Source organism: Helianthus annuus, chromosome 6 (genome assembly GCF_002127325.2).
Source record: "Helianthus annuus cultivar XRQ/B chromosome 6, HanXRQr2.0-SUNRISE, whole genome shotgun sequence".
In the NCBI taxonomy this organism is placed as follows: domain Eukaryota; kingdom Viridiplantae; phylum Streptophyta; class Magnoliopsida; order Asterales; family Asteraceae; genus Helianthus; species Helianthus annuus.
In genome coordinates, this window is record NC_035438.2 from 117,913,639 (window position 1) to 117,985,727 (window position 72,089).

At 38.8% G+C, this 72,089-nt stretch overlaps 2 protein-coding genes and 1 long non-coding RNA gene across 3 annotated transcripts; 1 reads left to right on the top strand and 2 right to left on the bottom strand.

The window, feature by feature from the left end:
* Positions 1 to 20,455: 20,455 nt before the first annotated feature.
* On the bottom strand, positions 20,456 to 22,902 carry LOC110865720 (protein CHUP1, chloroplastic). Its single transcript, XM_022115049.2, has 2 exons — positions 21,916 to 22,902; positions 20,456 to 21,062 (listed from the first exon to the last, which is right to left on the bottom strand). The coding sequence occupies exons 1-2, from the start codon at positions 22,651 to 22,653 to the stop codon at positions 20,598 to 20,600; spliced, it is 1,203 nt and encodes a 400-aa protein (XP_021970741.1). The 5' UTR covers positions 22,654 to 22,902; the 3' UTR covers positions 20,456 to 20,597.
* Positions 22,903 to 24,776: 1,874 nt separating this feature from the next.
* On the top strand, positions 24,777 to 25,666 carry LOC118479833. Its single transcript, XR_004861008.1, has 3 exons — positions 24,777 to 25,214; positions 25,292 to 25,332; positions 25,421 to 25,666. It is a non-coding gene; the product is annotated as an uncharacterized LOC118479833 (long non-coding RNA).
* Positions 25,667 to 25,707: 41 nt separating this feature from the next.
* Positions 25,708 to 27,657, bottom strand: LOC110944910. Its single transcript, XM_022186553.1, has 3 exons — positions 27,186 to 27,657; positions 26,324 to 26,961; positions 25,708 to 25,770 (listed from the first exon to the last, which is right to left on the bottom strand). The coding sequence occupies exons 1-3, from the start codon at positions 27,655 to 27,657 to the stop codon at positions 25,708 to 25,710; spliced, it is 1,173 nt and encodes a 390-aa protein (XP_022042245.1).
* Between the last annotated feature and the right edge of the window lie 44,432 nt (positions 27,658 to 72,089).

A 72,089-nucleotide genomic window follows, 5' to 3' on the forward strand; every position in this document is an offset into this window, starting at 1 on the left:
GGCCGCTCGTGACCGTCAAAAGGCCTACGCCGATAAGGGCAGGAAACCACTTGAGCTCCAGGTTGGGGAGCGGGTATTACTCAAAGTTTCACCCTGGAAGGGTATGGTTCGTTTTGGTAAACGAGGCAAACTCAACCCACGATACGTTGGACCTTTCGAAATCATTGAGAAAATAGGCAAGGTGGCCTACAGACTGAACTTACCAGCAGAACTCGGTGCGGTTCACAACGTTTTCCATGTGTCGAATCTGAAGAAGTGTCTGTCAGATGAGACCCACGTAGTTCCTCTGAAGGAACTCACGATCGACGAACAGTTGAAATTCGTCGAGGAACCAGCCGAAATCACGGACCGGGATGTTAAGGTCCTCAAGAGCACTAGAATACCTCTCGTTCGAGTTCGTTGGAACTCACGTCGCGGCCCAGAGTTCACCTGGGAGCGCGAAGATCGGATGAAACAAAAGTATCCCCAACTGTTCGCAAACAGTACGACCACTACTGAGGCTGAAGCTACGGAATTTCGGGACGAAATTCCAGATCAACGGGGGGAGGATGTGACACCCCAGGAAAACCGGGAAAACCATACAACATAACTAGCTTCCTCAGTGAGTGCCATCAAATTTCGGGACGAAATTTCTTTCAACTTGGGGATGATGTGACAACTCGAAATCTAGAACCTTCGATGTATCTTGATGTAATGTGTTTGAACATATATGACTAATTGAATCGTTGAATTATATGATTTATGTGTGTACATTCTATGTGACTATGTGCTATGTGTATACGTATGCGTGTATGTATGCGACCCGAGACAACAAAGACCCGACTCGAGACCATGTGGTCTCGAGTGAACAGTAATCGGTTGGGCCATTTGGGCCGTAAACTCCTTTAACCGACTTGTAAGCCCTTTAGGGTGAATCATGAAGGACTAGTATATATACTACACTCATGGCCACACTCACCACTTCTTTTGACAACACCCATACTCCTCTACACACACACTCTCCTACTTTCCCTCACAAACACTCTCTCATTCTCGGATTTGGATTCTTGGAATCGGCTCACACACACAATCGGTTGGAAGCTCACACACATCCTCGAAACCCATCAACCGGTTAGTGTTCCTTGATATTTATTGATTAATGTTAGTGCTTTTGATATTATTAGATGATAGTATGAATGACATGATTTAACTAAGTATAGTTGTAAGTGTGTTGATGCTCTTGTGATTCGGATGTGTATGATGAAGCTTTTATTTGAGTTGTTTGTTACTATACTTGTCTAAGAGATGAAAACCAAGATTTATAAGTTATGTGTACACATGAATAATATTTCGGTTCAATGATGATATGTATGATGAAAGTATCGATTACATGCTTGTCCTATGAATTGTTGCATATGTTGTTGCTTGGAAAATGGGTTTGATGTTAGCTTAGAAACTATAGTTTTGTCCGAATATGCATAAGGTTGAATGAAGGTTATTTATGCTTTGAATGTTTGAAGAACATGAAGAACAGTATGAATATCATATGAATGTGTGTTGAATATTTGAATTCTGCAATGTTTGATCCGATTTGGTTAGTTTTTAGACAAAGAAACATGTTTAAGTGGATAGTACACAAATAGGGTGCATGCAATTGGAATTCTATTGGATAGTACAACTGTGCAGAATCAGCGACTGTTGGGGAGTCGAAACCCCTGGTTGCGACTCGCAACCACAACATTACAAGCCGAGACCGCCAGTTGCGACATAGGTTACGAGTCCTGTTGCGACTCGAAACCATAACATGATCAACCGAAACCATAGTTGCGACATAGGTTGCGACTCGCAACCACCTAGGATCAACATAAACAGCATGACCCGCAACCATGCTTGCGAGTTCGGTTGCGACTCGAGACCTCTAGTCCCGACTCGAGACTGCAGGCTGGACTTACATGATTTGGGCCTAAGTTAGTTGGCCGAATATGTGGACTTCCATGAACTGTAATTGTGTATACGTGTACTGTCTGGGCTGGCCTGCTACTACAAGCCCAACTGTTCGGGCTTTATACTTAGACTTTGGGTTGTATTTGATTGTTAACTGTGAAACTTGTTGTGAACTATCGATGAACTGCCATACTAGAACGTGTATGCCATGACTACTACTTGTACGTGCACTGCTTGGTTTGAATCTGATTATAAGTGGTATCTATGTTAGGACGTAATTGACTACTTGCGACTTGATTGACCTTTCTGTGTTACTACCGAGCAAACCAAGGTGAGTTCACACCCTCTACAAAGCATGGGATTCCCTGGGTTGGGAACGGGGTTAAGGAACGTGGATTCCTCGTCCTTGGGTAGGACAGCAACGGTTCAGGAATGTGATTCCTCGTCCGGACGGACGGATAACTCGTACTAGACCAAAACTCTATCACGAAGTCCCTCCTTTTTATATCGACTTAATCGCCGGGCCAATGGCGAGCGGGTCATTAGTTAGATAGCGCTATTTAGGTCTGACAAACCTCACACCGTGCCGCAGAGGACGGGCGTGAACTAATGGATCTGGGGCACGTCAATGATGATAGACATTGATGGTTTTCAGGGCACATAAACATGACTACAGTCAGCAGTCGATATGGTAACGAGTCTAGTGTACGCATGGGGTAGCCCCCACGGCCGAAATGCCTGATAACTATCATGGGGTAGCCCCCACGGCTGGAATGCCAGAGTAACTGGGAATGATTAAGTCACGTTTTCAAACTATGGGGTAACCCCCACGGCAGGATACCAGATAAAGGAAACTGTTTTCGAAACAACTAAAACGAACACCCAACTGTGAACTCACTCAACTAGTTGTTGACTCGTTACTACATGCTTTGCAGGACCATAGGTACTCAGCTGGAGCTTGCATGGAGGAGGGTCGTTGTGGGACACGGATTGCCGCGTGCCCTGTTCTATTTGAAAACATTGGAACTTGTGTTATAACTTTAAACTTATGCTTCCGCTTACAACTTAAACTTTGTTTTGTTGAACACCAATCGTATTGGTTAAACTTTTATAACTGTTTATATGCTTGTTCGGTACGATTGGTGGCTGGATCCTGGTCAGTCACGCCCCCAAGCGGTAGTATTCCGCGGGTGGATTTTGGGGGTGTGACAAGTTCTGACAATGAATCTGACTCGTCAAAGTCAGAGGAGTCATTTGTTGTGAAAAATGATAGGAATTCCGTCCCGGAAATGAACGATGAAAACTTTCCGCCATTGTCAAAAGATAATTTGAAATCAAAAGTTGGAAAGTTTGAGATTTCAGATCAATTCTTCTCTGGTAAAGAAGAATTCAATGTTGAAAAGGCACTTAATGGAAAAGTAAAACATATTTTTGGGAAGGTAAAAAGTGCAAAAGAATTTTATAAATCTAAAAGATGGTGGGTTGAATATGACTCCCAATCACCCAAGGCTGGTCAGGCTTGGGTGACATCATTTTCTACTAATCCTGACTTGCCGAACTCCCAGGTTGGTAATTGTGGAGTAGGAATCGGCATCTTTCTTGAGAAATTCACGAAAAGTGATTTCGACCTACTAGTGGTAGTAATCTCAAAATTGTCATATTTCAATTTTCAAGTGGTATGGTTGATGAGTAAACCTACAAGTGGTTGAAAAATGAGTTTTCACCTATAGGTGGTTAATCAAGGTCATTAAGTTGAACTTGATTTAACTTACATGCAATGTGGTTAAAAATGAACAAAATGATGAATTTAATCCCCTAACCTACAAGTGGTTGTAAATTTCAACAAACTAATTTTCCGGAAAAACCATTTTGATTAAAACAAACTTAAGTGTTTTGAAATCATAATGGGAAAATAGTTTGTTGACAGAGAGGGTTCTGATTGTTTATGTCAAGTGGATGGAGAATTGAAGCAATTCACAACAGTTGTCATTTTATTTGTACAGTTTATTTTCAAATTTTCCTTGAAAATCAAAAATTGTAACATATTTTTTATTTTAGGGGGAGTAAAAATTTTAGTAATTTCGAAAATTTAAAAAATCCAAAAACATGATAAATCCAGAAAAAGCCAAAAACATTGAGAAAACAAAATTGAGTTTTTTCGAGAAAAAGAGGAAATGATAGTACATCAGTGGACTATCACAGCACGCTAAAGATTTGGAAAGTCAAATGTGATAAACGATCTCACTGATGATATGTCAGTAGGTTTTTACTCATTCAGTAGATTGTTCTCGAGATATAAACCTAAATACGAATAGCTTACTTATCTCGTGGGGAACATCTCTCGGATATATGGGTAACCCCCGAAATCTTGTTTGAAAGACTTTCTATTTCTGACATACTAGGTCTTTGTGCGTGGTGATATCTGGGGTATTATACCAGGACTTCTGATTTTGCGGGAGCAATAGCCTAGTCCTCGTATAATACTTTGCAATGCTTTAATATTAAAGCCCTCCCTCAGCATAAAAAATGATGAAACATTGAAAAATGCTAATCATGTGCTGTTGAAGAAAAGATCCCCAAACGGGACACACCTAAAGTGTCACACCCCGGTCGCGTGTAACGTGCAACCGCGGCGGAAACGCCGGGGAGTGTTGTGGACAGAATTAATTGTTTCATAACCATGGAAATCAAAGTTACATTTTATTTATTAAACAGAAGTGTTACATTGTCTTAAACAGGAAACAGAGAGTTCATAACAAAATTAAACTAGTCTATCTTCATTTTTAGTCTCTAAGGCACAGGTCTGCCCTAGTGTCATGATCGTCATCCTATGGAATAGCTCCTGAAAACACATGTGAAAGTAGGTACGTCAGCATAAAAATGCCTGTGAGATACATAGGTTTTGTGAAAATGGGATTCATGACTTGAGTTTTAAAGAAATGTTTAATAACAGTCAGTCATGAACCTTGTAATTTGTCTTGCTTTGTAAACCATTTGAAAAACGATAACATCAGATGATATGTATAGATAAGTGCAAGGTTAAACGAGTAACCAAGTAAAATGAGTTGAATAAGATAAGTTGTTTGTAAAAATGATGTCTTGTGAAGAGTATGTTATTTGTGTAAAATGTAATGTGTCTAAACTGAAATGTCTTGGATAACGCTACGATATGTAATATTATACAAGCATTTATATATAGGAAGTATCAGCGGCGTATCCACCATGTTTGTATTATATTACATACGCCACGTTACTCCAACCATTTACCCAAACCAACCACCATGTAAATTGTTCATGTATAAATCAATTGTCAAGTGTTATTGTGTAAACCATATCGAAATGTCTATGTTCAATGTAACCCACCAAGTATGTATATCAATGTCAAAATGTTTATGTTTAATGTAGATCATGTAATGTGTACCCAAAATATATCTTGTATGGTAAGTGAGATGTATCAACTAAACCATATGTAAAATGCACAAAACAAGGTGTTGAAGTAAAACATGGTTTAAATCAACGTTATGTTTTGTGGAACAATGCATGCTCCACTGATATAAACATTTATGCGGTATTGTGAAATATGCATACATCCAAGCCTTGAGACTGTGGCGATAAACCTTAAACAAATTAATGGTTTATCTAAGTTATGTATATCGAATTCGGTCATTCCTTCCAATCCAAACAAACCCAGGATTTCAGGAACGGGAGTTGTCAATTCCTATGGTACCACTACCTACTAACGAACGGCGTAGCTAATGTTAATGAATGTATTGTTCCATGTTAAACAAACCAAATGTCATACCAAAATGAAGGCATGTGATGTAAGCAATTGTACTAAGTATGCACACAATGGGCATAAATAGCATGAAATGTAATGTGAAACAATGTACTAAGTACGCACACAATGGGCATACATAGCATGAAATGTAATGTAAAGCAATGTACTAAGTACGCACACAATGGGCATACATAGCATGAAATGTAATGTAAAGCAATGTACTAAGTACGCACACAATGGGCATACATAGCATGAAATGTAATGAAATCATGTACTATAATGTACTAACGAACATAGCCGGTATATGATGTGAAAACATGGAAAGCATGAAAGTAACAAGTAGGCACATGTGTTTCACCCCAAAACAGTTTGGAAAACAGTAAAAGAGGGGTTCAATGTACTCACCTGAGATTGCTTTGAATTCCTTGTGTAATAATCACACAATGCTAGAGATCATGGGATATCAAACGGCACCTAATAGGTAGCTATATTAATATACCGGACCAAAATCGGAAGGATCGGATAGTATGCGGGTTCGTAAACCAAACGAGTATGCAGACTCGTGAAATATGGTTTAACAAAGCCTACATACTAAAACGAAACCTAACCTAAGTGCTTACGATCTATTACGACCCGTTTAGGTAGCTTATGCTACCTTAACGCGTCGTTCGCGTAGAACGCGTTTGGAACGCCTAACATCGTGACCACAAGGTATAACCTCGGAAGGTTACAGCTATGGTCACCTAATGTGTTTGGTCGGATCCTAATGATCGACCAAATGGGTCGGGTTCGAAAGTATAAGCGAAGGTTTAGATCGCTTACCTTACGACCCTATATAAGCACTATACTAAAAGTGACGAGCTAAGCATGTTAGAACATGCTTAACTAAGTTTAGAAAACAGGTTTGGCATCAAAACAAATGGCTTTGATGCTCACGAGTAGTTTGGTTACAAAATACGCAAGAATGCGCATTTTGGCCGAAACTACGACTCATCACTGAGCCTTGATAACGTGGTAATCAGTAGGTATAGTCACTACGGACTATAACCATCGTGATCACGCTCACGTTATGAAGTTCCAACGAACTTATGTTGACCATAAGCTGGCCAACGCAGAAAGTCAAACAAAGTTTGACTTTAGCACTAAAAAGCGATTAAAAGAACGAAAGAGCACTTACGAAGGGTCCCCGAATGCTAATCTAGATCAAAATGGCTCAGGTATGAAACAAAGGTTCCAACTTAGAGCTTAGATCAGATTTTTGTGGGTTTTAACAAGAATGGGGGTGGGGTATTTATAGTATTTCCCGAACCGTTAGGAGCGTTTCTTAAAAAAACGTGATCGAATCTCGTGCGTACACTTGTCGAAAAGTTGTGGTTACTGAAAATGACCCTTAGTGAGCTGAAAGGGCAAGTGAAATCATGTGGTTGTGGTTTAATCAGCTGAGATTTGCTGACTAATTGATCTTATCTGATCTGTATGTCTGATGCGGCCCGCGTCAAGGTGCAGACCAAACTAATGCGGGCCACATGGCCCTGTCTGATCTGCACCACTTGCAGAATTTACAGTTCAGGTCCCTGTTGCATGTTTAAGCCATTTCCGACACTTCTAAGGCCCGTAAAGCCAACTTTAAGGCCCTAAAATGATGCCTAAACATTGTGGACATGAAACATGCTCAAAAATGTTCCGGATGTCGGTTCGTTTGGCCGTACGATTGCGATGTTCGCTTAATTACGACGGAATGCGCATAAGCGCGAAAGACGATCCAAATGACGCGACGAATGGATTTTTCTCATGCCAAACACTAAGGCATAATATTAGGATGTTTACATAAATTTTTGGATGTCCGGATGTATTCAGAACGTAAGTTATGCGCGAAAGTGCAAACTTGTGCACTTTTTGACACTTTTAGCCCCTGAATGATCCAAAAGTTTGTTTTAGCATACCAAACCCCTCAAAGCCCATTTCTAAGCTATGTAAAGGATATTTATGGTATGTTTAACTTATGGACATGTTCCGGAATGTTCGTTACAGTTCGAATTGGCATACTTTCGCAGTTTGTCAAGTTTAGTCCCTGTAAGCGAATTAACTTGTTTTTGCCATACCAAAGCCTTCAAAACTTATTTCTAAGTTATGTAAAGGTTATTTAAGGTATTTTGAGTATATGTTGATATTCCGGAGTATTTTTCGCATTAAACTGAGTACGTTTACGCACCAGTTTGCGTATAATTCTCCAGAAAGCGATGTAGAGTTTGAAATTGGACAAAAGTCAAAACATGAAAAATGTAAAACACAACCAAACAAACATTGGGATCAAATAACATTGTTTTATTGATAATAGAACTGTTCATAATGATTATAAGCACAAATGTTACAGTCTCCCCTACTTGTGGAAATTTCGTCCCGAAATTTATTTAGAGGAAACTCGTGGAAACAGATGTGGATATTTCACCTTCATTTGATCTTCACGTTCCCAAGTAAACTCGGGTCCACGTTTAGATTCCCAACGAACCTTGACCAAAGGAATGCGCTTGCGTTTAAGCCACTTGACTTCACGTTCCATGATTTCTACCGGTTTCTCCACAAATTTCAGTGTTTTATCAACACGAAGTTCATCAAGCGGTATGTGGAGGTTTTCATCAGCTAAACACCTCTTGAGATTGGACACGTGAAAGGTTGGATGAACATTTCCAAGTTCAGGAGGTAACTCAAGTCTGTAGGCTACCTTACCGATTCTTTCGACGATCTTAAATGGTCCAACGTATCTAGGTGCAAGTTTTCCTTTCTTTCCGAATCTGATCACACCTTTCCAAGGTGAGACCTTAAGTAATACTCGATCACCGACTTGAAAATCCAAGGGCTTGCGTTTTAGGTCCGCGTAACTCTTTTGACGGCTTCTAGCTGTCTAAAGGTTATCACGAACTTTCTTTACCTTATCTGTTGTCTCTAAAATGACGGCAGGTCCAGTAAGTTGAGCCTCGCCAATCTCATTCCAGCAGACTGGTGAACGACATTTTCGACCATAGAGAGCCTCGAAAGGAGCCATGTTGATGCTGGAGTGATAACTGTTGTTGTAGGAGAATTCAATCAACGGAAGATGTGAATCCCAACTACCACCAAAATCGATCACACAAGCTCTAAGCATATCCTCCAGTGTCTGGATTGTTCTTTCAGATTAGCCATCCGTTTGTGGATGATAATCTGTGCTCAGATTAAGTTGGGACCCCATGGCAGATTGCATGGTTCTCCAAAAATGAGAGGTGAAACGAGCATCTCTGTCAGAAATGATGTTTAAAGGAACACCATGTCGAGCTACAATCTCATCTACGTAGATTTGAGCAAGTTTGTCAGCCGAAAAATCCTCACGGATTGGCAAGAAATGCGCTGACTTGGTAAGACGATCTACGACTACCCAGATGGCATCGTGACCTTTCTTTGTGTGCGGGAGTTTAGTAATGAGATCCATAGTAATGTTTTCCCATTTCCAAACTGGGATCTCTGGTTGCTCCAATAATCCGGAAGGACGCTAATGTTCATCCTTAACCTTAAGACAAGTAAGGCATTTGGATACGTATAAGGCAATGTCTTTCTTCATACCAGGCCACCAATACTGAATACGAAGATCCTTATACATCTTATCTGAGCCAGGATGAATAGAATAACGAGACTTATGGACTTCATCCATAAGCAAGGTACGAAGATTATCTTGGCTTGGGACCCACAAGCGGTTCATGAAATAATATGATCCATTGTCCTTCAGTTCTAGAGCAGGAGTTATGTGATAAGGAAATTCCTTATCCATCAAACCTTGTGAAACACAAAATTGTTGAGCCTGAGAAATACGGGCTTGGATATCGGATTGAGCTTGAATAACAGATTGGATACAAACACAATGAAGCTTAGTACGTTCCTTGTGACTCAAAGCATCGGCCACGACATTCGCCTTACCAGGATGGTAGCGAATTTCGCAGTCATAGTCGTTTAGGAGTTCAACCCAACGTCGTTGCCTCATGTTGAGTTCCTTCTGATTGAAGATATGTTGAAGACTTTTGTGGTCTGTGAAAACCACACATTTTGTACCGTACAAATAGTGTCTCCAGATTTTAAGAGCGAAGACAACTGCACCCAACTCCAGATCATGAGTGGTGTAGTTCTTCTCATGTATCTTCAACTGCCTCGATGCGTATGCTATGACTTTGTTTCTTTGCATCAGGACACAGCCAAGACCTAATTTAGATGCGTCACAATAAACGAAGAAATCATCATTGCCCTTGGGTAAAATTAGAACAGGTGCGTCGCAAAGTTTTTGTTTCAAAGTCAGAAACGCTTCCTCTTGTTTGACTCCCCAATCAAATGGCTTGTTCTTCTGAGTTAGAGCAGTTAGAGGAACTGCAATCTTTGAGAAATTCTCTATGAAGCGGCGGTAATAACCAGCCAGACCAAGAAAAGAACGAACTTCAGTAGGAGTAGTAGGCGTATCCCAATCCTTGATCGCACTGATCTTGGAGGGATCTACATGAATACCTTGTTCGTAGACAATATGTCCCAAGAATTGAACCTCTTTAAGCCAGAATTCACACTTGGAGAATTTGGCGAAAAGTTGCTCTTTCTTTAGGATTTCCAACGCAAGACGAAGATGTTCATGATCAGTTCGCGTCTTGGAATAAATTAAGATGTCATCAATGAAAACGATGATGAACTTATCTAAATAAGGCTTGCAGACCCTATTCATCAAGTCCATGAAAACAGCAGGAGCATTAGTCAAACCAAATGGCATGACTGTGAACTCATAATGTCCATAGCGAGTGCGGAACGCTGTCTTGGGAATGTCTTCTTCATGCACACGAAGCTGATGATATCCAGATCATAGATCAATCTTTGAAAAATAAGAAGCGCCTTGCAATTGATCAAATAGATCATCAATGTGAGGTAGGGGATATCGATTCTTGATGGTGAGCTTGTTAAGCTCACGATAATCGATACACATCCTAAAAGATCCATCCTTCTTCTTGACAAAAAGAACGGGAGCACCCCAAGGTGAAAAGCTAGGACGGATAAAACCTTTGTCAGAGAGCTCCTGAAGCTGCTTAAATAACTCTTGCATCTCAGACGGTGCAAGACGGTATGGAGCTCTGGCAATGGGATTTGCACCAGGTACGAGATCAATACGGAACTCGACTTGGCGTGCTGCGGGTAGACCAGGTAACTCTTCAGGGAAAACTTCAGAATAATCTAGAATGACAGGAATATCTGAAATAGACTTACCCTTGCCTTTATCTGCTGTAACATGTGCTAAGAAAGCCACATTGTTCTTCCGTAGATACTTCCGTGCTTTAAAACAAGACATGAGTTTGAGACCACCGGCAGGCTTCTCACCACGAACCTGTAGGATCTCGCCTGTCGACAACGGCACACGAACAATCTTCTCAGAACAAACTATCTCTGCGCGATGCATAGATAACCAATCCATACTCACAATAACGTTGAAGCTTCCAGGTTGCATTGGCGTGAGGTCAATAGGAAAAATATGGTCGTTAAGGTTCAACTGGCAGTTGCGGAGAACAGAATCAAGAACAATGGGTTCACCATTAGCAACCTCTACTGTCAAAGGTTTACCTAGTTTCATTCTAGACACGCGAAGCATTGGCTCAAAAGACAATGACACAAAACTCTTGTCGGCACCCGAATAAAAAAGAACAGATGCAGGCTGATTATTAATAAAGAACATACCGTTCACCACTTCATTGTATGCTTGTGCCTCTTGAGCATTCATGTTGAAGACTCGCCCTCGAGCCTGAGCCTGATTCTGATTCTGGTTCTGGTTTGCTAGCCTTGGGCACCGGTTTCTGTAGTGGGTCAGATCCCCACAGTTATAACAAGCACGTGGTAGGTAGTTTGGTCGTGCAACCTGACCCTGTTGCTGAGCAGGAGGCTGAGCAACTTGTTGAGCCGGGTTCTGAACTGCGCGATTTTGAGCAAACCAACAAACATCGGCAAGATGACCTGACTTCCCACAGTTAGTACAGAAACGGCACTGATGTTGCGGCTGATGGTGACTGTTGCATCTATTGCACAAAGGTACACTTCCTGAATAGGGCTTCTTTGCTGGAGGCTGGTTGGGAGCTGCCTGGTTAGCTTGAGCAGTGACCGCAAAATTTTGGGAAGCCTTACGCTTCCTTGACCCCCTTGAGGAACCAGAATCCTTTCCCTTCTTGTTTTGACCTTTCTTGCTATCTTCCTTGTCAGACGACTGTTCTTGCCCTTGTCACCCTTCCTGTGTAATTTATTCTTTCGAATCTGCGACTCAGTCAATGTCGCTGATAACTCGATTGCCTGACGGAGTGTGGTAGGGTTGCTACCAGTAATAATGTCTTGTACCGAGTCAGGCAGGCCGTCGATGTACCTTTCGATGGCCTTGTCGAGTGGGGCAACCATAGTCGGGCAAAGCAGACTCAACTCCTCAAATCTATCAGTATATGCCCTGTGCTCGCCACTATCTTGCTTCAAATCATCAAACTCTTTCTCCAATGCTCGTTGCTTATGACGAGGACAAAATTCCCTCATCATAAGAGCTCTCAGTTCAGCCCATGTCTGTGCTAGAGCAACTTCTGCACCACAGTCTCTCATTATCCCGTTCCACCATGTAAGAGCCCTCTTCTGAAACACGCTCGAAGAAAACTCGACCTTGCGATTATCCGGACACTGAACATGGCGAAAAGTATTCTCAATGCTCTTGAACCATTGAAGAAGCCCAGTTGCTCCCTCAGAACCACTAAACTTGAGTGGTTTAGCCGAGTTAAAATTCTTGAAATTGCATGTACCATTGTTGTTGTTGTTGGCCTGGTTCCATTGAGCAAAGAGATTTGGGAATTGAGCAGCCATCTGCTGCGCAATAATTTCTGCCAGCTCGGCAGTTGCTATCTGGTGTTCGCGTCGATGAGGCTTTCTAAAAGAGGAAAACATGAAAGGAAACGAGTGAGATGATTGGATGAAGAGAATGAGATGAAACAGAATCAACAAAAGCAAAGATGGTGGCTACGCATCGCAAAGCAAACAAGCGACATGAAATGTCTAGTCAAAGTAAGTGAGTCAAAAATAATGTATCGCGAAGACATGTTCGCCTATAAGTGAACACTCACCCCAAGAGTTCCCAGGTAAGAGTGACTGGTCCGATTATGTGGATTTGTACGAACACTCTAGCCTTAGACAGAAAACTCAGGGTACAGGCATTCACTCTTCCAGTTCGCACGTGTTCACACTATTAAAGCCCAAAACTTTGACGCGACTTTTTGAAAATCCAAAGGGGTTCAAAACCTTATAACAGAGGGTTCAAAACCTAGTAATCAATCATCCTAGAATAGATGATTAATTTTCGAAGCGGATTCGGAATCGAAATTCCCGTTGTGGTTATCACCTAAGGATAGGTGAAGTGCATGTTTTAAAATCTAAACACAAGATAACTTATGTTAGGGTCCTAGAAAGTTATAGTCTAGGTCAAAGCATTACTAATAACCTAATTCCCTATAACCATTGGCTCTGATACCAACTCTTCTGTCACACCCCGGCCGCGTATAACGTGCAACCGCGGCGGAAACGCCAGGGAGTGTTGTGGACAGAATTAATTGTTTCATAACCATGGAAATCAAAGTTACATTTTATTTATTAAACAGAAGTGTTACATTGTCTTAAACAGGAAACAGAGAGTTCATAACAAAATTAAACTAGTCTATCTTCATTTTTAGTCTCTAAGGCACAGGTCCGCCCTAGTGTCATGATCGTCATCCTATGGAATAGCTCCTGAAAACACATGTGAAATTAGGTACGTCAGCATAAAAATGCCTGTGAGATACATAGGTTTTGTGAAAATGGGATTCATGACTTGAGTTTTAAAGAAATGTTTAATAACAGTCAGTCATGAACCTTGTAATTTGTCTTGCTTTGTAAACCATTTGAAAAACGATAACATCAGATGATATGTATAGATAAGTGCAAGGTTAAACGAGTAACCAAGTAAAATGAGTTGAATAAGATAAGTTGTTTGTAAAAATGATGTGTTGTGAAGAGTATGTTATTTGTGTAAAATGTAATGTGTCTAAACTGAAATGTCTTGGATAACGCTACGATATGTAATATTATACAAGCATTTATATATAGGAAGTACCGGTGGCATATCCACCATGTTTGTATTATATTACATACGCCACGTTACTCCAACCATTTACCCAAACCAACCACCATGTAAATTGCTCATGTATAAATCAATTGTCAAGTGTTATTGTGTAAACCATATCGAAATGCCTATGTTCAATGTAACCCACCAAGTATGTATATCAATGTCAAAATGTTTATGTTTAATGTAGATCATGTAATGTGTACCCAAAATATATCTTGTATGGTAAGTGAGATGTATCAACTAAACCATATGTAAAATGCATAAAACAAGGTGTTGAAGTAAAACATGGTTTAAATCAACGTTATGTTTTGTGGAACAATGCATGCTCTACTGATATAAACATTTATGCGGTATTGTGAAATATGCATACATCCAAGCCTTGAGACTGTGGTGATAAACCCTTAAACAAATTAATGGTTTATCTAAGTTATGTATATCGAATTCGGTCATTCCTTCCAATCCAAACAAACCCAGGATTTCAGGAACGGGAGTTGTCAATTCCTATGGTACCACTACCTACTAACGAACGGCGTAGCTAATGTTAATGAATGTATTGTTACATGTTAAACAAACCAAATGTCATACCAAAATGAAGGCATGTGATGTAAGCAATTGTACTAAGTATGCACACAATGGGCATAAATAGCATGAAATGTAATGTGAAACAATGTACTAAGTACGCACACAATGGGCATACATAGCATGAAATGTAATGTAAAGCAATGTACTAAGTACGCACACAATGGGCATACATAGCAAGAAATGTAATGTAAAGCAATGTACTAAGTACGCACACAATGGGCATACATAGCATGAAATGTAATGAAATCATGTACTATAATGTACTAACGAACATAGCCGGTATATGATGTGAAAACATGGAAAGCATGAAAGTAACAAGTAGGCACATGTGTTTCACCCCAAAACAGTTTGGAAAACAGTAAAAGAGGGGTTCAATGTACTCACCTGAGATTGCTTTGAATTCCTTGTGTAATAATCACACAATGCTAGAGATCACGGGATATCAAACGGCACCTAATAGGTAGCTATATTAATATACCGGACCAAAATCGGAAGGATCGGATAGTATGCGGGTTCGTAAACCAAACGAGTATGCAGACTCGTGAAATATGGTTTAACAAAGCCTACATACTAAAATGAAACCTAACCTAAGTGCTTACGATCCATTACGACCCGTTTAGGTAGCTTATGCTACCTTAACGCGTCATTCGCGTAGAACGCGTTTGGAACGCCTAACATCGTGACCACAAGGTATAACCTCGGAAGGTTACAGCTATGGTCACCTAATATGTTTGGTCGGATCCTAATGATCGACCAAATGGGTCGGGTTCGAAAGTATAAGCGATGGTTTAGATCGCTTACCTTACGACCCTATATAAGCACTATACTAAAAGTGACGAGCTAAGCATGTTAGAACATGCTTAACTAAGTTTAGAAAACAGGTTTGGCATCAAAACAAACAGCTTTGATGCTCACGAGTAGTTTGGTTACAAAATACGCAAGAATGCGCATTTTGGCCGAAACTACGACTCGTCACTGAGCCTTGATAACGTGGTAATCAGTAGGTATAGTCACTACGGACTATAACCATCGTGATCACGGTCACGTTATGAAGTTCCAACGAACTTCGTGTTGACCATAAGCTGGCCAACGCAGAAAGTCAAACAAAGTTTGACTTTAGCACTAAAAAGCGATTAAAAGAACGAAAGAGCACTTACGAAGGGTCCCCGAATGCTAATCTAGATCAAAATGGCTCAGGTGTGAAACAAAGTTCCAACTTAGAGCTTAGATCAGATTTTTGTGGGTTTTAACAAGAATGGGGGTGGGGTATTTATAGTATTTCCCGAACCGTTAGGATCGTTTCTTAAAAAAACGTGATCGAATCTCGTGCGTACACTTGTCGAAAAGTTGTGGTTACTGAAAATGACCCTTAGTGAGCTGAAAGGGCAAGTGAAATCATGTGGTTGTGGTTTAATCAGCTGAGATTTGCTGACTAATTGATCTTATCTGATCTGTATGTCTGATGCGGCCCGCGTCAAGGTGCAGGCCAAACTAATGCGGGCCGCATGGCCCTGTCTGATCAGCACCACTTGCAGAATTTACAGTTCAGGTCCCTGTTGCATGTTTAAGCCATTTCCGACACTTCTAAGGCCCGTAAAGCCAACTTTAAGGCCCTAAAATGATGCCTAAATATTGTGGACATGAAACATGCTCAAAAATGTTCCGGATGTAGGTTCGTTTGGCCGTACGATTGCGATGTTCGCTTAATTACGACGGAATGCGCATAAGCGCGAAAGACGATCCAAATGACGCGATGAATGGATTTTTCTCATGCCAAACACTAAGGCATAATATTAGGATGTTTACATAAATTTTTGGATGTCCGGATGTATTCAGAACGTAAGTTATGCGCGAAAGTGCAAACTTGTGCACTTTTTGACACTTTTAGCCCCTGAATGATCCAAAAGTTTGTTTTAGCATACCAAACCCCTCAAAGCCCATTTCTAAGCTATGTAAAGGATATTTACGGTATGTCTAACTTATGGACATGTTCCGGAATGTTCGTTACAGTTCGAATTGGCATACTTTCGTAGTTTGTCAAGTTTAGTCCCTGTAAGCGAATTAACTTGTTTTTGCCATACCAAAGCCTTCAAAACTTATTTCTAAGTTATGTAAAGGTTATTTAAGGTATGTTGAGTATATGTTGATGTTTCGGAGTATTTGTCGCATTAAACTGAGTACGTTTACACACCAGTTTGCGTATAATTCTCCAGAAAGCGATGCAGAGTTTGAAATTGGACAAAAGTCAAAACATGAAAAATGTAAAACACAACCAAACATTGGGATCAAATAACATTGTTTTATTGATAATAGAACTGTTCATAATGATTACAAGCACAAATGTTACATAAAGTCGAGCCATCATCTCTTTGTCTGAACGGAAGTTCTAACCTGAGCTCTCATGGTCTCGCATTTCCCGTTTACAGATATCATTGGTGTACATTCACCTGTAAGACTGAATATAGAAGTCTGGATACGGGAGTATATTCTGAGGTGGGACACGCAAATAAGTTTAAGTGATTAAAACACTAATCTCATATCTTGAAACAATTGAACTTTGTGTAAAAATTTAAGTTGATTAGTATACTGACAATCTACGTGAATCGTTTAGAACTTAAAATGTTTAAAGCTTAACGGTGTTAGTGATTTGTCTCAAAAACTGATATGATCCTCTTACACAAACTCACAAAAATATTGTTTGTAAATATTTCTTTGCTGTTTTTTTATAAAAAACCCAAAAAGATTTTCGGAGTGTTTTAGCATAAAATTTTGAAAAATACAAAAAGATTTTCGACAACTGATGTTGAAAAGCTGACTTTCAAAATTCCAAGTGCTAAACATGATGAACCACAGGGTTGGGAGAGTTTGATTTGAAATAAGAAAAATGATATTCTTTCAAGTGATCATCAAAGATATAAATGATTAAATCATTTTGATCGATACCTGCAAGTGATATATAAATTTGTCAAATTGTTAAATTTGTGAAATTTATTTTGAGGTAGAGTCTGTGCAGGTTAGCCAGGCTTCGACTCATGAAGATGTGTAGATTTGAGTCAGGTTTCTGATCCTGCTGCTACAGAGAGCCAGGAGACGACCCGAACCTGTGGAAATGCTATGTCAGATTGCGATCCCGGAACAATTTAAGGGGGAGTCTGCTAGCAAAGGGGAGTCTGAAGATAGTAGAGCCAATTTCGAATCCTGCTGTCCGAGCCAATTGCTGTTGTTGAAGAGTGAGAGAAAGAGAAGATTGAAGATTGTTAGACCAACATTCAAGGGGGAGTTTGAATGATAAAGAGCCAGGTTGAGATCCTGGAGAAGAGATAAGATTGAAGGATGCTTACACTGTCAGATACTTTGGGAAGAGCATGAAGACTGATCAAGACTGAAGATGTGACATCCCGAAGACTCGACACTGAAGACTTCATCAACATCCAAGGGGGAGTCTGTTGGTGCATATGTCTGTCGACTTCGTCTTGTATCGAGTCTTGTAATAGTTTAGATAGATCAGGGCTTGAAGTACGAGAAATTGGGTATTGAGAGGCATTGGACCATTCCGCACGAAATGGCAAAGGCCATTTCGCACGAAATGATCATTGTCCATTCCATGTGAAATGGTCACTCTATAAATACCTGTGCTTGTCATTTCGTCGGAACAACTTTCTGATTCTGGTGCCGAGGTGCTGCCGAAGTGTCTACTGCGTGTAAAACGTTGTTATATCAATATACAAGACAATTAAAGTGATTCTGTGTGTAAATCAAGCTGATTCAAAGTCGATACGTTTGTTTCCGCCTCTCGTATTGATTAGAACTCTTCTGAACGGCTCGTTTTGGTCGTGCAAACGATCCTACACATATGAAAATTGAAAATCAAGAATTCAAGATTCTTTGAACGGACTTTTCAAAAAGAAAAATTCCTTGAACGGAATCAAAGATGGGAATTATATAAAGCTTCAAATTTTTAAACTAGTAATTCAAGAACATGTTAAAAAGATTGAAACCTCAAACAGTATATATGAAATTCAAGGAACAAAGATGAAGAAAACAAACCTCAAAATTAGATTCTTTTTGCAGAAGAAAACAGAGGTGGAGGGGGCGGCAGAGGTGGAGGGGGCGGCGGAGATGGAGGGGGCAGCGGAGGTGGAGGTGGAGGTCGAGGGGTGGCGGAGGTGGAGGGGCGGAGGAGGTGGGTGTCGCTGGAGGATTGCAATGGGTGCTAGGGTTTTGAGGTTTGAAAGAGAGAAGAGTTTTGAAGAGTTTTGAAGAGCCTGGTCCAGATCTGCATGAGGAAGACATCAAGAAGAGGTTTTTTAGTGAAATGTCTTCCAAAAAACAAACACGCTGCAGACCCAAAGGTCTGCGCGTGGTCTGCGCGGCGCAGACATAAGACGTCAGGAAGTACTTCTTGCAAAAAACAAACACCCCCCAAGTGAGTTGAACAGATTGATTCAAAGGCCAAGAAAATAGAATTCAATAAGGAATAAGAGAAGATATTTGGAGCAATTTTCTGATGATTTCTTTTAACTCAACGATTACAATTTAAAGGGAAAAAATAAGAAAAGTTCAAACTACTCCTAACAAACTGGAAGTAAACGTTAATGGAAATATGGCCATCCCCATTATCTCCTTTATTTAAGCAATAACAAATCAGGACTAAATCAAAAGATACGTTGCAACGATTCCCACTTATGCAAGCACGTGAGTTTTTCCCACTGGACCATCCTTTGGGCTTCTATCTTGTTCGGCCTACATGGAATGCATGGGCTCTGACCCGTCATGCATGGGCTTCAACCCGTAACACTCCCTCAATTAATTTCACATTCAGATCTCAATTTCTCAATTCCTCCAATTTGAAAAACTGCTCTTGCCGGAAAAACGCTCACCATTTCGGACCTTAAACGTCCAAGTTGAGAAACCCCCAATCTAATGTTGGAAAAACGGCTCTTGTCGTTGGCTTCAAGAAATCCCACCACGGCTCCTCGTGGTGTGATAGGTGGCAGTGCTAGAGAGAAAGATTAGAGAGAGAGAGTGTGTGTGTATTTGTTTTAGAAAGAGAAAGTGTATTTTAGAGAGAGATAGAGTGTTTGTTTAGGTATATATAATTCATTTTGTATTAGTTATTAATATTAGTAAAATAAAATGGTGTTTCAAATAAATAAGTTAAAAGACAAAATTACCTTTGATTTAACATTTAAAATTAACTAGGTTAGGCTTAAAGGACAACCCGTGCAAGATTTTAAAACAATTAGTACAAAACCCGTTAATTTTAAAGATAAAGAACACCATCTAAACTTGAGTATATAGATAAAGGACAAAACTTGTAATTCACCCTTAAAAAAGAATTTAAATTTGTTTATTTAATTATTTTTGGAAAGGCTATCTTCTCTACCAAACCAGGCTATCTTCTCTACCAAGTACCAAACCAGCAGAGGCAATAAGGCAAAATTACCCCCAATACCCCGTGAACTATTAAGAAATGACTAACACACCCTTCTACTTGAATAATATGATATTATTTGCAAGTAAATCATACGTTCAGCAAACTGATGCGTGCAGCCAAAGGCAATTTAAAAGTGTTTATTTTTTCAATACAGATGTAATGTCTTTGATTTCACTTATGCACTTTGATTAAAATAAAAATATATTCTTATAAAATTGATTAAAGTGCAATTTGCAACCTTGGTCCAGACACCCTATCTTCCATCACATCTTAACACCGATGTTTATTTGAATCCATATGTTGTAATACAACATGTTAATCCAGCCAATCATCGGCGGTATACTAGGCATTTACTTACTTTCTAAGAGTCAAACTAACGGTGTGATGGAATGTCACCACAGGGTGACAAGTTGCACTTTACTCAATTGATTAACATAACATACGCCTGTTATTGAAAATGTATATGATACATAATAAACTAGTTCAAAGGAAGTGCTTTTCCAAGACACTCTCCAACCCGCAACTAATATTTAGAGTATTGTTAAATGTAACAGACATTTTAAACTTAGCGCTCCTAAAACCTTTTTTCTTTAAAGTTATAAGGTCAGCCCCAGAGAGACACGTGTAGTTATTAGAACATGTAGTACATCATGATACTTTACGTATAAAGTTTGTATTGGTTATTGCTATAGATTTTGACTTGTCATTTAGACACTTGAAAATGATTTCCTTCCGGCTACATGTCGCTCTTCAGCCTCGTCAACAACTGAATGGCTTCCAAAACATTTAGCCTCGTGATGTTTCTCATTTCCCTCGACCCATTTCTTGAACTTCCTAGCCAACCATCTTCGCTTCGTATGGTGTTGACCGGGTCCAAAAAATGGCTCATCATGGCGCACCAGCTTCTCATTTTCCGGTTCATGTCCTATGCACTCATCAGGTGCTACATTTTGGCTTAATTCTAATCCTTCCTCATGATTATTAATGATTTCTTCATCTTGTTCTGTTTCTTGCTCGAGCTCCTTCCTCCTTGCAAGCTCATGTCGTAGACAAGCGTGGCACCAACGTAAATATATTAGTTCTTTTAGCTCACTTGCCCGATCCTTTTTTAGGTTTTCTAGTTCGTTTACTACTCGGTTGTAGTTCTCCATGAGCATCCTTTCCTCTTCAGCCTCCAAAAAAACAAGACAAATTGTAAGCAGAGGTTGCAATTTCAACATACTTGATTGATTCAGGTTATCTTTTATCTTTTTGCATCACATATAAAATAATAACTAAATAGAAAACGGTTTTAATGGGTCACCAAACTGTTAATTGTATGTAACCTAAATATTCAGTATATTGAAAAAAAAATATATTGTTATAGTTATCATATCATCATACTCAGTAAATCTCATCAATAACAAAGCTAAGGTAGGCTCTCAGGAGGGTAAGATGTAGACAGCCTTACCTCTACTCCTACCCCGTAAGAATAGAGAGGCTGCTTCCAGTGAGACCTCCGGCTTGATAGCAGTTTTGCATCAAGCCTTAGACGTAAGGCACATAACACTCAGCAATTGAGACAACTGCGGATTAGTGCACGTTCCCCTTGTCTTTCGGCTATCAACGCCACCACATGATGCATGACTAACTATCCCCCTCTTTTAACGCTATTTTCACGAAATTAGTAAACTAACGTTAAAATTAGTGCACTTTCACTTTTCCCCCCCAAGCGCCCACACATATATACATTAATCATGCATAACTAGAATTATTTATTACAAATATTTTCACAAATAGGGTAAAGCCTGTTTTAGCTAAATCTAACCCAACCCATTTTGCATAGTACTGAAAATTATCTGTGACTAGCGTGTAAACGAAAACGAGCTCGGTTTGTTTAATTTAAGAAAGTTCAAGCTCGGCTGGGCTCGAGCTCGTTTATTACATGAGCTCCAATTTGTGCTCGAGCTAATATTAGCTCGGTTTCAGCTTGTTTAAACCTCTATTGTGACCTATCCCGCCTATATTTCCAACTCTACTAGTTACCTTTGATGCAACTGTGTTTTCCGCGGTCTCTAGCTTGTTCAAAACCTCGTCCTTCTCGGTCTGCAACCGATTGACCTCCCCTCTCATCACCTCAACTTCGCGTTCCAACCCCTCGATCACAACATCTTTTCTTTTCAACTCGGCGTTGGAACTCAACATCTCTTCTTCTTGTGCTTCAATCTTTAACTTCTGTTTCACAATCAACTTCAAACTTTCTTTACTTTTCTTCAAAAGCTTCCTCTCCCTTCTCCGAAGAACATTGTTCTCCGATCGCGAAGATTCAAGATCTTCCAACGCTTTTAAATACGCGATCACCATCTCATCAAACTTCTTGCTCTCTTCCTCCATCGATGCCATCTCCCTTTCCAAGAACTCGGCTCGTTCTTTCTCCATACGCAATCCGTTCTGCACCTCCATAAGCGCGTATTCTTGATCTTTTAACTCAACGAATCGAAAAAACCGAACCTCTATCTCCCTTTCGAGCTCTTGAAGCTCTTCAATCTTACATTTAAGAGCCAAAATGTGCTCCTTAAGATTATTCACATCTCCATCATCCTCTTCATCATCACCACACACTCTATCCGTATTGAACGTGGTTTCTTGAATTTGATCATGCAAAGATGTAATCTTTCTTTCTTTAATTCTTGCAAATAAAGAACAAGCAACAGAAAATGCTAGAGGGATTCCAGCCATGATCAAGATTGACTTGATCAACTCTTTTGACCCTTTGCTCTCCATTGTTTTTCCTCCTCAGACCCTACCAATAGCAGCCTGCTATGACTAGGATTTTACTAGGCACGTTTGTCTGTCTGTTTGTTATTTTTTTTTTGTTTTTTTTTTTGGGATTGATGTTGGTTTTGAATGTGTTGTTGATGAGTGATTGAAGATGAAGGAACAAAATGATAAAAACGTGTGCTTGATTTGCAGGTTTGTGATGCATATTCTTTGCTTTTGTGTTATGCTTTAAGCTATGCTATTGACATGTATTATTTGGTGGTTGCTTTTGGGTCACACTTAGTGGCTACAAATGAAGCTTTATTGCCCTTCTTTATGATCAAAATTTGTTTTCGAATCTGGTTCCTTTTGTATTCAATGTATAAAGTGAAATTCGGCTATTTGACTCCGTGTGCTATTTAATTAATATTTTAATACATAACTTTTTTTTTGCTATTTAATCTTTTTGATACATAACTTTTTTCTTGTTTATCTTCGCATTCTCGAAAGGTTAAAAAAATAAATATTTGTTTTGAAAAAAAAAAGTTGTAATATTTGGCTTGGCTAATTACATTATTATGTGTAACCATGGGCGAAGGATAGTGGGGGCGGGAGGGGGTGGCCGACCCTCCGAACTTTTCGTTCAGTACTGGAGAGTATGTAGTTTTTGTATAGAAATTTTTGGATATATACATTTTCGACCCCCGTTTTATAGAAATTTCTGGGTATATACGTTTTCGACCCCAGGTCGGAAATCTCAAGCTTCGCCACTACATGTAACACCTTTTTATTGGTTTTGATCCATTACGGATTTCGTTCTTGCACTATTTATCAAACCGTAATGCATTTAATCTTTGTTAATTGTCATTAACTTACGTAAAAAGAAAATTGTTAAGCTGATGTAAATTTGTGGAAATCTATGAAAAAAAATCTTCCAATTTCTTGCAGGCAAGGAGAAAATCGGGTTGAGTGGTTTACTCCTCTCTCTCCCTCCGTCTCTATCTCTATCTCTGGGATTCTATGAAAAAAATAACCGATAGGTCATTGGGAAGGGGAAGCTCTTGGGTTCAAGTCCCACAGACGTAGGGATGGCAAAAAAGCCCAAGCCCGACAAGTATACCGAAACCCGAAACATACGGGTCAGGTATACCCGAAGCCCGACGGGTAGGGGCCGAGTATGGGATTAAAAATATAAAAATATTCGGGTACGGGTAAGGGTATGGGATTTAGCGATACCCGACCCGTTTACCCGAATAATACCCGAAAAGCATATTATTTTAAGAGGCAATTACATATACCCCCCCCCCCCCCCTACAAACTTCATTAATCTTCTTCCTTAAAACTAGAAATGTCAAATTTACCCATTTTAGATTATTTTATTAATAATAGTTTATATAATGACTAATTTACCCTTCTTTTTACCAACACTTATAGATTTACACATTATAAATTTACCCATTTCAAAATTTCAAAATCTGGTAAAATATCTCATGAATCAATAATTCACTTTTTGATCAAAAGAAAGAAAACACGACAACTAACATTATCTGATGATTCAAGCATTCCGTAAGATCGTAAGAAAGTTCTTTAGACACAAGGGCTCCAAAATCACCTCATTAATGCATATAATCAAGCAATTTAACAAAGAAGATTGAGCAATATTATAATATAATTAAGTAATTTATAATAGTGTGATATTTTTAACAAATTAATGGGTATACCCGTAACCTGCGGGTATACCCGATACCCGATAGGTAAATACCCGACAGATACTTGACGGGTAACGGGCTGGGTACGGGCCAAAGAATTACAACCGGTACGGGCTTGGAATTACTAATACCCGGCCCAAACCCGGCCCATTACCATTCCTACATAGAAAAAAGCGATTAAAGAAATTAGCAGTTAAAAAAAAGCTCATATGTTTTGTAATCTAATCCATAACGAAATGGTATATGTGGTCAAAGTGAGAGGGTGGTTTCATTTGTGGGAAGAAAGGTTTATTTATTTAGCAAGAGAGATATAATAAATGTAATGAAAATACGAAATAATATCTAATTAATTAAATTACTTTATGCCATTACAACCTTATAAATTACATTACATTAAATTAAAACCCTATAAATTAGCAACAACTTTAAGCTTTGGTTGATTGTACCATGTACTTGGGGTGGTTTTCAAAAAAAAAAAAATCCCATTCTCATTCTCCTTCATACATGTGTCCATTCCCCAAGATACAACCCTTATTCCTCTAGAGTTTCACGGGAGAAGGATTAGGTAGTTGAGATGCGGACGATCACCAGTGTGGGAGGTGTCAGACTGAATGGAGAGCGACGGTGAAGGTGGTTACGAGGTTTGGTGGCGGCGGTGTTGCGGGGTTGCAGAACCGGAAGTTGTGATGGTGGTTTTTGTTGGACAACAGCCGCAACCCAAGTGGTGGTGTCGACGGCGGTGATTTTTGTTAAAGATTGATGGTGGTTAGAAACCCTAGCTACTCCATCCGGTGATGGAGGCTATGGTTCCGGTGAGATTCTGACCAACTAACTCTGTTGTACAGTATTGTCCGATCAGCAAAGGAACAAGATTTGGTAATAGTTAATACTTTGAATTTTTATACTTTGTTAATTTTGGTTGTTGATGTTTAGTTAATGTTCATGGTTTTTAGGGTGTTAGAACAGGGTCGTCTTCATCATTGAATTGAAGAGGGTAAAACCATTGATTTTAAGTCAAACATTGACTTAGTTAAATAGATTTTTATTATCGATTAATTTAGTTTTGATGGTATTATTCACAGGTGTTATGTATGTTATGGGGAGACGTATGAGCATCAGGCATGATTATACTTTCTTTATAAGTTGATTTTTGTCTTCATTAATGCTTACACATGAATATCTAAACCTTTCTTTGTTCTAGCAGATTTGCAAACTAAATTTTTTAATTGCCTATGTTCATAATTATCGATGATTGATATTGTCAGAAAAGAAAGAATACTGTGCTTGAGGTTAGTGTTGATTTTTTTTTATTTGAGTTGAATTTCAAATGTGACGTCTTTATTATTTTAGTTTGTGTGATGGTGTTTATCTATTTGTTTAGTTTTTCATGTGGATTATCTACACATGCAATGATTAAAATGACTGTTATGTTCTGAAACATTTATTTAAGGTAAAAAAGTACGAATACATTTTTAATAAGCTAATGTTTTGTTCAGTTGCAGTTGCGATATGAATGCCTTAGACTACAAGGTATGGTGATGGACCATCCTTGGAGGATGATCCGCCACGTAGGCGCCACGTCACATTCCTCTCTAAGATGGTCCATCCTCCAAAACTAGAGGGCATGGTAGGATGGTCCTAGTCATAGTCCTCCACCACTTTTTATGTTTTTTTTTTATTTTTTTAGTATCCTATTTTTTTTTACATTTAAGAGATATACTAACAAAATATTTTCATTAATATTAAACCCACATTACATAAATATAAAAAAAAAACATAAACTTAAAAAAAAAAAAAACAAAGACTTAATAAAAATAAACATAGAGTTAAATAATTTGATATTTTTTCATGATGTCGTGTTGTAATTTTTTCAACATCGAACGTTTCGGCTCGGGTTCGTCCTCGACATTCATCGTCATTATTTCCCATTCCTTGAGCCGAATTTTTTCATCGGAAATTCGGATTTTCTCATTCGCCAATCGGACCTTCTCTTTTAACTTTTCTTCCGATGCACGACTTTTTTCTTCGATGCCCCGCTCCTTCGCCTTCGTCTTTTGGGCCGTGACGTCGTTGTACATTTTTAGGTGTTCCATAAACTCAACCATGTGTGGGTCCACCTTTTCCTTTTCTTTTCCCTTGGCCCGCTCCTTCTTTGTTTTGTCTCGGCCCGGTGGACGCTCCGGTTCACGTACGTTATACTCGTCTTCGTCATAGTCGGCGTCATCATTTAAGTTTATGTGACACCTCGCGTCCGATCCACCAGCGCTTAAACTACCCATTTCCGATGTTTTTTGGCGTTTCGCCATCGCCACCTCGTTGGGAATAGGCCTATATTTTGGTTCGTCTTTTACAACCATCCACGCGCGAACGTGAGGAAAGTTGGAACCATTCTTTTCCTTATACTTTTCCAATGCCATTTTGAACACATCCTCGTCGTTCCACCCGTTACGACGGTCACTTGTATATAATTTGTTATATTCCTCGCAAAACCTATTGATGGACGAGTTCACTTTTCGCCACTTCGAGGAAACCGAGTCGAGATCTCGATACGGGCCTTGGTCCATCAAGGCGAGAAACTTGGCCAATACCTTGGACCAAAACCCCTCACCCGATTGGTTATTACCTATATAAAACAAACAAAATATATAAAGTTTTAACATAATAATAAACAAAAAAAAAACTTTAAAACTACCTACTTACTGTTAAGAAAAAAAAAAATAAACTTAAAAACCAATAAACCCACTGTTAACAAAAAAAAATAAACTTTTAAAAAATTTAAACTTTAAAAAATGTAAACTTTAAAAAATGTAAACTTCAAAAAGATGTAAACTTTAAAAAATTACGAACCTTTTACCGGGTTGTCGGAAGTGCCAATGAAAGCCTTGGCTAAGGCTTCTTCTTCGATTGGGGTCCATTTAGTCGCCTTCGGTTTCGACGGTTGATCACCCACCACTTGTTTGCCTTTGTTTCGTTTTCCTTTCCCTTTAGGCGGTTGGGTTTCGAGAACAATCTCCACATCGTCTTCGGGTTCGGATTGGGTCGGGATCGGTTGAGGTTGAACGGGTGGTGTGGGGAGCGGTTGAGGTTGAACGGGTGGGAAGTTCCAAGCACCCCGCATCATCATTTGTTGAAGGGCTTGATTTTGGGAGATTTGAGCGAATTGGTTCGGCGAGTTTTGGAATGAAGCAAACGCGTTCGATGAATATTGCGAGAATTGGTTTGGTTCTAGCGTTGGATAATATCCCGGAACCGAAAAAACATTAGGTTGGATCGGATTGTTGGGAGTATTCGGGTTCTCCGGGTTGTTGAACGGATCCATGAAAATTATGTGGAAGAAGGTTTATAGAATAGTGGAAGAAGGTGTATAAAAATTATGTGAGAAAGAGGTGAAATTTTAGGGTTAATTTGGTGATTGAAAGTGAAAATGGAAGTTAAATTTATATATTTTAAAAATATGACCGTTTGGTTTTTTGCAAAATAAGGATTTTTTTTTATTTTAACGGTCAAAAGTGAAATGGGCCCCACATTTTTTGGACCGTCTCCAACGGCAGAAAAAGGGACGGAGAGGCCGGGACGGGATGGGGGCGGCACGGTGTTTGGACCGTCGCCGACCCAGGACGAACCGGGGCCGCACCCCATACCGTCTAGCCTTAGAGGATTCTCCTTGCAAATGTGTAATTGTAGATGTATTAGCAAAAGTTGTTTACTCAAAGGTTGTTTGACTGGTAAGTTTCACTCTTGCTACATAGTTATGTTATGCTAATATACTAACTATTACCCGGCTAGAAAGGGTGTTTAGGATGTACACTTTCAAATCGATTAGGTGATATTCAATAATGAAAAAAATATTGTTTTGGCTGTTTAAAAAGGAGATGTCGATGATCAGTGGCGGAACTAGCCCAAAAAGTTAGGGGCATCCTAATTTTTTTTAGGATCAGGTGTATCCTTTATGTAACAGAAACGGAGTTGAGGGGTATTTTTACACTACGGAAATGGAGTTAAGATGTGTTTTTACACTACGAAGACGGGGTTGAGGGATAGCCCGTGCTACCCCTATTAACACTATAAGTCCGCCACTGTCGATGATGGTATTCACATATGGCTCTGCCACTTTAAGTTGTAATAAGAATTCTTTAAAGAATAGTTTTGATTGTTGGATTTAATGAATTTTGATTCAAAGTCAAATTGCATTTTTAAATTAGAATCTTGTTAGCTATATGTACTTTTTGCTTTTTTTTTTCCCCTTTATTTGTATTCATGTGCTACAGTGTCGCCTCGAGTGAGATCCGAGTGGCCTATGGCGAACAAGTGTTGGCGCTACCATCAAAGTTCATCCTTACATTAAGTTTTGAATCCTATTCCACCTGATTCTTTGTTATTCTTCTGTATTACAATTGATTAGTTGTATGTGGTGGGAAATAGGTGTAGTCAGGGGCGAAGGATAAGAGGGGCGGGGAGGGGCGCCCGCCCTCCCGAATTTTTCGCTCAGTAGTGTTATATATGTAATTTTCGTATAGAAATTTGTGGGTATATACGTTTTCGCCCCCCGGTTCTATAGAAATTTTTGGGTATATACGTTTTCACCCCCCGGCCGAAAAATTCAGGCTTCGCTTGAGTAGGAGAAGGAGCAATTTTGCTACCAAAGGAATTGTTCCTGGTGGAGCTTTAGTGATGCCATCTAAGAAAATTAAGATAACTTTGTATGCAATTAAAGTAACAAATAAGGATTGGTATAAGAATACAACCAAATGATGATCTATTCAAAACCTTTGAAAGCCGAAAACTAATGCCTCATACTTTTAGTTATGCTGGTGGTTTATAAAGGGTTGGCAAATGGGAAGTTTGCTCTGCGGCAACATGTGGCTTCTGCTCGATTTTTAGCTTTTTTATTTGGTCATTGAATACCAAAATACCATGTGATCTTAGCTAACTCGCAACATTACATGTATGAATTATTACCAATGCTTACATTTCGCAGTACTACTGTTGTTTATATTTTACCAATGCTTACATTTCGCAGTACTACTGTTGTTTATATTTAAGTAGTTTTCATAGTTTTGGTAGTTGGTGTATCTCCTTGCATTGCAATGTTTGTTCTATTTTTATTGTCTCGCCTGTTCTTTTAGTTTTTCATGCCATGTTTGCCTTAAATGATATATATGTAAGAACCCCGTCGCAATTGCGGCGGGTGCTAATTCTAGTTTATATAATATAAATTTGTAACATTTCTAGGCATATAGTTTTGTACATTTAGCTTAGTTGGTGTTTCATGCTTTAGTTGGTTGTACCATTAGTTTAGAAGGTTGTAGCTTTTGGTTTATTATTATATAATAAGAATTGATGTATTACCTCTTTGGTTTTTTTATGGTTTTTTATTGTAGTAATTTTTTTCTTTTATTGATTTTTAGTTAAAATAGTTTATATGGTCTTCAAATTTTGTGTTTTTTTTCGTTATGTTAAAGCTTTTTTGGTATAAAGTTGAGTTTATCTATATTTTATACCAACTCGCAGTATAACTGTGTGTTTATATTTGTCTACGTTTTACGTCACATGACGGTATAAATTTACATTTTTGTCTTACAATTTATACCCTACGTTTTACGTCATGTGGCAGTAAGTTTAATGTTTTTTATACCAACTCGCAGTAGTTTAATGTTTTTTTTATAATTTTTTAACGTCGTTTGCTTACTACTTAGCACAGTTTTACGACTTACGTGCCCGCAACGCGGGTGTTAAACACTAGTTGCAAATCAATTTTGATGGGGCACTACTCTAAAACTCAATTCTTTATCATAAGTATTTATTTTCTACTTTTGATCAATATAATGAGGTGTTTTTTATGGCTCGCTTTAAAATCGCTTAAACTGGTCATTGGTTTGTTTCACGCTTGTTTGTTTTTTAAACTTTCGACGGTTAATTTCAAAACATTTAAACAGTAACAAATGATTTGGTTTACGGTTTATACCAAAAACGGTTGTATAAAATCGGACCAGATCATATGTTTTATTTATTTATTTTTAAAAACGTTTAATATTATATACTAGCCTTAGATAAGATTAATTAAATTAAAGTAAATTGAGGTAAGCCAAATCTCAACGCTCACGTGTCCTTTGTAAATTTTAACCCAACTAAGGTTAACTAGTAAGACTATACGGATTGATTAGGGTAATGGTAGAGCCCTCACCTAACATGTAGACACCTAACATGTGCATTCCACATTAAAAAAAATACAAGGGGTGGTCAAGAGCAAAGGTAGATGGTGGGTCGAGGTTTGAAAGGGATCAATGCTCGTGAAGATTTTCACATTTGAAAGGGGTGATGCCCTCTAACAATGGTGGCGAAGTGGTGTAGTGGTATGGAGGGGCTTTGCCTCCCCTCTCCATACCATGACACCGTGTGGTCTAAGTGGGTAAACTAGAGAGACGAAAAGTAAGGATATTTCAAAACCTATATGGTTGTTACATTATTTTTAAATTTTTGTTTTGTTGGGCCTTTGAAGGTTTATGGATAAGTAGCATAGTGGATTAGTGGGCAATTGGGGTTAATGTTGTAATTGGGCTTTTTGAGTAAACATGGGCCTAGGGTTTAGGTAGCCTCCTCCCTAAACACTTACTATAAATAGTAGTAGTATGTCATTAGGAGCAGCATGGTTGGTGAATTAGCTTACTTGTATTAGACAAACACCTTTGTATGCAAGTTCAAGCAATCATTTGAATCAAAGAACCTCTCTTTTCATCTCTCTTGTTTCTTTCATAACTTGTTTGTGTGATTCCGCCACCTTACAAGTTAGTGCGATGTCATTGTGATCTCGGTTTCGGGACTTACACGTTTATCTCTCTCTCTCTCTCTCTATATATATATATATATATATATATATATATATATATATATATATAGAGAGAGAGAGAGAGAGAGAGAGTTATGTTAACGTACAAGAGCCCTTATCCTACATTACGTACGCGATCATCTCAGCCTGTCACACCCTGACCTTTGCGGAAGCGTGGTTATGGTGTGACTTTCTTAATATCATTGCATTCAATCATAACATCAACTATATGATAAAACTATACGTTTGTCATTCATTAAATAAGTTTAAAATATAACAACATCGTTTTAAAACGTAGACTACAAATTCTAGTTTTACAAATCGTACAAATTGTTTTTGAGTTCTTTAAGGACTCGTTAAAAGATATTGAATAATACCAAGGTTTGGAAGACATGTCTCGTCCAGGAATAAGACACACCGTCCCAAACTCAAAGACCATGGATGACATCTTTATTCTTAACGCAGCATAAAAACTTCCAACGCCCGCCAGATCCATTAAAATTTCCTGAAATACATGTAGTTTGAAAAACATCAACAAAAGTTGAGCGAATTCATGTGTTCGTTTGTGTGTATGTATAAACCTTTGAAAAATGTTGTAAGTATGTATGTAAGTCCCTGGTATGTAGCAATAAGGAAAAAGAGATCACCAATGGTTTGCAAGGCCATTGATATGTGTGAAGTGATGCAGGAAGACTCAAACCTAGCAAATTTGTTACCGGGCTTCGGCTGGAAGACATAGTCACCACATGGTCCATCATGCGGACTCAGGGGTGGGGCTCTCTATACCCGAATAGATCTATCACTCATGCCCCTCGGTCCTACACGAGGATTGATGGCCTTAATCACCCTACTCGTTCACATGATCTAAGTAGTAAAAACCCTCCATACGCTAACCATACCATGTAATAAATGTTTGTAATATTTGTCGCATGTATTTCACCCCTGAAGTATAAAACTGAAAACAGTAAAGTGAAAAGGGGGACATGAACTCACAGTATTGCGTCTTCAGTATGTGTAACCCAAGTCTCCTCAGCCAACACGACTACCTACAGTGGACTAATGTCTATTATTCGAACGGGCCGTGCCTTTGCTTAGTATGAAGGTTTTGAGTTACGTTTCTTGTGTTCCCAAAATTATTCCAGGTTATAACTATTAGTTAAAATAATTATTTTAACTTTAAATTGTAGTTAATGTTTGGAATAATCGTTAAACCATACTTCGTATTCCTACTTCTCAAGTATCTTAACTTCGTATTTCCTTCCCAAGGATGGGGTATCTCATACATGTATCTTCGTATTTGTATTTGTATATCTTGCCAAGTAATGGCGTCGTATTTCGGTGTATTGTTTCAAATAAAAATATGTTAATATATTTCCAATATATATTTCCAAAATCATATATTTCAAGTCTCACTTAAATATATATAAACTTATTTTGTTTAATTATGTTTTGTCCCAGAAAATATATATTTTCCTCAAAAGTTATATATCTTCTAAATATACTAGGAAAATATATTTTTATCTCCCAAAAATAATATATTTTCACGTTGTCGAAAATATGATATACTTGATGATATTTACGAAATCATATTTTCACTTCCTTCATTTCCAAAATAAGATTTACCAAAAATACAGTGTAATGGTATATCCCGGAATATTTCATAAGTTACGTTTTCTTGTTCGGTTTCTCAATATTACGTGTGTAACTTAAATATTTTATTCCTTGTAATTTTTGGTATTATTTTGGAGTTGTAATTTCCATGGTATTTTGTAAGTTATATTATTTTACCCTAAAATAATATAACTAGTTCACAAAATATACAATTAATCACACAAGTGTCTCAGTATAAAATATATTTTCTAAGTATATATTTACCCATTTTTATTTGTGAAAACCAATCTCCGATACTTTGTATTTCGTAACAAAATTTAGGGAGAAGTTTATATTTGGAACTCAAGTTATAAACTATACTTGTAACACTTGTTTTAGAAAAATATTTTCTAAGTGTTGGAATTTTAGAAAAATTTTGCCAGAGTTTCCTTTGTAAATGGAGGTGTCCATGCTTACTAGCATATCATTTTCTTTTGTAAAATCATTCAACAATTTTCAATCAACAATATACAACCTCTAATTACCAATCTTGACAAAAATAAGCATGAATCATAAGCTTATGAACTTGAAAAATTTATAAAAACATGTAGTAACTTACTAGCATACTTATAAGTCTTGTTACCTTTAAAAATGTGATTTGTTCCTTAAAAACTTTATTTTTAAAGAGTTTGAACATTTACAACTTCTAGTCATAATTTCTAAAAATATTTCTTTGTGAAATTTTCTTGTTACACATGTGTTTCTACACTTGTTTATCCACTAAAAATATGATTAGTTTATGTAAGATCTAAGTTTTAACACAACTCATACTTTTCACTTGGTTCTTTCGAAAAACCATTCATGGATCTTTGGATCTACAAGATTATAACTCATTTTGATCTTTATTTTTCAAGAAAACATGTATTTATTCAAGTTCATAGTTTATGTGTGGATGATTCCATCATTCACAACATTTCTAACTTTCACATCTTGCTAGTTTATGTCTTTAGTCATGATCTAGCAAGTTCATATGATGACCCATATCATTTTTTACTAACAAACAACAACAATAATCATAACAACACAATAATAACATGATTTCTTCATTATTTTAACACTACTTCATCACTTTGTTAGTTTATGTTCAAGACTTGTTTATGATTCTTTAGAGTTCTTGAGATTTCATCATTCTTTTAACTATTAACCATAAAAATATGAAGAAGATGAAGATCTAAGAAACTTACTACTAGCACAAGGCTAGGGGAGTTCAAGAAGATAAATGATGTGGATAAAAGCAAATGGTGATGGTCCTTCAACTTCCAAAAGCTCCAAGCTTACTTATACACCTTCTAACACCATTGTATATGTGTGGAATGTATGTAGGATGGAGTGATGATGGTGGTTGTGGGGTTGTTGTTTGCGGCCGATCCAAGGGAGAAGAAGAAAGAATTTTGGTGTTGGGTATTGAGTGAGATGTGAAGGTTATGAAGATCTAATGGTTATATAACAATTCTTCCAACATCTTTATAACCATTAGGTCTTATGTTCTCAAAGTACATAGCACATCTAATAAACAACTAAAATAAATCATGGGTGGGTCTCCACCCTTTGTAACCGGTTTTGAGGGGGGGTGTCTAGTTAGGTTTCATGGTTTAGTTACAAATCTAGTTAGGAATCAAGTGTTAAGTTAGTGGTTTATGGTGTTATTAAATATATAGTGTGTTAGGGTGTTCGGGTGTTCGGGGACCCTAACTAGCTCAGAAAAAAATAAAAACAATGTGTTTAACAATATTTTTGTGTTCTAGGTAAGGTCCGGTTGTTCGGTTGGGTGTTGTCCGTTAAAGTGCTTAATAAATCCATAAAGTGTCTTTTATGTTACTTTTGTGACACATTTAATTCCCGACACTTTGGAAAGTATACAGGACCATTTTGTCAAGTTTCTGCACATTACTAGCATATTTAAATGCTGAATTTTATTTAAAAGTGCAGAATTTTGCAGTTAAAGTATGTTTTAGGCACTTCCCGGCACTATAACTATCACCTAGTGACGCAGTTTTATGGTCCTCACCTCCCTACACTCCCTACTAGTGTAGTATTCTATCTCTGGCTCATACTGGCCTCAAAAACATTGTCTGTCTAGGTGCTGGCATTGTGTGACAACCCTCACAAATCTAGGTATCCGTACAAATTAATTAATATTTAATTAGTGTTTAATTTCTATGCTTGATTACAATTATGAATAAACTGTTGTCTGTATTCTGATACATACATACTCATGCATCATACTTTATTACTGTCACTCCATTTATTATACACAAACAATAGTGACAAACTTGATGCACAAAGCACAGATAGCACAGTGAGCGGATAACCACAAAAAAACATGCTGACATTACCAGCACCAAGACAGACATTGTTTTTGAGGCCAGAATGAGCCAGGGATAGAATACTACACTAGTAGTGAGTGTAGGGAGGTGAGGATCATAAAACTGCGTCACTAGGTGATAGTTATAGTGACCGGAAGTGCCTAAAACATACTTTAATTACAAAATTCTGCACTACATACCAAAATTCAGCATTTAACAATGCTAGTAAAGTGCAAAAACTTGGCAAAATAGTCCTAGATATTTTCCAAAGTGTTGGAAATTTAATGTGTCATTAAAAACAACATAAAAGATACTTTAAAGCCTTGTTTAGCACTTTAACGAATCAATATCCAACCGAACAACCGACTTTACCCGGGACATAAAAATATTGCCAAATACATTGTTTCTACTTTTCTGAGCTAGTTAGGGTCCCCGAACACCCTAACACATCTTGTATTAAACAACACACTATTGCACTAACGAAACACCTTTAGATTTCAATCAAATTGTAACTAGTTTCATTACACCCCAACCATACCCCCCTCACTTTGACGGTCACAAGGGGTGACCCAACCCTTGCCTTCCTTTTGATTATTTTATTTCTAAATGTTGGTGGATTAAGGACACTTTATATGTTGGTTAATAAGGGACTTGGATTATAAATAAGTCTAAGGGTTTTGAGCTTTCATTTCATCATAACACACACAAAAACAAAGCTCTTCTCCTCCCTCCATTACCACTTACGGCCACCACCACCTCACCATACAACCACCTTCAAGCCTTGTTCAATCATTTCTCATACACTCAAAGGTGCATGGAGTCCTACAAACAAGCTCAGTGCACTCGGAAGTTCAAGAACCACTCTAGTTTCCTTTTATCCACCACTTTTACGCCTTGTTTCTTCCCTAGCCTTGTGCTAGTAGTAATGTTCTAAAACATCATCTTGTTCTTGATTTTAGTGGTTAATAGATGGTTGAATAATGAAATGATAAGTAACACTAATGAACCTAATCTAAAGTCTTGAACATAAGTGTTAAAGGGTGGATAAAGAGAAGATATATGGGTAAATCATGTAAATCTTGTGTAGTTATGATTCTTTGATGTTGTTTGTTAGTAGAAGCAAGATGGATCATCATCTAGACATACTAGTTCATGTTTAAGAACATAAACTAGTAGGATGTAAGTGCTAGAAATATGAAAGATGATGAAACCATCCACCCATGAACTTGAAACTTGAACAAATATACTTTTTCTTGAAAAATAAGGTTACAAACTTGTAGATCTAAAGATCTACAAGTGGTTTTTCGGAAGAACCAAGCGACAAATATTAGTTTTTCTGAAACCCGGATCTTGTATGAACTAAAAGCATTTTTGGTAACTAAACAAGTGTATAAACACTTGTATAACAAGGAAATTTCATAAAGAAATATTTTTTGTGAATCTTAACTAGAAGTTGTGAAGATGCATATTCTTTAAAAATAGACCTACTAAATGTTTTAGTGACTCACTACATATTTTTACAAAACCTTCAAGTTCATGAGTTTATGATTTAGTCTTATTTTGTCAAGATTAGTGGTTAAGAATTGTATATTGATGATTATTGATTGATTTTTCAAAAGAAAATGATATGCTAAAAGCATGGACACCTCCATTTACAGAGGAAACTCTGGCAAAATTTTTCTAGAAATATAACACTTAGAAATAATTTTTCTAAAAAGCGTTTACAAATATATTTTAACTTGGTTTTCAAAATAAACTTCGCCATGATTTTTATTTCAAAAATTACCAAGTATCGGAGGTGGATTTTCGTAAATAAAATTGATAAATATATATTTAGAATATATATTTTATAGTAAAACGCTTGTGTGATTATGTGATTGTTTTGTGAACTAGATATATATTTTTTCTAGGGTAAAAATAATATAACTTGAGAATATTATGAAATTTCGACTCCAAAATAATACTAACGCTCTCACAAAATAATTATTTAAGATGTACAAGTATTGTTATTACAACGCGACACATTAAAATGTAACTTATGTATTTTCATAAAAATACTTCTATTTTGTACATTTTTGGTGAAATATTATTTTGGAAAAGTTTATGAAATAAAATATAATATTTTTGGGAAAAGTATATATTTTGGAATTAAAGTATTTTTGACAAGTGATTAATATATATTTTCAAGTGAGACTTCAAATTATATTTTCGGTATTATAAAGCATACACGTATTATTACCCCCATCTTTGGGAAGGAATATACCTATAAAATAATTAAGAAGTGTGAACACGAAATAGTTGCCTAACTATTTCTCCAAGAACGTTAAACCTTAAGCCAAGGCACGGCCGTCCGACTAATAGGAATTAGTACGTGTAGGTCGTCACGCAGCAGGTTGAGTTGGGATCGACTATTTCACGAGACGTACTTCTGTGAGTTCATGTCCCCCCTTTTCTCTTTACTTTTTTCAGTTTATACTTCGGGGGTGAAATACATGCGACATTTATTACGATATTTATTACATGGTATGGTTAGCGTAGGGAGGGTTTATACTACTAGATCATGTGAGGGGTGGGCAATAACACTTGAGGCCATTAATCCTCTTTGTTAGGACCAAGGGACACAAGAGTGATAGATCTATTTGGGTGTAGTGAGCCCACACCCGTGAGGCCGGGGAGGCCCATAGAGGTGACTGTGTCTTACAGCCGAAGCCCGGTAACAAATTTGCTAGGTTTGAGTTTCCCTGCACTTTCTCACACATACCAGTGGATTTGCAACCCATTGGTGATCTCTTTTTTTTCCTTATTGCTACATACCAGGGACTTTTTATACATACTTCAAAGGTTTATTCATACTCACTTTTACATGAACTCGCTCAACTTTTGTTGATTTTTTCAAACTACATGTATTTCAGGGAATTAGGGATCTGGAAAGGTATGCATTTTCATCAAGCTGCGTAGGAGAAATGATGTCATCCAAGTTTAGGGATTGTGACTTTTGCCTGGACGAGTCACAAGTCTTAAACTGTGTTTTTAAATTCATGTCTTTCGTTATGTCGTTGAACAAGTTGTCTTTATGTCATGGTTGTATTCGGTTTGTTGTGTCAACTTTTTAAAACAATGTTGTCGTATTTTACTTTTTAAACTTGAATGAATGGATGAACATCATGGTTTTATTATCATATAGCATTGTTGTGATTATGCTATGGTATTAAGAAGTTACACCAAATAAACCCACGCTTCCGCAAAAGCCAGGGTGTGACACATTGTCAGCATGTTTCTGGGTTATCCGTTTAGTGTGCTAACTGTGCTTTGTGCATCAAGTTTGTCACTAAAGTTTGCATGAAATAAATGGAGTGACAGTATAAAACGTGATGCATATGTATGTATGTAACAGAAAACAGAAAGCAGTTTAATCACAGTTGAAATCAAGCACAGTCATTAAGTACAAATTAAATATTAATTAATTGTACGGATACCTGTAAATGTGAGGGTTGTCACATTCTCCCCCTATTAAGAAAATTTCGTCCTCGAAATTTGTACCACCTTAACTCCTTATGGTTACGTCACACGTGTGTGTATATGAATAATACCGAGGTAAATAATCACTAAACCGCATTAAACCTTACTCACCTCAGGTGAGTCCAAGAATATATAACAATCTGAATCCTATGGTTAAAAGGTATGTACTTTTGGCATTTGATGTTAAAGGTACAAGGCGTATTTGACTTATAATCTAGTGCAATTCAACTAGCAGGGGGGTTCCACAAAAGAGGAGTTTTGACTAATAAGATTCTCAAACGATCGATCGCGATATGCAAACGAGTTCTCACGTACCGTAGCATCCGCTATATGAATTCAAAATCAACAACTCAAATGTACTAGTAAAATGATCTGTCAACTTCCGAATAAATGAATGGTAAGTTTTAGTGTGTTGACATTCCTGAATTGCGAAAGTACGCCAAATGAAATTCAAGTGAATTTGGTGTCTCATTGTAGTTGCATCGGAAATGTTTCAATGACAAGCCAAACGAAAGTATATGCAGTTTTGTGTGAAATGGTTGACCATGATTAGCACAAGCTACAAGTTTGTAATGACACCACGAGGTGTCGTAACAACATAATTCAAGTATAGTGGGGACTGAACCAGTTCACCGTGTTGGGAATCAAATAAAAGTGCACTGAAACAAGCCAGAAGATTGGTTTACATAGTGTCATAAAGTTTTCGGTTGAATACGGAACATCAAAGAGCCACTGTTTTTGATCGAAGGTTAGAAAGCAATAAGTACCGGAAGGCATTTGACCGATCAAAAAAAAAAAAAGAATCGTTAGGAGGTACACTGTGATATGAAATGAATCTATGTACCTTTGCCTCAACACACAACTGTGTTTAGACCGATTTCGTCGTGATAAGCAAGACGGCTTTAGGGCAAATTATCAAATAATCAATTAAATCCGTGTATGAAGTGAGTAACCAAATAAGCGCAAGCTTCAGTTTTGTGAAAGTATCCCCACAAGGTGTCGTAATCAACAAACGATTTAGTGAATTCGTAGACCAAACGAGTCTACTACAACTCTAAACAAAAGAATCTTTGCCAATGATTTGAATATGATGCTCTCAATACATCATATGATGTTTTAAACTGAATGTGCGAAATGAATAAGTTCAAGCAATTGAACTTGGTTCTGGCGTAGTCCGATAATAAACGTATGCATCAACTAGGGAATCCCAGCATGGTTACGATGATGAACTATGAACTCAACTTGAGAGAAGGCAGTTTCAAGAAAGTGTGTTGACTTGGTAACAAAAGAGCCAACAATAACAATAATGTAGGTCATTCGAATCATGAATCAGTAATTTAGGTTTAGCAAAACAATATTTAAATTTCAATGGGGTGTTTTTTCGAAATGAAACCACATGCGTAGAAAATGATGCATGTATGTCATGAAAGTTTCCGAGTACTGAAACAATGAGTTCTTGTTAAAATGAAGAAATGACCAAGTATCAAAACAAATGTGTGTTCGCTCTCAGCGAAGAAAATTAACGTGATGCAACTACCATTAAGGGGAGTAGAGATGCAAACGTCTACCCGCTAGAAGTGAAAGAAATTCAAGTACTTTCGGTTTGGTCAACGGAACTGGCATATATGTCAGTGATGCGTGTGTAGTGTAATATATTTTAGATGTATATTTAAGCCCCTTTTTACACTTTTAGCCAAGTTTTAAATTTATAAAACACGATATTTACTAACACTAAACACACATATGGGCAAGTGCACCCATCGTGGACGTAGTATAGTGTTGGTAAGATACCGAGGTCGTCCAAGGACACAAGAGCTTTTAATACCGGTTTATCCTCAACGTCTAATCAAATCAAAAAGTGAGAAAAATGTTTTAAACTAAGAAAAATAAAAACTAACTAAATGCTGAAAAATAAAATAAAATAAAAACAGATAGACAAGATGAATCACTTGGATCCGACACGTGTGTTAGTATAACCTTTGATTATTTTCGCACTTTTGCACTTGTTTAAGAGATTATCTTAGTTATTGTAGTAGGCCCCTCTTTTGAAGGCGACGTTACCCTCAACCCAGTAGTTTGAGTCAGCAAGGATACAATCCTAAAGGGTCGGATTATTGAAAGATAATGAATTAAGTTATTAATGCAAATTGTGGTAGGCCCCGCTTTCGGCGGTGACGTTACCCTCGGCTAAGTAGTCTGAGTCAGCAGGGATACAGTCCTAAATAGCCGGGTTATAGTATTAATAGTAGTTAACTTATGAGGGGGTCAAAGAGTTTGGATCCCCGCCATCCAATACCTATGGGCATTGAAGGAGATCCTACTAAATTTGACCCAGGTCCCAAGCAGGACCTCTAAACGCTGAACAAGGGCAAGACCCTTACCAAACCGTTCCCTTAACCCCCGACCAGGTAGCCAACATACCTCCATATAGACCGTGGAGATATGAATGGTGAAAATCTTTTATTTTATATAGACAGTAAAATAATGCCAAGACACCACGGACAAACGATAAGGAAAGATCACCTTCAACATAAGTAACTAGTTATTAAAGTCATTAATACAAAACCAAATAAAAAGTGCAAAAGATTAAAAATAAAAAGTATTATACTAAACACTTGTCTTCACCAAGTGATGTAAGAGACTTAGGCAAACATGGCCTTGATTGTCAAGAACTCTTACGATCAATCTTGGATCCCGAGACGACTCACACACTCTATGATGGACAATGGATGATGATGGTGGATGATGGTGTTATGGTGGTGGTGGGTGGTGGATGAAGTGTGAGAGAGGTGGTGTGCCAAGGGATGAGATGGAATGAAACCAAGCATCCCTATTTATAGGCTGAACAGAAGGCTGGGCACGGCCCCGTGTCCGCTGGACACGCCCCCGTGCCTGTCTGACATTCTCTCTCTTCATTAATTGTAATTCGCAATTACAATTAATGCGCCTGCTGTACTTTCACCACGCCCCCGTGCCCGCTGGACACGGCCCCGTGGTGGGCAATGGAAGCTTCTACTGGTTTGTCTTTTCTGCTGCTTCTTGGGCATGGCCCCGTGTTCGCTGAACACGGGGCGTGTTCAGTCTTCTGTTTTCTCTTCTTGGCCTTGGGAGGTGCCGTTGAGGGTCCGGGCGGTCTACTTTTATTCCTTTTCTTGTATTTATGCTAGAATTAGTTGTCTTTTTGCTTCTTTTGTGATTTTGAGCTCATTTCATCCTGAAAATACAAAAGAAAGACAAAAACACTCTTTTTCCAACATTAGTACTTAAAAAGGGTTAGTTTTATACCTTAATTGATGTGATTTATATGTTGCATTTTACACACATCAAATACCCCCACACTTGAACTTTTGTTTGTCCTCAAGCAAAACTCTTTTAAATGTGGCTTACACTCCCAAATGGAATAGGTAGAAGAGAAAGTTTTTAGCTTGTCCTAGAGTGTCGGGAATCCAAGGTCTTTGTAAGTTTTATTTTTATTTATTTACAATCCTATTCGTTATGATTTATTTTGAACGTTTCATAAGATAAATTACTTATTTGGGCATAGCATGCCTTATTAAAATTCCATTTATATACAAGTTCACATACCTCGCGGGGGATCACTCAACACTCGGCCGAAGGTGTAGATTTTTAGTGAATCACTCGTGAGCGGCATGGAACTTACGCCTTCCATAGGCTTACCGAGCAATCAATCCTCCTCCTTTTTAACTTTTTACCTTTGTAAATATCAAGAGGACTTTTTGGGGTGAAGGGTTAGGCTTTGGTTAAAGGTGGTTGGTTGGGTTAGTTAGAAAAAAAGGGCGAAAATCGTAAAAAGCGTCGGTTTTCGTGACATACCTTGTTTTTAGTGACTTTTTATTTTGAAGTATTTCTCCAAACAAGCTTTTATATAGCTTTTGTTTGTTTTTGACTTCATCATTGTTTTTTTTTTCTTCATCACATTAAAAAAAGGCGAGTTTACAAAAAGCCGAGCTTGTTACTAAAATAAAGGGTGAAAAATAAAAAGGGTTTTTTGGTGGGTAAAAAGGGTTTTGGGGTAATGAAATGAAAGGTTTAGGCTCAAAGGGGCTATCTAGGGGGATTTTGGGTAGGTGGTAAAAAAAATGAAAAATAATGGTTTAGAAAGAAAAATATGGTTAGTCCTAATGCCTCCATCACTTACTTACTTGGGTTTAAGTTGGTAAGGACCGGGAATGTATTGTCGTGGCAAGTTCTAGAGTTGTAAGAACCAAGCGGCTATTCACACAAGAAACGAAAAATGAGCATTTAGTCTAAATATGTATATCTTTATGCTCAATAAAGGCTCAAAACTCACTTTTGTGGGAATGGGTTTTTAATGTGATCAAGTATATATAATCGAATTTTTAACTAGACTTGTTATGCCGTTTCGTAATTTTCTTATGTTGGTTCTTTGTTATCACGACGCTATCGGTTGTAAATTTGTAAAAATATAACCTTTTTAGAACTTGTTATTCCCAACTTAAACTAAGACAAGTAAATGATAAAAAGAATGAAAAAGTTTTTGAAAAAATTTGGGGTGTTTAGCGGTTCCAATAGAGTTTTGTGTAAGGCTTGTATTTAGGATTTGCAAAATTCAAGGTTTTAGCATTCCCCCCCACACTTAAATTACACATTGTCCTCAATGTGTCCAAAAATAAGGTTTTTGGTTGATTAGAATGTGTAAAAGTAGGTTAAAAAGCAAAGATTTATGTTACTGGCATCCTGGACACGGCCCCGTGGTGACCGGGCACGGCCCCGTGGTCAGGTGCCAGTAACGAAAATTAAAGAATTAAAACAGAAGCCTGGACACGGGGGCGTGTCCGCTGAACACGGCCCGTGTCCAGTTACCTGAACTGGGTGTTTTTCTGCAGGTGGCTCAGCACGGGGTCGTGTTGGTTGGGCACGGCCCGTGTTGAGCCTTCTGTGATGGAGATTTGTGTCGGGTTGCTCTGTTCTTTGTGCATGGGTCCATTTTTCTCGTTCCTCTTTTCATCCATTACCACCATTAGTGTGTTTTATTCGCTAAACAACCATCAATCTTAAAAACCATCATAACATTGCAAACATAGAGAGATATTACATAAAGTTAAAGATGAAAGTACATAAATATTAAACCATGGAGTTCTAGCCCTATGTTTTATTCTAATATAGCAAAATTTCCAAGAAGCTACTAATCTTGGTTAGATAAGGCTTTTTAGAACTCCTTTTTCCGGGCGTGGTCCTCCTCATATATCGGCGAGCCACTCCTCTACCTCCCTTGGAAGGAGAAAAGAGGGCTCATTTGCATTAGTTTGAGGAGTTTCGACTTCCGCTGGAATTTCTTGTGGGTGTTCCATGGGAGGTTCTGCGGGAAAGTCGTCCCAACCGGTAGGGTTGTTAACCCCGAGTGCCAAGTTCCAGTCATGTTGTGGAAGGACTGGCTCCATAGGAGGTGCTACAAGAATGTTTAACCTTTGGTGCAAAAGGTTAATTTCTTGGAAGCTACTTTCAAGTCCCATTGTAAGATCGTTAATACGGTCAATAAGGACCTCCTCTACTGACGTCATTTCGTCGAGAGCTTCCCTCAATGCTATCACATAGTGCACAAGTGTAGCTTCAACGGAGGGCCTTCTTCCCCTTCTGCTGTTTGAGGAATGAACGGATGATGTTTCGCTGTTTTCACTCGCCATTCTACGAAAAATAAACCAAAAGTAGTTTATATGACGAAACAGTTTCTGGACACAGCCCCGTGCTCATTGAGCACGGCCCCGTGTTCATCTTTCTGCAGAATTTTGAAGCAAGGAATCTTGGGTTTCTAAGTTATTTTCTGAATTTATGTAGACTTTTTGGTCATAAATAACTTTAAACAATGTTACACAACATGTTTTCACCAAGATTCCATGATCAAAACTCCTTGTTTCCTACCACAAAGGTTGAAAAATTCAAACTTTTCATGGTAGTTCTTGAAGAAAGATGAAAAGAAGGAAATGTCTAGAAGAGGAAAGGACAAGATGGGTTGTTGGAACCTTCTTTTAGACTTACCTAGGATTGTTTGAGAGAAGATTCCTTCAAATCTCTGTCCCAAGTTGGTCCAAATGTGCAGGATTTTTGGCTGCATTTATAGAAAACGACAGCCTCCTGGACACGGCCCCGTGTTCGCTGGACACGGCCCCGTGTGCAGATAAAATTCTGACACAGTTTGTCCGTATTCTGACGTTCTGATCAGAAGGGAATCTTTTGGTGGACACGGGGGCGTGTTGGCCGGGCACGGCCCCGTGTCGGGTAGCTGTTTTATGAAGTTTGTCGCTACTAAGGAGTTTATTTATATCGGGTGGTTCCTGATTTGTTGGAACAACCCCAAAGTGCCTAAGATACCTTAATTGTCCTATACTAAGGCGAGAACGCAAGAGGTTATCGGGGAGGGTAATTCCTATTTTCATTCTAGGTGGACAAGTCCAACCCTTTTCCGGGCTCTCGTTAAAGAAGGTGTATGCCGAATCGCTCAGGTCTATGTATGCACCGAACGAAGTCGATGGGGAGTCCTTCACGGCACAATCGACACAGGGACGACTATCGTCCAAGTCCTTTCTAGGTATGAAGGTACTTTCGGGAGCAACGAGGTTGTCGGAATGCGGTTCCAACATTTCCTCATGGTCATCATCTTGGGATGGATCTATAAAATCCTTCCTAAGTTCTTTTGACCAATTGAGAATTAGCTCTTCTAGTTGAAATAACTCGTCAAGGAGCATTTCTCCTAGAATATCTGCCTGGGCGCATTCGAGGGAGAGATAGTGCTTATTTTTACTTTCGCCCCTCTTAAGGTTACAAGGAATCGGTGGGTCTATATAGTGGGGCCTATAATTGAGAAAATAACATTTTAATTCCTCATGTTCGTCTCCACATAATCGACACCACATACCATAAGAGTGCCGAAAGTAAAAAGAATTACTATCACTCATGTTTGTGTCAGAAATTACCAACCGCCGGGATCTAACGGTTCTGTTTTCAGTAAGAGAATCTTGGGCACGGGGGCGTGTTGAGTGGAAACGGCCCCGTGTTCAGCTTACTGTCTGACTTAAAACAGGATTGCCAGTTCCAATGATTGAGCACGGGGGCGTGTTCAGCAGGCACGACCCCGTGTTGAGCTCTGCAGAAGCTGAAAATCTACGAAAAATCCTAAAAATTAAAGAAAAAATAAAAATATGATTAGGCCGTTGATTCCTAACTTTCTTAAAATCCTTGTCCCCCCGGCAACGGCGCCAAAAACTTGATGCGTGTGTAGTGTAATATATTTTAGATGTATATTTAAGCCCCTTTTTACACTTTTAGCCAAGTTTTAAATTTATAAAACACGATATTTACTAACACTAAACACACATATGGGCAAGTGCACCCATCGTGGACGTAGTATAGTGTTGGTAAGATACCGAGGTCGTCCAAGGACACAAGAGCTTTTAATACCGGTTTATCCTCAACGTCTAATCAAATCAAAAAGTGAGAAAAATGTTTTAAACTAAGAAAAATAAAAACTAACTAAATGCTGAAAAATAAAATAAAATAAAAACAGATAGACAAGATGAATCACTTGGATCCGACACGTGTGTTAGTATAACCTTTGATTATTTTCGCACTTTTGCACTTGTTTAAGAGATTATCTTAGTTATTGTAGTAGGCCCCTCTTTTGAAGGCGACGTTACCCTCAACCCAGTAGTTTGAGTCAGCAAGGATACAATCCTAAAGGGTCGGATTATTGAAAGATAATGAATTAAGTTATTAATGCAAATTGTGGTAGGCCCCGCTTTCGGCGGTGACGTTACCCTCGGCTAAGTAGTCTGAGTCAGCAGGGATACAGTCCTAAATAGCCGGGTTATAGTATTAATAGTAGTTAACTTATGAGGGGGTCAAAGAGTTTGGATCCCCGCCATCCAATACCTATGGGCATTGAAGGAGATCCTACTAAATTTGACCCAGGTCCCAAGCAGGACCTCTAAACGCTGAACAAGGGCAAGACCCTTACCAAACCGTTCCCTTAACCCCCGACCAGGTAGCCTACATACCTCCATATAGACCGTGGAGATATGAATGGTGAAAATCTTTTATTTTATATAGACAGTAAAATAATGCCAAGACACCACGGACAAACGATAAGGAAAGATCACCTTCAACATAAGTAACTAGTTATTAAAGTCATTAATACAAAACCAAATAAAAAGTGCAAAAGATTAAAAATAAAAAGTATTATACTAAACACTTGTCTTCACCAAGTGATGTAAGAGACTTAGGCAAACATGGCCTTGATTGTCAAGAACTCTTACGATCAATCTTGGATCCCGAGACGACTCACACACTCTATGATGGACAATGGATGATGGTGGTGGATGATGGTGTTATGGTGGTGGTGGGTGGTGGATGAAGTGTGAGAGAGGTGGTGTGCCAAGGGATGAGATGGAATGAAACCAAGCACCCCTATTTATAGGCTGAACAGAAGGCTGGGCACGGCCCCGTGTCCGCTGGACACGCCCCCGTGCCCGTCTGACATTCTCTCTCTTCATTAATTGTAATTCGCAATTACAATTAATGCGCCTGCTGTACTTTCACCACGCCCCCGTGCCCGCTGGACACGGCCCCGTGGTGGGCAATGGAAGCTTCTACTGGTTTGTCTTTTCTGCTGCTTCTTGGGCACGGCCCCGTGTTCGCTGAACACGGGGCGTGTTCAGTCTTCTGTTTTCTCTTCTTTGCCTTGGGAGGTGCCGTTGAGGGTCCGGGCGGTCTACTTTTATTCCTTTTCTTGTATTTATGCTAGAATTAGTTGTCTTTTTGCTTCTTTTGTGATTTTGAGCTCATTTCATCCTGAAAATACAAAAGAAAGACAAAAACACTCTTTTTCCAACATTAGTACTTAAAAAGGGTTAGTTTTATGCCTTAATTAATGTGATTTATATGTTGCATTTTACACACATCAGTCAGGCTAATGGTGTCTGCTTTGAGTTAACGGATGTGGTTCCTAAGTAACAACCTTTGTGAGTTTGGACCTGGATCCCTATGGTCCTAAGTACAGGTTTCCTAGATTCTCAGAGTTTCGTATTCGGTGTAGAATCGTTCTGTGCATCGTGTAGGAAACACCATTCTTGTGTACGTTTAAAACAAGTTATTGTCCCACAATTTTCCCCCGGTATACTTTCTTCCTGAATTTACAGCTACTCGATCATCGATCAGTCGGGAAATACTGGTTGGATCCTCGCAGTTAGTCAAATAAGTAGTTCGCCAATCCTTAGCAAGAGTCGCTGACTCTTGTTGGCTAGCTCGTCCAGCTCCTGGTAGTTTGATGTTCATTTGAGAGTCATCGTCCTTTCTCTTGACAAGCAGAACTGGGGTTACCTAAAACGGAAATTTTGGTCTGTTATCTTCCTTCTCTATCCACTACTGAAACGACACTGCCAATCCTTGCATTTCCAAAGGTGTAAGTCGCTAAGGTGCATTGACTGCAGGCACGACGCCTGGAATCAGACTGATGCGAAATTCGACTAGTTGATGAGGAGATAATTCTGGTAAGCCTTCGGGGAAGACTTCGGGATATTTCCTCGTCACAGGGGTATCTTCGAGTTTTGGTTCTTCGGCTCCCCTGTCCCCGACATGAGCCAAGAAAACAACACATTCTTTACGCAACATCCTTCGTGCCTTCAAGCAATTAGTAATTTGCAGAGGCGTATCTCGCTTCATGAATCAAGATCACTTCTTTGTTCGCCATCGCGGTGCGGATATCAATCTCCTATTGATCATTTGTCAACCAATCCATCCAACTACCTTGTTGAAGTCTCCCAATTCACTGGCAGTAGATCAAGCGTGAACTCACACTCTCCGAATCCTATCTTGCCATGTCCCATTTACTTCGTTGGCTTCTACTAGCTTCCCATTAGCTAGTTCTATCGAGTGCGGGTTATCTAACTTACTTACTACTAAACCAATCATACTTTCAACCTCTAGAGATGCGAAACTAAATTCGCGACAGTATCTAACAACACGGATGCATATCGTTGAGTAATATGGGACGTACCGATATCCACGCTTGGATTCCTGGCGAGCTCCCCTAGCTCTGCTACTGAGCTTTTATCCTTGTGCCTGATTCTTCTTAGGATAGTATTTTCTGAAATGCTTCTTGCTCCCACAGTTAAGACAACCTCGAGCACTTTTTTGTTTGCCACTCGTCCTGCCTTTTTCGTTGTCGTTGTTTCCTCCGTGATTCTTACTATCATCTTGGTCTTTATTTCCACGTTCAATACCTTGCCTACAAGTCTCCTTGGGATGCTCCCTCTTACCACAATTATTACATTTTCCATATTTACATCACCTGACATGATAACGTAGACAATTGTCGCATTTAGGTAGGATACCCATGTAGTCTTTTCCCTTCTTGGCCTTCTTCTCGTTACTTACCCAGGTAACCTTCTTGAAATTTACGAGCTTTCTCTTGTTATCCCCAGATGACTCTACAGGAGTCTCATTTTTCTCTTCCGGAGTGGAAAATTTTCCTTGTCTAACCGCTTCTTCAGTGAGCGCCACACTCATGTCGATTGCTTCGATGATTGTTGGAGGCTTAGATGTTGTTACCAGGCTTAGAATCTGAGGTGCCAGTCCCCCGATGAAACGTTCGATCTTCCTAGATTATGGTTCCACCAAACGTGATGCAACTTGTGATAATTCGCCAAATCTCTGCACATATTCGGCTATCTTTGGACCTTCCATTTTTAGGTTCCACAATTCAGTTTCCAACTTCTGGACTTCCGCCCTAGAGCAATATCTCTTGCGCATTAGTTCCTTCAGTTCGTCCCACGTCAAAGCATACGCAGAAGTCTCACCCATTGTTTGAACCTGAAGGTTCCACCAAGACAGAGCCCCATCTACAAATAGTCCAGCTACGTACGTGACCTGATGTTCTGGGGCACATTTGCTCAACCGTAAGACATAATTCGTCTTCTCCACCCAACGCACAAAAGCTAAGGCACCCCCAGTGCCGTCGAATTCTCGAGGTTTGTGGTTCAAGAACTGCTCGTAAGTGCAGCCGCTGAGTGGGTTATTTCCTGAGGTACCTCCGTCGTGTTCGGAGCGAAGGGCCTCGAGTTGTGCGATGGCTTGCGAGATGCGTCCTTGCAGTTCTGACTCTGCGGTTGTTGGCAGGGGGTTGTTGGTATTGACATTCCCTTGTGTCGACATCTTCTGAGAAGAAGATTAGGTAGGTCAGGTCTTATTCGTTCGGGGAGTGCATATAGTTGTTTAGAGATCATATGCACATACCCATATTAGGTTATCATACCAACCAATCAAGCAAAAGTATAATCATAGTATAACCAAGTAATTTGGTAATTATGTTTAATGAGAGCATAACAAGTAAGCACGTAGCATTATAATTATAGCACACTCATATAGATCAATAACGCGCTTAATGAAAACATAGCGACTGAGCTTTCGTTGGTCATTGGTCACAAAGTATTGTCGCATGCTTAATGATGATTGACTTCTCATTATTCTCAGGCCACAATTGTATCGTTTTCCAAAATGTATCACATCAACAGGGACACAGGGTCACCCTACCCTTGTCCATTAAGTATGTTAGTGTATCGAAATTACGTAGTCAGATGTGGTCTTCAAAAGTCCCTACAATCTCGGCTTATAATTAATGTCCTACCCAAATGTAATGCAATCCGCATAATCCAGAAACCAACTATACTGGTGACTGAGGTGGAGAAGGAAAGAGAAGTAAACTGTCGACATGCGTGAATTCCTCCTCGGGCTTGTATATACGTCGAAGTGGTAACTGCTCTGCTGCTTGGCAGTAAAGATGCGAGCATCAAAACCTGGGAAAGGTGTAATAGCAGCAGGTGAGAGCGCAAATGGAACCTTGATGAAAGTATACTAGCAATAGGCAGGGTGGAGGACGTGGTGTCAGCTCAAGCTCCAACATTTTGCGACTTATATCCTCAAACTGCAGCTGATGTGACAGGTGTACTCATCCCGTGTGTGGCCTCCATAAAGTGAGGGATGGTAAGGGTCTAAAATCAGTATAGTGTGTTATAGGAACCATAGAAACGGTTCGTCCAGCGATGTAGAGATGAATGCATCAGACGGTGCGGCCTGTGAGGTCGTAGAAAATGCTGCTGTAGCAAAAGGGATCGTCACGCGGGTGCTGACCTGGAGTACCTTCCCGGGGTGCGGGTATGTCTTGAAAGAAAGCAATAGGCATGCTGGTGCAATGGACGTCAGTCTTCATAAGAGCAAGATCAGCGGGTGAAGGTGCAGGTACAAACGTCTCAACTGATAGGAAGATCATTGGATGCAGGTACTGGGTCGGGTATAAGAGGTGCATTGCATGGTAAATCAAAAGAAACAGGGTCATGATCAAGTAAGGGTGTAGGATCAGCAGGTACAACCTCAGGCTGACCCTAAAAGAAACAGGAGCTATCTCAGAAGCAGGTTCTGGGTCGTGTAACGGTGTGGTGCCTCGTGCAGGTGATAGTTGCAGCAGTCATAACGGCGTCGTCGTCTGCGTCGGTAGTAGAAAGCTGTAATCTGGCTGTCTGTAAGGCTACAGATGTCACAGACTCAAAGGAGACTGAAATCGAATGTATGCTAGAATCAGAGGATAGCTTGTTAACAGGGGTCTCAAAAGTGAAATTAGTAACAACGTGCTCGTCAAACTTTCCATCATCACAGGTGTTATCAGAAGGACCATCAATAACATGCCAATGTCATCATCAATTATTAGTTGATGTTACGTCCGTATTTGTGTCTAGAAGAAATGACATCCAAAAGGCGCTAGAAACATAAACTTCTAAAATGTACAAATCTTTCACAACTTAAAAGGTAAAAACGCTAGTAACATTAACACATGATTTTAACAAAATTTGGGCATGACCCGTCCGTAAAATGCGTATATCCCTGTTTGAACCATAACCAAGACAAATACCATTCCACAAGACACTATTGAAACCAAAACATCGAATACTAAAAAAAAATGCGTCTACCAACAAATTGTACAAAAATGTATTTTGACCCAAAACATTAGTATCAACTAGCAGAAGCGCTTGGCATCACATATGAAGAACACGTGCTCGCTCCAATTCGCCGAGTCGCCTAAATTGAGGATTCACCTACATTTGACAACAAAGCTTTAAAAAGTTAGTCGTTATACTTGTTTGCTTATAAAACTGTCATTTTAGTTCCATTCGTGTACGTACTTTCATTTCTCTTACGCATTCGATTATCCAATTAAATGGGCATGACATATACTTTCGTACAACTAACCCGTTAATAGGTGGTGACGACCAAACATGAAGTATCGTATAAACCAAAACGTCCATAGCATAATCTAACCGCTTAAGTTTCTTCAACCTGTCACACCCCGGCCGCGTATAACATGCAACCGCGGCGGAAACGCCGGGGAGTGTTGATGACAGAATTAATTGTTATACAACCATGGAAATTAAAGTTACATTTTATTTATTAACAAGGGTGTTACATTGTCTTAAAAGGAAGTACAGAATTCAAAACACAGTTATTCTAGTTCTATCTTCAGTTTTTAGTCTCTAAGGCACAGGTTCCCCCTAGTGTCGTGTTCATCGTCCTATGGAACAGCTCCTGAAAACACATGTGAAAGTAGGTACGTCAGCATAAAAATGCCTGTGAGATACATAGGTTTTGTGAAAATGGGATTCATGACTTGAGTTTAAAGAGTGTTTAATAACAGTCAGTCATGAACCTTGTAATTTGTCTTGCTTTGTAAACCGTTTGAAAAACGATAACATCAAATGATATGTATAGATAAGTGCAAGGTTAAACGAGTAACCAAGTAAAATGAGTTGAATATAATAAGTTGTTTTGTAAGACAATGTTTTATGAAAAGTTGTAATTTGTATAAAATGTTATGTGTCTAAACTGAAATGATTTAGATAACGCTAAGATATGTAATATTATACAAACATTTATATATAGGAAGTACCAGCGGCGTATCCACCATGTTTGCATCATATTACATACTCCACGTTACTCAAACCATTTACCCAAACCAATCCACCATGTAAATTGTTCATGTATAACCCAAATGTCAAGTGTTATTGTGTAAACCATGTCAAATGTTTATGTTCAATGTAAATCATGTAATGTGTATCCCAAAATGTATCATGTATGGTAAGCGAAATGTATCAACTTAAACCATATGTAAAATGCACAAAACAAGTCGTTGAAGTAAAACGTGGTTTAAATCAACGTTATGTTCTGTGGAAAAATGCATGCTCCATTGATATTAACATTTGTGCGGTATTGTAAACTATGTATACATCCAAGCCTTGAGACTGCGGCGATAAACCCTTAAACAAATTAAAGGTTTATCTAAGTTATGTATATCGAATTCGGTCATTCCTTCCAATCCTATCAAACTCAGGATTTCAGAAACGGGAGTTGTCAATTCCTATGGTACCACTACCTACTAACGAACGGCGTAGCTAATGTTAATGAATGTATTGTCCCATGTTAAACAAACCAAATGTCATAACAAAATGAAGGCATGTGATGTAAACAATTGTACTAAGTATGCTAAGTAAACATACAACGCAGAAATGTTTATGTAAATCAATGTGTCCATATGCTGAGTAAACATATGCAGCAAAAATGTTCATGTAAATCAATGTGTCCATATGCTGAGTAAACATATGCAACAGAAATGTTCATGTAAATCAATGTGTCCATATGCTGAGTAAACATATGCAACAGAAATGTAATGTAAATCAATGTACTAAGTACGCACACAATGGGCATACATAGCATAAAATGTAATGAAATCATGTACTATAATGTACTAATGAGCATAGCAGATATACGATGTGAAAACATGGAAAGCATGAAAGTAACAGATAGGCACATGTGTTTCACCCCAAAACAGTTTGGAAAACAGTAAAAGAGGGGTTCAATGTACTCACCTGAGATTGCTTTGGAGTTCTTGTATAATAACCAGATAATGCTAAAGATCACGGGATATCAAACGGCACCTAATAGGTAGCTATGTTAATATACCGGACCAAATCGGAAGGACCGGATAGTACGCGGGTTCGTAAACCAAACGAGTATGGAGACTCGTGTAATATGGTTTAACAAAGCCTACATACTAAAATGAAACTTAACCTAAGTGCTTACGGTCCATCACGACCCGTTTAGGTAGCTTATGCTACCTTACGCGTCGTTCGCGTAGAACGCGTCTGGAACGCCTAACATCGTGACCACAAGGTATAACCTCGGAAGGTTACGGCCATGGTCACCTAATGTGTTTGGTCGGATCCTAATGATCGACCAAATGAGTCGGGTTCGAAAGTATAAGCGATGGTTTTGATCGCTTACCTTACGACCCTATATAAGCACTAAACTAAAAGTGACGAGCTAAGCATGTTAGAACATGCTTAACTAAGTTTAGAAAACAGGTTTGGCATCAAAACAAACGGCTTTGATGCTCGCGAGTAGTTTGGTTACAAAATATGCAAGAATGCACATTTTGGCCGAAACTACGACTCGTCACTGAGCCTAGATAACGTGGTGATCAGTAGGTATAGTCACTACGGACTATAACCATCGTGATCACGCTCACGTTATGAAGTTCCATGAACTTCGCATCGACCATAAGCTGGTCAATGCAGAAAGTCAACAAAACGTTGACTTTCGGACTCGAAAAGCTAATAAAAGAGCGAAAGAAGACTTACGGAGGGTCCCCGAGTGCTAATCTAGATCAAATAGCTCAGGTATGAAACAATGGTTCCAACTTAGAGCCTTAAGATCAGATTGTGTGGGTTTTTGGAACAAAGGGGTGGGGTATTTATAGGAAAAGTGGAACCGTTAGGATCGTTTATCGAATATCGTGCCACGATCTCGTGCGTACACTTGTCGCAATGTTGTGGTAAGTCAGAAAATGCCCCTTGGCTCTTGATTGGGTGAAAGGGCATTGCCCCTTGATCGATCGAAAGGCCAAACTGCATTAAATGCAACATTTATTCTATCTGACAGTCTCACGCGGCTCGCCTCAACATTCAGGCAAAACTCACGCGGGCCGCCTGAGGCTTCTGATCTGCACCACTTGCAGAATTTACACTTTTGGTCCCTGTTGCGTATTTAAGCCATTTTCAGCCCTTCTAAGGCTTGTAAAGCCAACTTTAAGGCCCTAAAATGATGCCTAAACATTGTGGACATGAAACATGCTCAAAAATGTGTCGGATGTTGGTTCGTTTGACCGTACGAACGCGATGTTCGCTTAATTACGACGGAATGCGCATAAGCGCGAAAGATGATCCAAATGACGCGACGAATGGATTTTTCTTATGCCAAAGACTAAGGCATAATATTAGGATGCTTACATAAATTTTTGGATGTCCGGATGTATTCAGAACGTAAGTTATGCGCGAAAGTGCAAACTTGTGCACTTTTTGACACTTTTAGCCCCTGAATGATCCAAAAGTTTGTTTTAGCATACCAAACCCCTCAAAGCCTATTTCTAAGCTATGTAAAGGATATTTGTGGTATGTTTAACTTATGGACATGTTCCGGAATGTTCGTTACAGTTCAACTTGGCATACTTTCGCAGTTTGTCAAGTTTAGTCCCTTTAAGCGAATTAACGTGTTTTTGCTATACCAAAGTGTCACGACCCCCGACCCACCCTGGACGGAATCGGGAGTCGCGAGCAGTCCAGTGGTACCCGTGGTATCTGATTTATGCGGCAGCGTAAGTCTTTTATTACAGGATCTTTTCACCGTAAAATGCTCGTTTAATATATTATACAAAGTTTTAGGGATAGATTCCCATAATTTACAATACGTTGATTCCACACAGAAATCATTATTTGCCAAAACATGTTTTATTTATTTATTCACAATGAGCCACTTTTCTGAGCTTGTAGTGCTTTACTGCACTTTTCCTGGATCACACAGATCACCTGAAACATGTTTGGAAAAGGTTTTATCAGCGGGGAAATACTGAGTGAATCAGTCTATTTTTCTAAAACGACCCGTTAGTTATAAATTACAGTATTAAGGGGAATTACAATGTTTCTGATATCAAACCAACTACCCACAGTATTTGTCACTCGACCAACCATTGGCTAGCCCATTTGTCCAATGGTGTCTGTGACTGTGGTCTGATCACCCCTTGGCCACCCGTTTGTCCAAGTGTGACGGGAAATAAGTAATGTATACAAAACCCCACATACCGGCTGTAATATGGTGATTACATAGACTTTATCCCTGTAATTATAACCTTCGAAAATAACTTGGAGTTTTGTAAATTTACTCACAAACTGTGAGAAAACAGTTTTAAAAGAAGAATGACTCACATTGCAGATTAACGAGCAAGATATAAGCCTACTGATTAGCCTTGATTAAACCTAATTTAACACATTGCACACACAGGCAGGTTAGTAACTAATACAGCAGTTACGTCAATTCACGAGATTAAACCCTCACAACGATTAATCAGTGCAATATTCGATAATTCAGTCGGATTCACAACGAATAACAGAGCATAGTCCGAATTCGAACAGCACTCTAATATTCAAGTCGAAATCACGACAAATAATCAAAGTACAAGCTCAATTCGAGCAGCACCCGGACTATCGTTGGATAGTTATAATCGATCGGACGTTGAATCGTTATAGCGATCGAGTTAGTACCCTGATTGTGGCAGCACCTCGTGATCGTGTGTGTGTAATTGTGGTATAACAGTTCTAAATCGACGTACACAGAGAGTTTGTGTGTCGTTTTAAGTTCAACAATTAAGTGCCAATGTCGGCTATTTATAGCCAGAAATTTGACTCGCTTACGGACCGTATGCCTTAACCCTTACGGTCCGTAAGGCTGACTGGTATGCTTACGGTCCGTAAGGACCAACCCTTACGGTCCGTAAAGAGTTCAGCCTATTTCCTAGCCTAGCTGAGTTCGGTTATAGCCTTGGTGAATCAACATTTTCAACAAATAAGAACTGTGCAACGTTTTAATAAAGATAATTATCAATTAGGGTTTGCCCCCCTCGAGTTTTAGGGGCCCTGATCCTGATTCCGATTGTTCCGGAAATTTCAGGGTTTATGCCAAATCACTTGGGTGTCTCAATTAGGGTTTTCTTATTGGATAATTATTATTCTAATTACGAGTTTTATTGACGGTTGTTACACAAAGCCTTCAAAACTTATTTCTAAGTTATGTAAAGGTTATTTAAGGTATGTTGAGTATATGTTGATGTTCCGGAGTATTTGTCGCATTAAACTGAGTACGTTTACGCACCAGTTTGCGTATAATGCTCCAGAAAGCGATGTAGAGTTTGAAATTGAACAAAAGTCAAAATATGAAAAATGTAAAACACAACCAAACAAACATTGGGATCAAATAACATTATTTTATTGATAATAGAACTGTTCATGATGATTACAAGCACAAATGTTATAGTCTCCCCTACTTGTGGAAATTTCATCCCGAAATTTATTTAGAGGAGACTCGTGGAAAGAGATGCGGATATTTTGCCTTCATTTGATCTTCGCGTTCCCAAGTAAATTCGGGTCCACGTTTAGATTCCCAACGAACCTTGACCAAAGGAATGCGCTTGCGTTTGAGCCACTTGACTTCACGTTCCATGATTTCTACCGGTTTCTCGACAAATTTCAGTGTTTTATCAACACGAATTTCGTCAAGCGGTATGTGGAGGTTCTCATCAGCTAAACACCTCTTGAGATTGGACACGTGAAAGGTTGGATGAACATTTCCAAGTTCAGGAGGTAACTCAAGTCTGTAGGCTACCTTACCGATTCTTTTGACGATCTTGAATGGTCCAACGTATCTAGGTGCAAGTTTTCCTTTCTTTCTGAATCTGATCACACCTTTCCAAGGTGAGACCTTAAGTAATACACGATCACCGACTTGAAAATCCAAGGGCTTGCGTTTTAAGTCCGTGTAATTCTTCTGACGGCTTCTAGCTGTCTGAAGGTTATCACGAACTTTCTTTACCTTATCTGTTGTCTCTAAAATGAGGGCAGGTCCAGTAAGTTGAGCCTCGCCAATCTCATTCCAGCAGACTGGTGAACGACATTTTCGACCATAGAGAGCCTCGAAAGGAGCCATGTTGATGCTGGAGTGATAACTGTTGTTGTAGGAGAATTCAGTCAATGGAAGATGTGAATCCCAACTACCACCAAAATCGATCACACAAGCTCTAAGCATATCCTCCAGTGTCTGGATTGTTCTTTCAGATTGACCATCCGTTTGCGGATGATAAGCTGTGCTCAGATTAAGTTGAGACCCCATAGCAGATTGCATGGTTCTCCAAAAATGAGAAGTGAAACGAGCATCTCTGTCAGAAATGATGTTCAAAGGAACACCATGTCGAGCTACAATTTCATCTACGTAGATTTGAGCAAGTTTGTCAGCCGAAAAATCCTCGCGGATTGGCAAGAAATGCGCTGACTTGGTAAGACGATCAACGACTACCCAGATGGCATTGTGACCTTTCTTTGTGCGCGGGAGTTTGGTAATGAGATCCATAGTAATGTTTTCCCATTTCCAAACTGGGATCTCCGGTTGCTCCAATAATCCAGAAGGACGCTGATGTTCAGCCTTAACCTTAAGACAAGTAAGGCATTTGGATACGTATAAGGCAATGTCTTTCTTCATACCATGCCACCAATACTGAATACGAAGATCCTTATACATCTTATCTGAGCCAGGATGAATAGAATAACGAGACTTATGGGCTTCATCCATAAGCAAGGTACAAAGATTATCTTGGCTTGGGACCCACAAACAGTCCATGAAGTAATACGATCCATTATCCTTCAGTTCTAGAGCAGGAGTTATGTGGTAAGGAAATTCCTTATCCATCAAACCTTGTGAAACACAAGCTTGTTGAGCCTGAGAAATACGGGCTTGTATATCGGTTTGAATAACAGATTGGACACGTACACAATGAAGCTTAGTACGTTCCTTGCGACTCAAAGCATCGGCTACGACATTCGCCTTACCAGGATGGTAGCGAATCTCCCAGTCGTAGTCATTTAGAAGTTCAACCCAACGTCGTTGTCTCATGTTGAGCTCTTTCAGATTGAAGATATGTTGAAGACTTTTGTGGTCTGTGAAAACCACACATTTTGTACCATACAAGTAATGTCTCCAAATCTTAAGAGCGAAGACAACTGCACCCAACTCAAGATCATGAGTGGTGTAGTTCTTCTCATGTATCTTCAACTGTCTTGATGCGTATGCTATGACTTTGTTTCTTTGCATCAGGACGCAGCCAAGACCCAATTTAGATGCATCGCAATAAACGACGAAATCATCATTGCCCTCAGGCAATGTTAGGACAGGCGCGTCGCAAAGCTTTTGTTTCAAAGTCAGAAATGCTTCTTCTTGTTTGACTCCCCAATCAAATGGCTTGTTTTTCTGGGTTAGAGCAGTTAGAGGAACTGCAATCTTTGAGAAGTTCTCAATGAAGCGGCGGTAATAACCCGCCAGACCGAGAAAAGAACGAACTTCAGTAGGAGTACTAGGTGTATCCCAATCCTTAATCGCACTGATCTTGGAGGGATCTACATGAATACCTCGTTCGTTGACAATATGTCCTAAGAATTGAACTTCTTTAAGCCAGAATTCACACTTAGAGAATTTGGCGAAAAGCTGCTCTTTCTTTAGGAGTTCCAATGTAAGACGTAGATGTTGCTCATGATCAGCTCGCGTCTTAGAATATATCAAAATGTCATCAATGAAAACGATGATGAACTTATCTAAATAAGGCTTGCAGACCCTATTCATCAAGTCCATGAAAACAGCAGGAGCATTAGTCAAACCGAATGGCATGACTGTGAACTCATAATGTCCATAACGAGTGCGGAACGCTGTCTTGGGAATGTCTTCTTCATGCACACGAAGCTGATGATATCCAGATCGTAGATCAATCATCGAAAAGTATGAAGCACCTTGCAATTGATCAAAGAGATCATCAATGCGAGGTAGGGGATATCGATTCTTGATGGTAAGCTTGTTAAGCTCACGATAATCGATACACATCCTAAAAGATCCGTCTTTCTTCTTGACAAAAAGAACAGGAGCACCCCAAGGTGAAAAGCTAGGACGGATAAAACCTTTGTCGGAGAGCTCCTGAAGCTGTTTAGATAATTCTTGCATCTCAGACGGTGCAAGACGGTATGGAGCTCTGGCAATGGGATTTGCACCAGGTACGAGATCAATACGGAACTCGACTTGGCGTGCTGGAGGTAAACCAGGTAACTCTTCAGGGAAAACTTCAGAATAATCCCGAACGACAGGAATATCTGAAATAGTCTTACCCTTGCCTTTATCTGCTGTAACATGTGCTAAGAAAGCCACATAGTTCTTCCGAAGATACTTCCGTGCTTTAAAACAAGACATAAGTCTGAGACCACCGGCAGGCTTCTCACCACAAACCTGTAGGATCTCGCCTGTCGACAGCGGTATACGAACAATCTTCTCAGAACAAACTATCTCTGCGTGATGCGTAGATAACCAATCCATACCTACTATAACGTCGAAGCTTCCCAGTTGCATTGGTGTGAGGTCAATAAGAAAAATATGGTCGTTAAGGTTCAACTGGCAGTTGCGTAGAACAGAATTAAGAACAATGGGTTCACCACTGGCAACCTCTACTGTCAAAGGTTTACCTAGTTTCGTTCTAGACACGCGAAGCATTGTCTCAAAAGACAATGACACAAAGCTCTTGTCGGCACCCGAATCAAAAAGAACAGATGCTGGCTGATTATTAATAAAGAACGTACCGTTCACCACCTCGTTGTCTGCCTGTGCTTCTTGTGCATTCATGTTGAAGACTCGACCTCGAGCCTGTGCCTGATTTTGGTTTGCATTCGGGTTCTGGTTGGCTAGCCTTGGACACCGATTTCTGTAGTGGGTCAGATCCCCACAGTTATAACAAGCACCTGGTGGGTAGTTTGGTCGTGCAGCCTGACCCTGTTGTTGAGCAACTTGTTGAGCAGGGTTCTGAACTGCGCGATTCTAAGCAAAACGACAAACATCGGCAAGATGACCCGACTTCCCACAGTTAGTACAGAAACGGCACTGATATTGCGTCTGATGGTGACTGTTGCATTGATTGCACAAAGGTGCACTTCCTAAATAGGGCTTCTTTGCTGGAGGCTGGTTGGGAGCTGCCTGGTTAGCTTGGGCAGTGACAGCATAGTTTTGGGAAGCCTTACGCTTCCTTGACCCCCTTGAGGAACCAGAATCCTTTCCCTTCTTGTTTTGACCTTTCTTGCTATCTTCCTTGTCAGCCGACTGTTTCTTGCCCTTGTCGCCCTTTCTGTGTAGCTTATTCTTTCGAATCTGCGACTCAGTTAGTGTCGCTGATAACTCGATTGCCTGACGGAGTGTGGTAGGGTTGCTACCAGTAAGGATGTCTTGTACTGAGTCAGGTAGGCCGTCGATGTACCTTTCGATAGCCTTATTGAGTGGGGTAACCATAGTCGGGCAAAGCAGACTCAACTCCTCAAACCTATCCGTATAAGCCCTGTGCTCGCCACTATCTTGTTTCAAAACATCAAATTCTTTCTCCAACGCTCTTTGTTCATGACGAGGACAAAACTCCCTCATCATAAGAGCTCTCAGTTCAGCCCATGTCTGAGCTAGAGCAACTTCTGCACCTTGATCTCTCATAACCCCATTCCACCATGTAAGAGCCCTCTTCTGAAACACACTCGAAGAAAACTCGACTTTGCGATTGTCAGGACACTGCACATGTCGGAAAGTGTTCTCGATGCTCTCGAACCACTGAAGAAGCCCAGTTGCTCCCTCAGAACCACTAAACTTGAGTGGCTTAGCCGAGCTAAAATCCTTGTATTTGCATGTACCATTGTTGTTGTTGTTGGCCTGGTTCCATTGAGCAAAGAGATTCGGAAATTGAGCAGCCATCTGCTGAGCAATAATCTCCGCCAGCTCGGCAGTAGCTATCTGGTTGTCGCGTCGAGGAGGCATTCTAGAAGAGAAAAACAAGAAATGAAACGAGTGAGATGATTGGATGAAGAGAATGAGATGAAGCAAAATCAACAAAAGCAAAGATGGCGGTTATGCATCGCAAAGCATACAAGCGACATGATATGTCTAGTCAAAGTAAATGGGTCAGAATTAGTGTATCGCGAAGACATGCTCGCCTATAAGTGAACACTCACCCCAAGAGTTCCCAGGTAAGAGTGACTGGTCCGATTATGTGGATTTGTACGAACACTCTAGCCTTAGACAGAAAACCCAGGGTACAGGCATTCACTCTTCCAGTTCGCACGTGTTCGCACTATTAACCCAAAACTTTGACGAGATTTTTGAGAATCTAAAGGATTCAAAACCATATAACAGAGGGTTCAAAACCTTATAACAGAGGGTTCAAAACCTTATAACAGAGGGTTCAAAACCTAGTAATCAATCATCCTAGAACAGATGATTAATTTTCAAAGCGGATTCGGAACCGAAGTTCCCATTGTGGTTGTCACCTAAGGATAGGTGACGTGCATGTTTTAAACTCTAAGCACAAGATAACTTGTGTTAGGGTCCTAGAAAGTTATAGTCTAGGTCAAAGCATTACTAATAACCTAATTCCCTATAACCAATGGCTCTGATACCAACTCTTCTGTCACACCCCGGCCGCGTATAACATGCAACCGCGGCGGAAACGCCGGGGAGTGTTGATGACAGAATTAATTGTTATACAACCATGGAAATTAAAGTTACATTTTATTTATTAACAAGGGTGTTACATTGTCTTAAAAGGAAGTACAGAATTCAAAACACAGTTATTCTAGTTCTATCTTCAGTTTTTAGTCTCTAAGGCACAGGTTCCCCCTAGTGTCGTGTTCATCGTCCTATGGAACAGCTCCTGAAAACACATGTGAAAGTAGGTACGTCAGCATAAAAATGCCTGTGAGATACATAGGTTTTGTGAAAATGGGATTCATGACTTGAGTTTAAGGAGTGTTTAATAACAGTCAGTCATGAACCTTGTAATTTGTCTTGCTTTGTAAACCGTTTGAAAAACGATAACATCAAATGATATGTATAGATAAGTGCAAGGTTAAACGAGTAACCAAGTAAAATGAGTTGAATATAATAAGTTGTTTTGTAAGACAATGTTTTATGAAAAGTATGTAATTTGTATAAAATGTTATGTGTCTAAATTGAAATGATTTAGATAACGCTAAGATATGTAATATTATACAAACATTTATATATAGGAAGTACCAGCGGCGTATCCACCATGTTTGCATCATATTACATACTCCACGTTACTCAAACCATTTACCCAAACCAATCCACCATGTAAATTGTTCATGTATAACCCAAATGTCAAGTGTTATTGTGTAAACCATGTCAAATGTTTATGTTCAATGTAAATCATGTAATGTGTATCCCAAAATGTATCATGTATGGTAAGCGAAATGTATCAACTTAAACCATATGTAAAATGCACAAAACAAGTCGTTGAAGTAAAACGTGGTTTAAATCAACGTTATGTTCTGTGGAAAAATGCATGCTCCATTGATATTAACATTTGTGCGGTATTGTAAACTATGCATACATCCAAGCCTTGAGACTGCGGCGATAAACCCTTAAACAAATTAAAGGTTTATCTAAGTTATGTACATCGAATTCGGTCATTCCTTCCAATCCTATCAAACCCAGGATTTCAGAAACGGGAGTTGTCAATTCCTATGGTACCACTACCTACTAACGAACGGCGTAGCTAATGTTAATGAATGTATTGTCCCATGTTAAACAAACCAAATGTCATAACAAAATGAAGGCATGTGATGTAAACAATTGTACTAAGTATGCTAAGTAAACATACGAAGCAGAAATTTTAATGTAAATCAATGTGCCCATATGCTGAGTAAACATATGCAGCAAAAATGTTCATGTAAATCAATGTGTCCATATGCTGAGTAAACATATGCAACAGAAATGTTCATGTAAATCAATGTGTCCATATGCTGAGTAAACATATGCAATAGAAATGTTCATGTAAATCAATGTGTCCATATGCTGAGTAAACATATGCAACAGAAATGTAATGTAAATCAATGTACTAAGTACGCACACAATGGGCATACATAGCATAAAATGTAATGAAATCATGTACTATAATGTACTAATGAGCATAGTAGATATACGATGTGAAAACATGGAAAGCATGAAAGTAACAGATAGGCACATGTGTTTCACCCCAAAACAGTTTGGAAAACAGTAAAAGAGGGGTTCAATGTACTCACCTAAGATTGCTTTGGAGTTCTTGTATAATAACCAGATAATGCTAAAGATCACGGGATATCAAACGGCACCTAATAGGTAGCTATGTTAATATACCGGACCAAATCGGAAGGACCGGATAGTACGCGGGTTCGTAAACCAAACGAGTATGGAGACTCGTGTAATATGGTTTAACAAAGCCTACATACTAAAATGAAACTTAACCTAAGTGCTTACGTTCCATCACGACCCGTTTAGGTAGCTTATGCTACCTTACGCGTCGTTCGCGTAGAACGCGTCTGGAACGCCTAACATCGTGACCCCAAGGTATAACCTCGGAAGGTTACGGCCATGGTCACCTAATGTGTTTGGTCGGATCCTAATGATCGACCAAATGAGTCGGGTTCGAAAGTATAAGCGATGGTTTAGATCGCTTACCTTACGACCCTATATAAGCACTAAACTAAAAGTGACGAGCTAAGCATGTTAGAACATGCTTAACTAAGTTTAGAAAACAGGTTTGGCATCAAAACAAACGGCTTTGATGCTCGCGAGTAGTTTGGTTACAAAATATGCAAGAATGCACATTTTGGCCGAAACTACGACTCGTCACTGAGCCTAGATAACGTGGTGATCAGTAGGTATAGTCACTACGGACTATAACCATCGTGATCACGCTCACGTTATGAAGTTCCATGAACTTCGCATCGACCATAAGCTGGTCAATGCAGAAAGTCAACAAAACGTTGACTTTCGGACTCGAAAAGCAAATAAAAGAGCGAAAGAAGACTTACGGAGGGTCCCCGAGTGCTAATGTAGATCAAATAGCTCAGGTATGAAACAATGGTTCCAACTTAGAGCCTTAAGATCAGATTGTGTGGGTTTTTGGAACAAAGGGGGGGGGGTATTTATAGGAAAAGTGGAACCGTTAGGATCATTTATCGAATATCGTGCCATGATCTCGTGCGTACACTTGGCGCAATGTTGTGGTAAGTCAGAAAATGCCCCTTGGCTCTTGATTGGGTGAAAGGGCATTGCCCCTTGATCGATCGAAAGGCCAAACTGCATTAAATGCAACATTTATTCTGTCTGATAGTCTCACGCGGCCCGCCTCAACATTCAGGCAAAACTCACGCGGGCCGCCTGAGGCTTCTGATCTGCACCACTTGCAGAATTTACACTTTTGGTCCCTGTTGCGTATTTAAGCCATTTTCAGCCCTTCTAAGGCCTGTAAAGCCAACTTTAAGGCCCTAAAATGATGCCTAAACATTGTGGACATGAAACATGCTAAAAAATGTGTCGGATGTTGGTTCGTTTGACCGTACGAACACGATGTTCGCTTAATTACGACGGAATGCGCATAAGCGCGAAAGATGATCCAAATGACGCGACGAATGGATTTTTCTTATGCCAAACACTAAGGCATAATATTAGGATGCTTACATAAATTTTTGGATGTCCGGATGTATTCAGAACGTAAGTTATGCGCGAAAGTGCAAACTTGTGCACTTTTTGACACTTTTAGCCCCTGAATGATCCAAAAGTTTGTTTTAGCATACCAAACCCCTCAAAGCCTATTTCTAAGCTATGTAAAGGATATTTATGGTATGTTTAACTTATGGACATGTTCCGGAATGTTCGTTACAGTTCAACTTGGCATACTTTCGCAGTTTGTCAAGTTTAGTCCCTGTAAGCGAATTAACGTGTTTTTGCTATACCAAAGCCTTCAAAACTTATTTCTAAGTTATGTAAAGGTTATTTAAGGTATGTTGAGTATATGTTGATGTTCCGGAGTATTTGTCGCATTAAACTGAGTACGTTTACGCACCAGTTTGCGTATAATGCTCCAGAAAGCGATGTAGAGTTTGAAATTGAACAAAAGTCAAAATATGAAAAATGTAAAACACAACCAAACAAACATTGGGATCAAATAACATTAATTTATTGATAATAGAACTGTTCATGATGATTACAAGCACAAATGTTACATTCAACCTGATTATCCTTCTAACATTCAACCATTTCATTACTATATCAACACTTCGAAAGTCCGACATTCATAACCTGCACTTTCAAACATACTCGATAATAACTTGGTTAGCAAACCCGTAATCCCAACATATTCAAGTACTACATTTTCATAAAAAGGTCGCCAACCATTTATATGCATCTATTTAACTACAACACAATGTACGCCTTTCGCATAATTATGTACATACGTGTATATATATATATATATATATCTTCTATACACATCACGCATACTAGTTTCTACGACTTAAACTCACCATGACTCCAATTATTCATACCTACATACCATCCTATTCACTTAACTTAATTAACACACCTCCCTAATCATCATTACATACATCTATCATACTCTTATACAAATTACATGAGGCTTAGACTTGGGTTTACAACTTATAATCGTCAAGGGAACATTCGAAATCATGTTTGGGAGGCCCACCGCAGTCCACGGATAATATACCGAAGCCTACGATGCATAAATCACATAAATAATATTTTTCACATAACCTTCACCCGGCCGTGTCAGCTCACCACCCGGCCGTGTCAGCTCTGCACTTTTCCTAGTCATTAATTCTTACCGAAACGGACATAACTCTCTCATTTTTCATCCGTTTTGTGTCACGTTTCTTCCTACATAATTGTAAATTAACATTCTATCATGTGAACTTGAAATCCAACATCCGAGTTAAGGAATTTCTTAACTTATACATGTTCGGCTTATTATTATTCGTCTATGAATTATTCGACACGTTCATGCATTTATCAAAATAATCTATTGATTTGACCTCAACTTCATATGAACTTAATAATTAAACATTATATTACTTAAATAAACCAAGAAGTGATTATGGAAATCACTTACCTCGAGTGCCCGTCTCGTACATGCTTCCTCGTATCCCTTTCCGTTTGCCTTCCATGCTTTTCCATCTTAACATGATCCTATACTTTCATACCATCAAAGTTACTACTTCATTAGTATAAGCGCACATTCTAACATTGCATTCATTTCACATTCGTAACCTATTTTAGCTTTACTCGTCCCTTTGTATGAACTAGAATCGTATATTTTCATTTCCCACTCATATGGTAAAACACATATTCAACCACAAGATCATATATGCCATCAATCATAAACAATTCCTTCCGTACTAGTCAATTCATAAATCACGATTAAAAACATCATTCAAAATTAACTAATTTAACACTATCCTTGAACTCGACATCATCCCTACTAGTAATCCACATACTTGTTCTCTTAAGCATTTCATCGAACACTTGGCGGGTTTCACATTTAAAGCATATTGTACAACATATAAAGCATGACATTTTACTAGTTGAACTCACTTATTTTCAATAATCATCTAAGTTTACATGATTCTTTCATTCTACATCAGTTCACTTATCATTCATGTATTATAATCAAGATCATACATCAAACTTCACATACATAATCCTACTTGATCATTCTACTTGTGTTAACTTCTCACCCAATGGGTTTTTGCTATAACTCAATCAAAATGCTAAAATCAAACATGATTCCTATCATATCTTGCATTCATAACTTCAAATCACACTCATATTTGCATAATTTCATGATTAGATGAAAAACCTTTTTCCTAAAATTCACCAAATCAAAGAATTCGACTTACCACTTTACTGAACAAGGTTAGATGTTTGCAAATTGAGGTTCATGCATCCGATTTTCATTGAGATTCCTACTGAATTTGATGAAGTTGGTGAAACTAGGGTTTCACCTTGCCTTCTGCCTCTATTCGATCGCACAAAACCAGACACTGGTTTCTTTCTTTTTTTTTTAATTCCATTACACATTTACACATTAGCCCCCTTGTCTATCAAAGTGTGTTTAAGTTTGTTATTTCCCTTACTAACTTGGCCTCTTATCTTTATTTAACTTAGATACAGACATATATAAATTTACTATCATTTCCTTACAGTACCGTTTTACAGTACCGTCTTCCGTTGTCTAGCATCACAAAATAATATTATTTTATGACATACGAAGTTTGGGGTGTTACAAGTCTACCCCCCTTAAAGAAGGTTTCGTCCCCGAAACCTTGCTCATTTCCACTTAACATTGAATACCTTTCCTTACGGGTTATCACCAACCCTTCTATTTAGCACACTTAGGGCACACTTGTAGATTGTATACCATTAGATTTCGAATTCTTGCCTCATTTTAGTTCCCTAGTGATGATTATCAATACAAGTTCATTCGCTCGTTTCATTCAAAACGCATATCATGGCATTAATTCACTCATGCCTTATAACAGGGGCTTTGTTCAGGAACAAAATATAATCGTACGCATTGACCCTATCTTCTTAAATTAGTAATTTACTTTCATAATCACACAAGGGTCAGGGTCTGACCCAGAGCTCTTATTAGTGTCTTTTACTTTATAATGCTAGCTCCTAGCGCATACCATCACTAGCGTTTCATTCATCAAATTTATTCCAATTTTATGCAATTATTAATCGTGCAAACCCAAGTCTATTGCTTGTTTCTAACTTCCTAATTAAGCATATTACATTCATATATTTACTAATCGAAATAAATCGATTTATTTCATACTACTCATACACCATATGCTATCTTTCCTTTTGTTCACTATGAGTCATCCTAAACATTCCATTACTATCATTACTTTCGTTTACCTTTAAGCTCATAGGAGGGGTCGATATATTACCATTTGCATACTATAATCATTCAAGGACTTATTATTACAACTATAATCACCCTTCTTAAACTTACTTATCCGTACTTAAATCACGAAGACTAAGCATTATTCCCATAGTTACTATTGTTATTTATGCCATGTGTATCTTTTTCTACAATGTCTTGTTCAAATGAACATGGCCAACAAGCCGAGCATCAAGGTTAGTATTTCTTAACGATACTTATCGTCTCTTACATTCTATCAGAATTTCCACAATTACGAGCATTCAAGTTCTATACCACTCGACGATCATTACGAACATTTTGAAATTCATTCTACATTTTTGCATTACGGTTTGTATATATACATTCTATTCTAACACATCCATCTCTAGTCGAGTCATAACCTCCTATTTAAGTTATAGCTCTTTTTATACATACCTGACGGAAGTAAATTCCATTGATTCGTTATCCATATCTTACGATGATCATTCCCTTCTGATTAGTGACATTGCGTGTCCATTCTTCAAGCTCACCTATGAGTATAAAACTTAACAAATCAAATCATTAACTACCGAGTTCAAATGGCGATGGCCATCTGACCCGTATGTCCCATTTATCCTTTCTACCATTCTTGCATACAACGCATTTGCATAAATATATTCATGTATATATATATATATATATATAAGTTTAAACATAATTTGGATCATATCACTTAAGGAATATTTAATTGTTCGGTCCGTAATTACTTCACATTCGAATATCTTCATTCTTATCATTCCTTTGTTCATTTGCTTTACATTTACTTATATGACTTGTTTGACGCAATCATGGTCAAACTATTGACTCTTCTTATGTAGACTAGTTTTCGCCTTTTTATACCTTAAGTCCGCTTCGCGGATTTGAACATTGCATTCATGCCTTTCATTCCTTGAATCCGTCTCGCGGATTCAAGCATTGCATCCATATCTTTCATTCTTTGAATCCGTCTCGCGGATTCAAGCATTGCATTCGTATCTTTCATTCCTTGAATCCGTCTCGCGGATTCTAGCATTGCATTCATACATTGTTGGTCCGTACTTCTTACGGATTCAACATTTTATTCTTATCACTTGCACTTTTTACTCTTACGTAGTACTCTCAATCTCCCGAGAGTCTTACTACTCATTTCACCCGTACGCCCACCTGCTACCCAATTCTAACGGACATACATGTAACAATTATCGCGGTCTCACGAACGTCATACGTTTCTTGTGTACTGGCCAGGTACACAATCCACGTACTAGTTTCGTGTCTTCGCGTAATCACCACATTATGCTCGAAGAATTAAGTTTCGGCACGTGTTACATTTTTAAAACTCCTTTACCATGTCGTTGTTATATTCATTTAGAATTTTCTTTCACTTGCCTAATTATACTATTTCATACATCAACGCGTTGAGTATACGTACCAAGGGTCAATTCGTCTTATTACTTGCCTTGATGCCGGTCCTAGACCACATTCACGGATCATTCCTTCCGAACAATTGCGCTTACCCTTCACATAACCCGCGTGCTCTTGGCCTTATAAATAGCATATAAATAAATGATTAGCATATTCCGTCTATCTTATCCACTAATCGTGGTCACATATGTCGTACTAGGCCTTATATAGATCTTACACGAACATTCATTAAGCTTTTAGACAATTTAGGAACTCAAAGTACGAAAACAAGGCCTTTACAAGTTTCTTTCCATCGTAACCACTAATTATGGTTAGATACATCTTATTAGGCATTATTTGGACCCTACATAAACATTAGAATGGGCCTTCGGACAACCCGGTAACTCGGAACGCGAAAATAATACTAAAATAAAATTTTCAGCAGATTGTTACTCCACAAGCCGTCGGCGACGGCCTTACACCCATCGGCGACGAGTCCTGGAATGTGGCGTCGGCCACTTTTGCCCGTCGGCAGACACTTAGGGCGTCGGGACTAAGGGGGCATCGGCGACGGCCTCCCGTTTGCTGAAACGCTGCTGAATTTCTTTTGGTTGAATCGCTGAAAATTTGTCCAGACACAGCTGTGTTGATTATCTGAGTACAATGTCACACAGCTGTGTCAGTCTTGCTACACACCCTGATCTCAGCAACAAGCATCAATGGTCCACACAGTTGTGTCACTTAACGACACACCTGTGTGCGACGCCTGATCAGATAAAACCCAATGTTTAACTCCCATTATTACTATTTCGCATACTTAACTTAATTATTCATCATGAACACACCATACATACTTATATTAAACAAAAACATAAAATTTTACCTCATTGGCGATCTTGGAGCGAGCACACTTTTGCACGAGCCATCGGTTTGAGTTCAAGCACTGAAACTCTTGCTCGAATCCCTCAAACCTAGGCTCTGATACCAACTTGTTACGTCCGTATTTGTGTCTAGAAGAAATGACATCCAAAAGGCGCTAGAAACATAACCTTCTAAAATGTACAAATCTTTCACAACTTAAAAGGTAAAAACGCTAGTAACATTAACACATGATTTTAACAAAATTTGGGCATGACCCGTCCATAAAATGCGTATATCCCTGTTTGAACCATAACCAAGACAAATACCATTCTACAAGATACTATTGAAACCAAAACATCGAATACTAAAAAAAATGCGTCTACCGACAAATTGTACAAAAAGGTATTTTGACCCAAAACATTAGTATCAACTAGCGGAAGCGCTTGGCATCACATATGAAGAACACGTGCTCGCTCCAATTCGCCGAGTCGCCTAAATTGAGGATTCACCTACATTTGACAACAAAGCTTTAAAAAGTTAGTCGTTATACTTGTTTGCTTATAAAACCGTCATTTTAGTTCCATTCGTGTACGTACTTTCATTTCTCTTACGCATTCGATTATCCAATTAAATGGGCATGACATATACTTTCGTACAACTAACCCGTTAGTAGGTGGTGACGACCAAACATGAAGTATCGTATAAACCAAAACGTCCATAGCATAATCTAACCGCTTAAGTTTCTTCAACCCGATTATCCTTCTAACATTCAACCATTTCATTATTATATCAACACTTCGAAAGTCCGACATTCATAACCTGCACTTTCAAACATACTCGATAATAACTTGGTTAGCAAACCCGTAATCCCAACATATTCAAGTACTACATTTTCGTAAAAAGGTCGCCAACCATTTATATGCATCTATTTAACTACAACACAATGTACGCCTTTCGCATAATTATGTACATACGTGTATATATATATATATATATATATATATATATATATATATATATATATATATATATCTTTTATACACATAACGCATACTAGTTTCTACGACTTAAGCTCACCATGACTCCAATTATTCATACCTACATACCATCCTATTCACTTAACTTAATTAACACACCTCCCTAATCATCATTACATACATCTATCATACTCTTATACAAATTACATGAGGCTTAGACTTGGG

What these genes read in the sequence shown, in the direction of transcription:
- LOC110865720 (XM_022115049.2), bottom strand. Translation starts at nt 22,653, where the DNA reads ATGGAGAGCAAAGGGTCAAAAGAGTTGATCAAGTCAATCTTGATCATG. An exon ending in AAAACACAGTTGCATCAAAG is followed by an intron (nt 21,063 to 21,915) that starts GTAACTAGTAGA and finishes GTTTTTTTGGAG; the next exon opens with GCTGAAGAGGAAAGGATGCT.
- LOC110944910 (XM_022186553.1), bottom strand. Translation starts at nt 27,657, where the DNA reads ATGGATCCGTTCAACAACCCGGAGAACCCGAATACTCCCAACAATCCG. An exon ending in TTCCGACAACCCGGTAAAAG is followed by an intron (nt 26,962 to 27,185) that starts GTTCGTAATTTT and finishes TGTTTTATATAG; the next exon opens with GTAATAACCAATCGGGTGAG. An exon ending in AAGAAAAGTTAAAAGAGAAG is followed by an intron (nt 25,771 to 26,323) that starts GTCCGATTGGCG and finishes TAAATGTTTCAG; the next exon opens with AACATAACAGTCATTTTAAT.